Genomic DNA, 72,089 nt, shown 5'->3' with positions numbered 1-72,089 from the left:
CAATCTACAAACAATACACCATAATGACAAAGTGAAAACCATTTATTTTACATTTTTGTAAATGTGTTAAAAATAAAAAACAGAAATACCTTATTTACATAAGTATTCAAACCCTTTGCTATGAGACTTCGAAATTGAGCTCAGGTGCATCCTGTTTCCATTGATCATCCTTGAGATATTTCTACAACTTGATTGGAGTCCACCTGTGGTAAATTCAATTGATTGGACACGATTTGGAAAGGCACACACACCTGTCTATATAAGGTCCCACATTTGACAATGCATGTCAGAACAAAAACCAAGCCATGAGGTTCGAAGGAATTGTCCGTAGAGCTCTGAGACAGGATTGTGTCGAGGCACAGATCTAGGGAAGGGTACCAAAAAATGTCTGCAGCATTGAAGATCCCAAGAACACAGTGGCCTCCATAATTCTTAAATGGAAGAAGTTTGGAACCACCAAAACTCTTCCTAGAGCTGGCCGCACGGCCAAACTGAGCAATAGGGGGAGAAGGGCCTTGGTCAGGGAGGTGACCAAGAATCCAATGGTTACTCTGACAAAGTTCCAGAGTTCCTCTGTGGAGAAGGGAGAACCTTCCAGAAGGACAACCATCTTTGCAGCACTCCAACAATCAGGCCTTTATGGTAGATTGGCCAGATGGAAGCCACTCCTCAGTAAAAGGCACATGACAGTCTGTTTGGAGTTTCCCAAAAAGCACCTAAAGGACTCCCAGACCATGAGAAACAAGATTCTCTTGTCTGATGAAACCAAGATTGAACTCTTTGACCTGAATGCCAAGCATCATATCTGGAGTAAACTTGGCACCTTCCCTACGGTGAAGCATGGTGGTGGCAGCATCATGCTGTGGGGATGTTTTTCAGCGGCAGGGACTGGGAGACTAGTCAGGATAGAGGGAAAGATGAACGGAGCAAGGTACAGTGAGATCCTTGATGAAAACCTGTTCCAGAGCACTCAGAACCTCAGGCTGGAGCGAAGGTTCCTCTTCCAACAGGACAACAACCCTAAGCACACAGCCAAGACAACGCAGGAGTTGCTTCGGGACAAGTCTCTGAATGTCCTTGAGCGGCCCAGCCAGAGCCCGGACTTGAACCCAATCGAACATCTCTGGAGAGACCTGAAAATAGCTAGTCAGCGACGCTCCCCATCCAACCTGACAGAGCTTGAGAGGATCTGCAGAGAAGAATGGGTGAAACTCCCCAAATCAAATCAAATTGTATTAGTCACATGCGCCGAATACAACAGGTGTAGACCTTACAGTGAAATGCTTACTTACGAGCCCCTAACTGACAGTGCAGTTTAAAAAAATATGGATAAGAATAAGAGATAAAAGTAACAAGTAATTGAAGAGGAGCAGTAAAAAATAACAATATATACAGGGAGGTGCCAGTACAGAGACAGATACAGGAGTGCCAAGCTTGTAGCGTCATAACCAAGAAAATCGAGGCTGTAATTGCTGCCAAAGGTTCTTCAACAAAGTACTGAGTAAAGGTTCTGAATACTTATGTAAATGTGATATTTCAGTTTTTTTTATGGGGTATTTGCTTTGTTATTATGGGGTATTGTGTGGAGATTGATGAGGACATTTTTTATTTAATCCATTTTAGATGAAACTGTAACATAACAAAATGTGGGAAAAGTAAAGAGGTCTGAATATTTTCCGAATGCAATATATATATACAGTATATACACTACCAGTCAAAAGTTTGGACACACCTACTCATTCCAGGGTATTTCTTTATTTTTACTATTTTATACATTGTAGAATAATAGTGAAGACATCAAAACTATGAAATGACACATATGGAATCATATACTAACCAAAACAGTGTTAAACAAACCTAAATATATTTTAGATTTTAGATTCTTCAAAGTAGCCACCCTTTGCCTTGATGACAGCTTTGCACACTCTTGGCATTCTCTCAACCAGCTTCATGAGGTAGTCACCTGGAATGCATTTCAATTAACAGGTGTGCTTTGTTAAAAGTTAATTTGTGGAATTTCATTTCTTCTTAATGCGTTTTATCAGTTGTGTTGTGACAAGGTAGGGGTGGTATACAGAAGATGGCCCTATTTGGTAAATGACCAAGTCCATGTTATGGCAAGAACAGCTCAACCCTGGAATGAGTAGGTGTATCCTCTTACTTTTTTATACTCTTACTTTTTAGATGTGTGTGTATTGTTGTGTATTAGATATTACTGAACTATTGGATCTAGGAACACAAGCATTTTGCTACACCCGCAATAACATCTGCTAGATATGTATATGCGACCAATAAAATTTGATTTGATTGGAGAAAACAGAGGATGGACTAACAACATTGTAGTTACGCCACAATACTAACCTAAATGACAGAGTGAAAAGATGGAAGCCTGAACAAAATAAAAATTATTCCAAAACATGCATTCTGTTTGCAATAAGGCCTAAAGTAAAACAAAAAAAATGTGGCAAAGAAATGAACTTTATGTCCTAAATATACAAAGCTTTATATTTGGGGCAAATCCAACACATTATATCACTGAGTACCACTCTTCAAATGTTCAAGCATTGTGGTGGCTGCATCAGGTTATGGGTATGCTTGACATCTGCAAGGGAGGTTTTAAGGATGAAAATAAACGGATAAGAGCTAATCACAGGCAAAATCCCAGAGGAAAACCTAGATTAGTCTGCTTTCCAACAGACACTGGGAGACAAATTCACCTTTCAGCAGGACAATAACCTAAAACCAAGGCCAAATATACACTGGAGTTGTTTACCAAGGTGACAATGAAGGTTCTTGAGTGACCTAGTTACAGTTTTGACTTAAATCGGCTTGAAAATCCACAGCAAGACTTGAAAATGTCTGTCTAGCAATGATCAACAACCAACTTGACAGAGCTTTAAGAATTTTTATAAGTTATAAATATTGTAGGAACCAGGTGTGCAAAGCTCTTAGAGACTGACCCAGAAAGACTCTAAGCTGTAATTGCTGCCAAATGTGATTCTAACATGTGTTGACTCAAGGGTGTGAATACTTACAATTGAAGTCAGAAGTTTACATACACCTTAGCCAAATACATTTAAACTCAGTTTTTCACTATTCCTGACATTTAATCCTAGTAAAAATTCCCTGTCTTAGGTCAGTTAGGATCACCACTTTATTTTAAGAATGTGAAAAGTCAGAATAATAGTAGAGAGAATGATTTATTTCAGCTTTTATTTATTTAAACACATTCCCAGTGGGTCAGAAATGTACATACACTCAATTAGTATTTGGTAGCATTGCCTTTAAATTGTTTAACTTGGGTCAAACATTTTGGGTAACCTTCCACAAGCTTCCCACAATAAGTTGGGTGAATTTTGGCCCATTCCTCCTGACAGAGCTGGTGTTACTGAGTCAGGTTTGTAGGCCTCCTTGCTCGTACACGCTTTTTCAGTTCTGCCCAAACATTTTCTATAGGATTGAGGTCAGAGCTTTGTGATGGCCACTCCAATATCTTGACTTTGTTGTCCTTAAGCCATTTTGCCACAACTTTGGAAGTATGCTTTGGGTCATTGTCCATTTGGAAGACCCATTTGTGACCAAGCTTTAACTTCCTGACTGATGTCTTGAGATGTTGCTTCAATACATCCACATAATTTTCCGCCCTCATGATGCCATCTATTTTGTGAAGTGCACCAGTCCCTCCTGCAGCAAAGCACCCCCACAACTTGATGCTGCCACCCACGTGCTTCACGGTTGGGATGGTGTTCTTCGGCTTGCAAGCGTCCCCCTTTTTCCTCCAAACATAACAATCGTTATTATGGCCAAACAGTTCTATTTTTGTTTCATCAGACCAGAGGACATTTCTCCAAATAGTACGATCTTTGTCCCCATGTGCAGTTGCAAACCATAGTCTGGCTTTTTTATGGCAGTTTTGGAGCCGTGGCTTCTAAGGTTATCTAGGACTCGTTTTACTGTGGATATAGATACTTTTGTACCCGTTTCCTCCAGCATCTTCACAAGGTCCTTTTCTGTTGTTCTGGGATTGATTTGCACTTTTCGCACCGATGTACGTTGAAATACATCTTCAGGTACACCTCCACTCAAATGATGTCAATTAGCCTATCAGAAGCTTCTTTAGCCATGACATCATTTTCTGGAATTCTCAAAGCTGTTTAAAGGCACAGTCAACTCAGTGTGTGTAAACTTCTGACCCACTGAAATTGTGATACAGTGAATTATAAGTGAAATAATGTCTGTAAACAATTGTTGGAAAAATTACTTGTGTCATGCACAAAGTAGATGTCCTAACCGACTTGCCAAAACTATAGTTTGTTAACAAGAAATTTGTGGAGTGGTTGAAAAACGAGTTTTAATTGCTCCAACCTAAGTGTATGTAAACTTCCAACTTCAACTGTATGTAAATTTGATATTTCTGTATTTAATTTTCAATACATTCGCAAAAAATTCACTTTGTCATTATGGGTTATTCTGTGTAGATGGGTGAGATTAAAAAAAATCTATATAATCAATTCTGAATTCAGACTGTAACACAACAAAATGTGGAATAAGTCAAGGGGGATAGATACTTTCTGAAGGCACTGTATTCCAACTGTCTCTCAATAAAAGCATCCTCATCATTGCACCCTGTAAGAAATCTACTTTCAGGGATGCTTAAGCCAATATTAGCAAGATCCTGTTATACAATAATCCTACATTTGATCGGGTCAGATTTTACTACTTTGATTCTGAAACCTACTTTTCTATCTTGCTTTCCAGTAGTAAAGGAAGAAAGCAACCAGAATGAGCAGAGGGAAGACTTAAGCCAGACGGGATCTGAGAGAGTCTTGGTGCTAGAAAGACTAGCTAATAATGTAGCCAAACGTAAGAGCACTATGCCACAGAAGTTTGTAGGTAAGGGATAAAGTCTCCTTCCTTTGTATACCACCAAACATTGCTTTAACTGCAAAGCACACGACTTAGGTTCCAAATGTGAGAGTTGCGTATTTCAGTTTGGTGCATTCTGATTTGCCACGATTGCGCTGCAGAATATGCTATTTAATAAAACAACACATATTCAGCATGATCACCCTTGTGCCTGGAATCTGTTATCATTATAACAATGTTTGAGCTTTATTTAAGTTGATCAAACATAATATTTCCATCGAATTCAACTTGATTCTAAGGCTTTGTGTATTACACCTTTATTTGAAGATGACTCTTACTTAAATGAAATGAATTAAATATATTAATAAGAATATATTGACAAAACATGTAAAAAATTACAACAAATAAAACAGAGTAATCAGCCATGAGACACTAAAGAATGGAATACTCGAAATAAGGAGAATCACCAATCAATATCAGTATAATTGTGACCAATACATTTTGGGGCGACAGGTAGCTTAGTGGTTAGAGCATTGGACTAATAACTGAAAAGTTGCAAGATCATATCCCTGAGCTGACAAGTTAAAAATCTGTCGTTCTGCCCCTGAACATGGCAGTTAACGCACTGTTTCTAGGCTGTCATTGAAAATAAAAATGTGTTCTTAATTGACTTGCCTAGTTAAATAAAGCTAAAGAAAAAAACTAATTAACATTGACCCCTAGAACTACAGAGAAACATTAGTGTTTGATCTGAGGATTTTCTATTTGAATTGTAACATTGGTAATTCATCTGTTTTCCCTTTCTAATCCTCAGGTGGGAAGCGTCTCTCCGACCTCTCCTTCGAGGGCAACCCCGGGGAACTGATGCAGCCTCATGTCATCGACCAGGCCATCAACAGCGCCATCAGCTACCTGGGTGCCGAGTCCCTGCGACCTCTCATCCAGACCTCCCCAACCTCCTCTGACGTGGGGGTCATTGGCTCCATGTACCCCCTCCACAAGCCGCCTCCAGAGGGCCAAGGGGCGGGGGGCCACGGCCTGTCAGCCAAGGACAGCGCAGCTGAGAACTTGCTGCTGCTCGCCAAGTCCAAATCAGCCTCCAGCGAGAGGGACGGCTCCCCCAACCACAGTGGCCAGGATTCCACTGACACGGAGAGCAACAATGAAGAGAGGGCAGGTGGCGGGGCATCGGGCCTCATCTACCTGAACAACCACATCACGCCTGCGGTACGTAATGGCGTGCTGCCCCTGGCGAAGGAGGAGCAGCAGCGGCAGTACGAGGCCATGCGGGCCAGCATCGAGATGGCCTCAGAGGGGTTCAAGGTGCTGAGTGGAGAGGGGGAGCAGTTGAGGGCATATTGCTGTGAACACTGCCGCATCCTCTTCCTAGACCACGTGATGTACACCATCCACATGGGCTGCCACGGCTTCCGAGACCCCTTCGAGTGTAACCTCTGTGGCCACCGCAGTCAGGACCGTTACGAGTTTTCCTCACACACGACCCGAGGGGAGCATTGCTACTGAGTGGCCCACTGAACACACACTACCACATGAACACACACACGAACACACAGACATACACCCACACACACTTGCTCTTTGAAAGTGGCGATTTTTATACATTGTCAAGAAGTTGCATGTTTGAAAAACAAAGAACAAGACTAGTTTATGTTAATTTCACATGTTCAGGAGGAAAAGGGAAATGATTCCTCCATCTGCTTTTTAGAAAACAAAAGGTGTTAAAATAACTGTTCAGTGAACAAAACAAACAACTTTAGAAAGGATTGTGCCTCAGCAGTAAGTATTATCTGTCACATACTGTATAGTTTTAAGTCATTGATCTACCCTTTGATGTCTGTATACATTAAATAAATGTCTGTTTTCTGATAGCCTACCTGGAGAAATATCTGTATATTTTATTCTAAAGAATACAATCATCCAATAAAGTTGGCTTTTAAATGGCAAGGTATTGCTTGACATTTACGTAAGGGATAATCAACAAGGGGCTATGTGTTCTATGTAAAATAGTGAACGGTGTGGAAGGTGTGTTCCACAACGTGGTAGAGGAGTGGAACTAAACCTTCCACTGAGTTGCATTATTAGAGCACCAAGTTGAATATCTCTTTTATACCATGGCTATAATTTAGCACATTTGCCACAAGAAATGTGTTACTTTGCAGGTAGAAATGTGTTCAACATTCACTGTGGAGTTTACTATAACTACAGTAGTTGCTGTGGTAACTAAACAGACTTTTTAAATTTAACCAGGCAAGTCAGTTAAGAACCAATTCTTATTTACAATGACGGCCTACACCGACCAAACCCAGACAACGCTGGGCCAATTGTGCACCGCCCTATGGGACTCCCAATCACGGCCGGTTGTGATACAGCCTGGATTCAAATCAGGGTGTCTGGAATGACACCTCTAGCACTGAGATGCAGTGCCTTAGACCACTGCACCACTCGGGAGCCCATGCTTGTTTAGCTAACCAAACCATCAGTCCTATCTTGCTATTATGAAAATCGGATTCAACAATACCAATATTGTTTTCAATTTGACTTTTGCTTTCAAAATGAGCTCAAACAAAACATGCAAGAATGAGCTATAGAATGAACTACATCCATAAGCAATATAAGCAATATACCGTGCATTATTTAACCAAAAAAAAAAAAAAACACACGTGAGGGGGTGTTATATATGGCCAATATACCACAACCCCCGAGGTGCCTTATTGCTATTATAAACTGGTTACCAACGTAATTAGAACAGTAACAATAAATATTTGGTCATACCCGTGATATACCACGGCTTTCAGCCAATGTGCATTCAGGGCTCGAACCACCAGGTTTATAAAAGCAATTATAAACTGGGTGGTTCGAATGTTGATTGGCTGACAGCTGTGGTATATCAGTCTGTATACCACGGGTATGACAAAACATTTATATTTACTGCTCTCATTACGTTGGTAACCAGTTTATAATAGCAATAAAGCACCTCGGGGATTTGTGATATATGGCCAATATACTGTACCACGGTAAGGGCTGTATCCAGGCACTCCGCGTTGCGTCGTGCTTAAGAACAGCCCTTAGCCGTGGTATATTGGCCATATACTGTACCACACCCCCTCTGGCCTTATTGCTTAAATAATGCATGCTCTAGAATGTCCTTCAAGCCAATCGGATATGAGAATTCAACAATGCCATGGTAAAGTTTTTTATACATTATTTATGCTGTGTACACATGCATGTGTTTCTTTTTGTAATTTATTAGTTGGTGTTAGGGTTTCCTATGTTTGATTTGTTCAGTTCAAACATTCCCTACCATTAATCAAATGTGATAGATGGATTTGAGTTGAATAAATGAATGACTAATCTCGAGTGTTATTTACTGAAATATATTTTTGTTTGATATAAAGTATGGATGGTATTCAGTTTTGTCCCAGCTTTTTACCTCGGTGGCAGAGAAAATGTTACTCTCAATTTGAACTGAACTTTTAAATTAACTTTACTCATATATCATGCTTGCAAATATCAATAAAGGATATTTTACATACACAAAACTAATACTGATATTTGGTATTTTTTCATAGTAAGATTCACCAGTGGCAGGTAAAATAGAGGATGCACAGTATTTTCCCACTGGACCCATGTCCATAGCAAACTTTTCACACTACTCCATTTCTACACATGGATATATAAATGAAAATTAATTGCAGTTATTAAAAGCAATTCAGAATCATCAGGGTGCAATATCTGGAACATTTATAAATTTAAAGCAAATAATATTGATCTGACGATATACCGTGGAATAGAGAACTGTGTTTGCTCTGTACATTTCACTCATTGACGTACAGTACAAGACCCGAAACATTTGAGTGAGCAACCCTATCAATACTTTCATTACCAAACCGTACTGCCATGATAACCAAATGGATAAATACATTTATAGAAATATGAAATGTAATTGCACTTTCTCAAACGCACCTAAATCGGTAAGTTCACAATGTGCCAGTCATTCAAAATGTAGCCGCTACTTGTCAAGGAAAAACAGACTGAATGATTGACATTCATATTCCTGGTGAAAATATATAATTTTTTTTTCAACGTAAAAACATTGCAGCCAACTTAATTAATGCTGAATAAATGAATGCTTATTGTATTTAAACTACGCATAAGATACTTTTCATGACTTTTAACTCCAACATGGGTTTGCTAAAGTGTCCGGACTATCAGGTTAAAATATAAAATATAAACAGATGAATGATATAATGAAACCACATGATCACCAAGCAGTGGTACACCAGGGCTTGAAGGACAGAGGCTTTGATTAGGTCATTTACTATAGTTTAAAAGATCTAGCAATAGAGGAGTAAGGTTCAGAATTCAGGAAAAGAACTACAAGGCAGGGCACTGAACACTGGACAACAGAGGTCCATGATAACCTGAGAGAAAAGAGTGCTTACACACAGAACCAGACAGAATCACTGCCGTGGGGGGGGGGGGGGGGATGCTAACACACAGAGGACCAGAGAAAGGAATGCCAGGCCAGAGAGAAGATGTGGGTGAATGCTACATATAGCACAGAGATAACCTAAAAGAGTGAAATAAATTGCCCGGGGGATACAGAACAAGAGAGTGGACAACTAGCTAGCTAGCACACTGAGGATGAGGCAGTGGAGCATGAGGCTAGGGCCAGGGCTCAGAGGACCAGGCCTAGCTTCCTGGAGAGAGAGGCGAGGCCCAGCAGAGCTCATCAGGGCTGTGCAGCGACAACGGTGTCCTTCCAGATGGCTACTATGTGATTCTGCAGAAATGGGAAGCAGCTGTGGGCAGCGCCGAGGCTCCCTCAACGCTTCACTGGGACCTAACAGGGGAGGGAGGACATTTGCATAAAAGGGATAATCTAGCCAACACACTCTCCCCCTGCCAGAATCCCAAATGTCACTTCCCCTTTCGGACAGTTTACTGAAATAGGCCTACTCTACCATTTAAGAATCAGTGAACTATTCCATTAGGTAGGATCCTATTTGACCATGCCATATTATGTCCAGAGAAAAAGATCATGGAAAAAAGCATCATAATTTAACATGCCGACAAGTCATATCTGTTCATCTTAGGAATTGTTGGAAAGGCGTTTATCCATGGACTGCAAATGTCATACTGGTCCTCACAGGTTTAGATTACATGCGCAGACAGTGGGCGACCGTGATCATAGCTCAAACTGGGACAAATGATAGGGCATAATACTGTGAAACATGGATATATGGGCCTATTTGGCAGTCAGCAACTAAAATAATACATAGGAAATATTTATCTGCAGTGTATCATCTTATATCCTCTTGACAGGGGTCATTTTCCTTTGTAGCCTAGTACTGTTCAACTTCAATTCAAAGCCAAAACTCAACCCAACATTCCTAGACATATAACATAAGGTGTTAAAGATACAAGACGGTAGAAGATTCTTGGTGTCAAGTGGCTGGATCCGCATGCGCCAGAGGAATTCTGTGCATCTGGCCCGGTCCAGCTGCGGGGAGCCCCGCTGTTCTGACAAGCTTCCACCAGCCCTCTGGGATATGCTCAGTACTTGCATTGCTGGCTAATTTTACAAAGTTTCAATACTGAAGCCAACCCCAGAACTCTGAAATATTAATCAGCGACTTGACAAAAAGATGAAAAATACATGAAATACTTTTTTTCATGGTCTTCCAGTTTTTCAAAGATTGTTTCATGAAAATTACATTACAATTTCATTTCATGTGTGCACAATCTATAATCGTCTACTTCTCGACCAGCGGCAGTCTATGTCCAGAAAGGCGTTCAACTTAAAAGGAGATCAACTACATTCAAAATCTCTGTTGACTCCTTCTGCATCTGGAGGACCAAGAATTGGCAGAGAAGGAAAAAAGTTGTGGCTTTAAGGAGAGGACAGTCTTGCATTTGGTGAAACCTGACTAAATAGCTTTGTGAGGTCAGCAGGATACCAAAAGTACTTGTTTAGGGATCATTCAAATATGGATTCTTACACAAACATTAAATTACAGTTTTCCTGTTTTGTCAAGTACCAGCTTAATAGCACATGGTCACTGTGGCAGGAAGAGAGGCAATACAAGGCAGATCTGTGGGCAAGCCTTAACATGAGACCAGGACACTCTCAGCGTTAACCAACTTCCCCAGACATGGTTGGCACATCCATTAGTTAAAGGCCTCTTGCAGCCGCTACCTTACTGTTATTTTTTTTACAATGAAAATGGTCAAAAAAGGGGAAAAAAATGCTTATCATAGACCAATTTCTTAAGCAAGAATTTAGCTAGGTCTGTCTGGGAGTTGTCTGAGTGAGAAGCCTAATTGCATGAGCCTAATGGGAGGGATCGGTAACCTGAAAAACTAGCTGCTATTGGTAGAGGTTTGAAACACTCTTTGTAATTGGTCTATTAAAGCAGCAATATGTAACTTTTTGGGCGACCGACCAGATTCACATAGAAATATGCGTTATAGATCTGTCATTCTCATTGAAAGCAAGTCTAAGAAGCGGTAGATATGTTTAAAGTGTTACATTTCTATGCCTCTCATTCTTAAGTTTTGTTTCTGCGTCTTTTACTTTCAGTTTTGTACACCAGCTTTAAACAGCTGAAAATAAATATTTTTCCAAAACCAAAAATATTGTCACAGCGGTTTAGATGGTAAAACAATTCTCTACACTATACTTGCTTGTTTTGTCACGAACTGAAATTAGGCGAAGTATTAGAATTTTTACAACCAGCAAATGGCGAGGTGATTTCTGCATAGTGCACCTTTATCTTATACCGCCTGGTGATGTCGCCAGGCAGGCCAAAACTCCACCAAACCAGGCTCAAATTTCAGGCGGTCTTCTCAAACAGCCTTTACACTAAAGGGGCAATTATCATAGTTTTCACAGTATTACTCCAACCCCTTAGTGTGGATATATATAAAACACAGTAAATAGACCAATAAGAGTTTCAAACCTCTCTGCCAATAAGAGCTAGTTCTCCCCTCCCCACTCAGACCACTCCCTGACAGTCCTAGCTAAATAATTTCTTTAGAAATTGCTATTTGATAAGCTATTTTTATTTATTTTTTACCATTTTAATTGAAAACAAATCACAGTAAGGTACTTCATTTTTACCCAGAAATTATTTGATAGAGAAAAACAGCTGCATTGGACTTTTAACAAACCGAGTTGATGAGAAACTGATAGCTGATGTAGGCCTATATTAATCTACTTTGGATGAACAGGTAGCGAATGGAGTGAAAAGGGAACATATTGCCACATGGCCCCATAACCCATCCTCAGAAAAACGCTTTGCCACATTTCCTCTCTGTGTACAAAGGAAAACCTGTTTGCAATGCATTACCGTAGAAAACATTCAGCAACTTTATTAAGAACATATTACTTACACCAACATCTTATTTAGTGAATCCAAGTGTAGAAAAACAAATAACCTATATTTGTGAATAAATATACTGTGCCAATGATCAGAAAGTGGAAAAAATCAAGTTAACATTCAGAAAGAATATTAAAATCTTATGGTAGTCTGTCGCAGGAAAACTAACATTTAAATGCAAGGTCATTTACTGAACAAAACAAATGAAATATATCCCCAACAGCAGTAAATGTTAAATATAGGCTGATATTTGTAATGTGAGTCTATACTGCTGCCCAGATCAACGACCACAACCAAAAGTCTTGTTCCACTCCTCATAGAGCTCCAGGTCTTTGGCTGAGACGCTGGGCCTTACTGTCCTCAGGGCCTCCTGGAAGTCACTGTGGAGGATGGGCCGCACCTGGTCGGGGGTGATGGTGGCAATGTCACGGAGCTGGATGCTCCGGATGGGGCCAAGCGCTGCCTCCCGACACAGCCCCGTCATATCAGCCCCAGAAAAGCCCTCCGTCCCTGTGACCACCGTCTCCAGCTCGTCCTCTCCCAGCTGGCTCTTCTCGCGGGCCATGAGGTGAGAGACTATCTGCCGTCGGGCAGCTGCCTCGGGGAGGGGGATGTAGAGGCGCTTGGCAAGGCGGCGCCGGGTCGCTTCGTCTATCTCCTGAGGGTGGTTGGTGGCCTCCACCACCAGGACGCGGTCGTCGGCTGAGGTGGCCGCCCCGTCCAGCTGAACCAGGAACTCTGTCTTTATCTGTCGGGATGAGTTGTGCTCCCCGTCCGTACGCTGGGACAGAAGAGAGTCGATCTCGTCGATGAAGATAACAGCTGGCTGATGGCAGCGGGCGATAGCGAAGAGTGCGCTAACCATTTTCTCTCCCTCCCCCACCCACTTCGAGGTGAGAGATGAGGCACTGATGCTGAAGAAGGTGGCCCCTGACTGGCAAGCGATGCACTTCCCGATCAGAGTTTTTCCTGTGCCCGGAGGCCCAAATAGGAGGATGCCTTTGGGTGGACCACGGAGGCCAGTGAAGATGTCAGGCCGGAGCATAGGCCACACCACAATCTCCTTGATCGTGGCCTTTGCAAACTCCAGGCCAGCGATGTCGTCCCAGGCTACGGGCGGTCCATCGTCCATAATTTCACTGATGATCAGCTCGATGATCTTGGGCTCAAAGTTTTTCAGACGCTCGTCGACTGGCTGAGTCTCCTGAGCATTGCTGCTACCGACACCACTCTCTTTGTCCTCCGGCCTCGGCATGGTGGACACAAATTTGGAAAATGTTCCCCGTGGCCTGTTGGCCCCCAGTGACTTTGTAGTGGCACCCCCGATGGCAGCTGCCATCGCAGGGGGCTGCTGGGCTCTCTGGGACTGGTGGGGGTGTTTTTTCTGCTGATCAACAATAAACTGCTCCCTTGCCGTTTTGACGTTTGTGTCACCACAGTATGGGTCTTGCCTTGCCTGTCCTCCAGATGCCCTCCCTCTGCCATTCTCTCCACCAGAATTGTATAACGTCTTCCTCTTGGAGGTGTTAGAGTTTAAGACCTGCAGGGGCTGGGTTTGGTTGTGTTGGAGCTGAGGAGTGCTGGCAAAACAGAGACTGGGCCCGTGCCGAGGGGCCAGCAGAGGAATGGGGGTAGCTGGGGACTCCCTGAGCGCCTCTTGGTCTTTCTGCTGTAGCACTATGTAAAATGCTGAAAGTGCTGTTGCCCTCAGGCTTGGGCCATGATGGGGGTCCCGATGGAGTCTCTGCAGCTTCGAGTCCAGTGGAAGGAAGAGACAGGGAGCTGCCTCTGCTCTCTTGTCCAACGAAGATGTTAACATCTGCAGGTGCCACAAGGGACTTTCCACCCCCTGTCCCAGCCCGAAGCATCTTCCGCACGCACGGCAGCTCCAGCACACCCGCAGTTGTCAGAGGCGATTCCCATTTGTCGCTGTGGTTCCTCTGACTGCGGGCCAGGTTCAGTACGCTCTCTGCATAGTTGTTAAGCCCTGTGCGAGGTTCTTCCGAGTCCAGCACTGCAGCATAGCGCTCCGAGTAGGTCCTGAGCAGGCTGCCCGTGCCGGCCTGAGAGAGCTGGGCGCTTGCCCATGCATATTGTATGGCAAGGATGTGCACCCGATAGGCGTCTGCCGTCTGTTCAGGTGTGCAGGTGCCAGATGAAATGTCAAAGGACCTCCTCTGCCACTCGCCCAGGTGTGCACCACTCATGCCTGGCGTGCTCCCGCCTGTTTGAGGAATGGGGGACAGGAGTCATTAAAAATGCATGACCCAAGCAGCCAAGCAAACAATAACACACACACACACATTTTATAAATTCCATGAGCCTTAAAAAAAAAAAAATTGTGAAGGGATCACCACATTATAACTTCACTTATTCAAATTAGGTAATGTCTAGACTTACAAGTAGCTAAAATTACATAGCCAGCTATGACATATTGGGATTATGAATATACTGTAATGAAACAGCAGGGAGCAGGTCTCGAACCCTCGACCTTCTAGCCCGAAATCCAGCGCGCTATCGATTGTGCCGCAAAAGTATCCTCGAGCGGCAGAGTGGATATCCGCGTTTATAAACCCAGGGTCGTTACAATACCGATAAGTGAAATATAACGTAGTGTCAAATATGTACCCCTTAGCATTGGCTCCAGCCTGTGGCGGAAGCTAGCTATGTGTCCCCTAAATTACTTTTGTCATTTGTGTTCCAGGTTGTCATTTTTCACTCGCGCTGCGCATACTCTCATAACAACGCCTGGATAAATGCTGCGCGACTGAAACAAAACGACTTGGAACACAATTTACATTTAGGATGCTCATTTTCTCGGGAAAGAGGGATGCGCTAGCCCGGGTCTCCCCTGAACCTGCGAAATTCGAGCTTGCTCGAATTTGGCGCTGATTTAAAAGTGCCAATGCCATGGGAACAGGGCTCCATTGTTAGCTAACGTTAGCTCACTGTTCCTAGACTGTTTAGCTAACTACTGTAGTACCGGCTAAGATAGCAAGAGCCAAGTTAGCTAGTTGACTTAGCTACTAACTTACTGTAACTGTCGTGTTAGACATATCTCGATTTACCACAGATAAGTAACAAACAGTTGTAGCTTGGAAAATAGAGAGCATAACTTTTTGCACCATGGAAAAGTGGTTATATCAATATCACATTCGCAGCTGGAAGTACAAAAATGATTCCCGCGCCAACTCTTTGAACTCACCCCTATGTTATTTTTGGGTACGTCAGGTGACCTTTCTTCTTCTTCTCCTTATTCATTTTATTTTAAAAAAAATTTACTTTTTTTTTTTTTAAATCGTCTTCTTCTTCAACGATATCATGGCGGACCGCAAACAAACTTTAATGTGCATGCTGCCACCTACTGTGCTGGAATGTATTCTGCCCAATTCTACACTATTTAAAAAATATATATATATTATTTTTATTTAACCTTTATTTAACTAGGGAAGTCAGTTAAAAAATGTTTTATTTACAATGACAGCCTACCCCAGCCAAACCCAGACAACGCTGGGCCAATTGTGCGCCACCCTATCGGACTCCCAATCATGGCCGGATGTTATACAGCCTGGATTCAAACCAGGGACTGCAGTGACACCTCTTGCACTGAGATGCAGTGCCTTAGACCGCTGCGCCACACATACTGCCAGGAAAATACATTTCTAAACCAAATAAATCCCTACCAACTCCCCAACCCCCTAACCCCATTAAACTTGATCTATATCATGCTGAAAAACTCCACCCTTGTTCAGCATGTCAACAACCATATCAACAGTAACATCTGTTACCCCCAATATCACTTTTGCCATCTCCACAATAACCTTCAACCTGGCATTTCTGCTTTCCACAACCCAAATCTTATTGATAACCTTACCAATAAAAGCTATGAAGTCAACTTTATTCATTATCAAAGGGTCCTTTGACACCACACATTCATGAGCGCAAGATTTCTGAACCCGGCCTCGAAACCATGCCAGGACCATCAGAAGCACCAGCCCCAACAGTAAGTCCACTTACTACAGGAACATCCTTATAAGCTCCATCAGTCCGCGCTGTAGTTCTACCAATCTGTGTTACAGCCTCTGCATATAATACATCATGACTGATCCTATATCTCTGAGCTTCTCTAGCGTCTCTCTGCACCTGTCATCCCCCACAATTACAGCACTTAACCTTCACATTGCTTCAACATTCACCGTAATGATGTTCCCTCAACGCTTGGCACACCTTTTCTTTCCTTTACAATGAGCAGCTACATGTCCCATTCTTTGGCATCTAAAACATTGCAGTGCATATGGGACAAATTCTCTAACATTGAAACTAAGAAATCCTATCTGTACTTTTCCAGGAAAACTTCCTCAAACCTCAGCATCCCTGATAAGCTTTCACCTCTTTGACCCTCTTTCCTACTGATCAACCTTTTGGCCTCAATCACTCTGCCTCCCTTCACATTTTCTTTAACATCATCTATGGACATAGATATTGGAACCCCAGTGATGACTCCCCCCAATATACCTTGGGGCTCCTGAGTGGCGCAGCAGACTAAGACACTGCATTTCAGTGCTAGAGGTGTCACTACAGATGCCCTGGTTTGAATCCAGGCTGTATCACAACCGGCCATGATTGGGAGTCCCATAGGGCGGCACACAATTGGCCCAGCGTCGTCCGGGGTTTGACCGGTGTAGGACGTCATTGTAAATAAGATTTTGTTCTTAACTGACTTGCCTAGTTAAATATGAAATATAACTTGGTTTTACATGGTTTTATTGGCAGACCACATCCAAAAAGGTGTATTGCCACCACCTACTGGGTGGGGTAAAATAATTTAACGAAAATAAAATATAAAAATAATAATAATCAATAAATAAAACTAAACAAAAGTCAATGTACTCTTTCACTTAGTAAAATGTACTCAGATCCCTCAACAGGCATCTTCAGAAAATTAAATCTGGAATTGGCTTCCTATTTCGCAAAAAAGCATCCTTCACTCATGCTGCCAAACATACCCTCGTAAAACTGACTATCCTACCGATCCTCGACTTCAGAGATGTCATTTACAAAATAGCCTCCAACACTCTATTCAACAAATTGGATGCACTCTATCACAGTGCCATCCATTTTGTCACCAAAGCCCCATATACTACCCACCACTGCGACCTGTATGCTCTCGTTGGCTGGCCCTCGCTTCATACTCGTCGCCAAACCCACTGGCTTCAGGTCATCTACAAGTATTTGCTAGGTAAAGCCCCGCCTTATCTCATTTCACTGGTCTCCATAGCAGCACCCACCCGCAGCAAGCGCTACGGCAGGTATATTTCACTGGTCAACCCCAAAGCCAATTCCTCCTTTGGTCGCCTTTCCTTCCAGTTCTCTGCTGCCAATGACTGGAACGAACTGCAAAAATCGCTGAAGCTGGAGAGTCTTATCTCCCTCACTAGCTGTCAGAGCAGATCACAGATCATTACACCTGTACATAGCCCATCTGTAAATAGCCCATCCAACTACCTCATCCCCATACTGTATTTATTTTGCTCCTTTGCACCCCAGTATCTCTACTTGCACATTCATCTTCTGCACATCTATCACTCCAGTGTTTAATTGCTATATCATAATTACCTCGCCACTATGGCCTATTTTATTGCCTTACCTCCCATATCTTACCTCATTTGCACACACTGTATATATACATACTTTTTTTGTACTGTATTATTGACTGTATGTTTGAAAATCTGTGTTGTTGTATGTGTCGAACTGCTTTGCTTTATCTTGGCCAGGTTGCAGTTGTAAATGAGAACTTGTTCTCAACTAGCCTACCTGGTTAAATAAAGGTGAAATAAATAAAATAAAAAAGACAGTATTCTCTGCAATGTTTCAGCTGTGAAATCTTGGAGATCAAAGACCATTTTAGCCACTTTCACAATGATTTCCAGTTTCTTAGATTTTCTTGTTAATTTGTCCTGTACAATTAATCACCTGAGCAATAAACACAACAAAATCAACTTTCTTCACGATTAGTATTTCAGGATCTCTCAACTGACTGACATCCACAGACTGTTGGGCATCATCCACTGCCATAGCAGTGTGTTTCCAGCTACTCTTCTGCACTGTGAGTTCATTACACTTCGTAACAAAATAGCCCTACCAACTAACCCTACACCAATTAAAAGCCTCACCACTATTCCACTACTTGGCCCTAACTGATCCTACACCAGGCCGGCAGCCTGGGAGGAGAGGACACTATCTATCACTCAACACAGCTTGTAACTCTTCTGCAGTAAAATCTTCTACACTAAAGTACATCTCTGCAGCTGCCACCAACACAGCTATTCTCTGTGATTTGTTCCTGCTGCGGCAGGTAGCCTAGCGGTTAAGAGTGTTTGGCCAGTAACTTAAAGGTCGCTGGTTCGAATTGCTGCAACATAACCATAAGCTTGGCATACGTCAGGTGTCGTCACTCCTACGCAACGCTCGTTTCTCAACCAAGCAGGGATTTGTAGATCTATGTAGTTATGCGGAGGGCTAGATGGGACTTACGTTTACACCTCCTGTGAACACTTGTGTAGGAGAGTTAAGGCACTATAGTCTAGGGTACAATTTGAACTGGGCATAACCCTGAGCCCTCCCCTCTCAATGCAAGTGCATGATGCCATCTGGTGGTGAAGATATAGCTAATACCAGAAAACTGCTACTGTACTTTGGGAATGAAAATATGTTCAGTTTAATTAGGGATAGTCTTGGCCAGTACAGAAAATCCAGTCCAATAAGTTCAGTTCAAGTCCAGTCAGTCCAGGCCAATTAGTCCAGTCAAGTATACTCCAGTCCAGTCTAGTCAGTCAAGTCTATATACAGTACCAGTCAAAAGTTTGGACACACCTACTCATTCAAGGGTTTTTCTTTATTTTTACTATTTTCTACATTGTAGAATAATAGTGAAGACATCAAAACTATGAAATAACACAAGTGGAATCATGTAGTAAGCAAAAAAGTGTTAAACAAATCAAAATATATTTGAGATTCTTCAGAGTAGTCACCCTTTGCCTTGATGACAACTTTGCAAACTCTTGGGATTCTCTCAACCAGCTTCACCTGGAATGCATTTCAATTAACATGTGTGCCTTCTTAAAAGTTAATTTGTGGAATTTCTTTCCATCTTAATGCATTTCAGCCAATCAGTTGTGTTGTGACAAGGTAGGGGTGGTATACAGAAGACAGCCCTATTTGGTAAAAGACCAAGTCCATATTATGGCAAGACAAATGACACTCCATCATTACTTTAAGAAATGAAGGTCAGTCAAGGCGTAACATTTCAAGAACTTTGAAAGTTTCTTCAAGTGCAGTCGCAAAAACCATCAAGCGCTATGATGAAACTGGCTCTCATGAGGACCACCACAAGAAAGGAAGAACCAGAGTTACCTCTGCTGCAGAGGATAAGTTCATTAGAGTTACCAGCTCAGAAATTGCAGCCATCATGGTTGAATTGCTGCAAAGAAACCACTACTAAAGGACACCGATAAGAGGAAGAGACTTGCTTGGGCCAAGAAACACGAGCAATGGACATTAGACCGGTGGAAATCTGTCCTTTGGTCTGATGAGTCCAAATTAGAAATGTTTGGTTCCGCTGTGTCTTTGAGAGACGCATACAGTAGTAGGTGTGGTTCCCACTGTGAAGCATGGAGGATGTGATAGTGCGGGGGTGCTTTGCTGGTGACACTGTCAGTGATTTATTTAGAATTCAAGGCACACTTAACCATGGCTACCACAACATTCTGCAGCGATACACTATCCCATCTGGTTTGCGCTTAGTAGGACTATCATTTGTTTTTCAACAGGACAATGACCCACAACACACCTCCAGGCTGTGTAAGGGCTTTTCGACCTAGAAGGAGAGTGACGGCGTCGCATCAGATGACCTGGCCTCCACAATCACCCGACCTCAATCTAATTGAGATGGTTTGGGATGAGTTGGACTGCAGAGTGAAGGAAAAGCAGCCAACAGTGCTCAGCATATGTGGGAATTCCTTCAAGACTGTTGGAAAAGCATTCCTGAAGCTGGTAGAGAGAATGCCAAGAGTGTGCAAAGCTGTCATCAAGGCAAAGGATGGCTATATTTTGATTTGTTTAACACTTTTTTGGCTACTACATGATTCCATGTGTTATTTCATAGTTTTGATGTCTTCACTATTATTCTACAATTTAGAAAATATAAAAAATAAAGAAAAACCCTTGAATGAGTAGGTGTGTCCAAACTTTTGACTGGTACTGTATGTCCAAACAGGGTTGGACCCCGGACATTGCTCTGCATTGCATTTAACTTTATAATGTTATGTCTCATTATTTAATTAATATAATCTGCTGGGTATTGAATAGGAGGCAAGTTCAACTGACCATTATTAGGCCCATGCTCTCAAGTGAACGAGATACATTCAATCTATACATTTGTTCAGGGGTTACATCTGAATCAATTTCAAACAATCAAAACAGAGGTTTCTCCTTGACCAAAAATAAATGTTTCTCTACCAAAACCTCTGACCCTTAAATCTCTGCCCTTACCCTTTAAAATATATTATATGCTTTCTGGGATATACAGTACATCAATATTTCCGTTATACACAAATTGAAATAGAAATAAACATTTACCTTATTGCTTTTTGCTCTGCAGAAGGTATTTATTTAATCTGATAACCTCAAGTGAGGTACCAGAATAGAAAGACTACAATAACCACAATCCATTGCAGGTCATGTTTATCCACCTTCCATGTGACGACAGATGATGGATGACAGCTGTGGGCTAAGAATAAAAGAACCGTTGATCTGCAACAGAACATTTTGGATTTCTTCTCTTTGGTCGATTTGCCCTCAAATTAAACAGATAAAATCTTAGCAAAGTAGCAGTTTACACAGTTAACCAGTCAAACAAAAAAATATGAAGAAAAATATCCAGCTACCAGAGTAATCGACAGCAATTTACTGCTTTCACAGCTAAGCTAGCTAGCTAGTTAGCAAGCCCAGAGAGGATCTCGACCAGACGTGTGACCAAGTAGTCACACCCTAATCTGGGGAAACATGAGTGAAATGTAGACCAGAGTAATGCAGCATGTAGTAGGACTTTTGTCATCGTGAAAGACATTCACTTTTTTCAGAAGCTGGACATGGCTGCCTCATCATCATGCTACAGCCACAGCCGTCCGCGAGATAGCGCTTGCCAGCCAGTCTGCTAAATCAACTAGCTACATCGGAGCTTGAAAACAATTCGGTTTTTTTTTGTTGCACATATAATATTGTGGTATTATGAATTCACCCATGTATACATTTGTCGCACGAGACGACAACAGTACTATTTATGCTGAAGTTTCCAAAATTCTCGTCGCTACTGGACAATGGAAGAGACTGAAAAAGGATAATCCCCGATTCAATTTGATGTTGGGCGAACGGAACAGACTGCCATTTGGACGGCTTGGTAAGAGTAACACTTTTGGCATACGCAGTAAATGGTCTTACATTGCATTGAATTCCTTTTGTTACAGTGTCAGCATTCTTGTTCTCACCCTCAAGCTAAACCCATGAATTGTGTCGCATGAAACAGCTGATGTAGACTTCTGATGGAGGCCCATAGGCTGATACACATCACAAGTGCTAATCTGGCACTCACTGCAATGCGCCCAGTCTCCTTGGGAGTCAAACCAGGACATCTACATTATGCAAAAGTGAAAACAAAGTTACTCCCTTATAGCACTGATCATTTTCCAGAATTATTCATTTGTGGCCCACCCCTGTCTCAGGTTATGATCAAGAGTTTGGCCTTGATTATCCTGCAGCCTATAGTCTATTGCTACTTTGTTACAAAATTATAACCATATTTTGGTGATATCACTGTATCCACATGCATCCTTGGTCACTGAATCATATCCTCAGTGGATAGGTCAGAAGATGCCACAAGTAGGCTATATTGGACACACTGAAATGCCGTGTTTCACCTCGGAGAGGGAGAAGGACCTAAGTGGTTGCTAAATGATTTCTTGTATTTACACCGCCCTGTTGTAATCACTTTTTCATCCCTTTTTTCTGCATGCGTTTGTTTATCCTCCACAGGTCACGAGCCTGGACTGATGCAACTGGTGAATTATTACAGAGGAGCAGACAAGTTGTGCCGCAAAGCATCTTTAGTCAAGTAGGCATTTTCAAACCTTGACGAGTTGAAAGGGTTCCAGTGTAATAATTTTCACTCTGATAGTGTAATTTTCACTAAGTCATGTTGACACTGTAAATATCACCAATATCCTCTTACTTTACATTGTGCAGGTTAATCAAGACTAGCCCGGAGCTTCCAGATCCCGGCAACTGGTTGCCTGAATCGTACATCATCTATCCTACTAACCTCAACACTCCCGTTGCGCCTGCAAAGAATGGCATAAGCCACCTGAAAAGTAACCCCAAGACGGATGAAAGAGAAGTTTTCCTGGCCTCTTATCACTCAAGGAAGGAAAGCGGAGAGGGAACAGTGTGGATCGCCAAGTCATCTGCTGGAGCAAAAGGTACAAAACAGTCATGTCTAAAGGCTCATATTTCTACTAACAGCTGGTACTGCTAGATTCTGTAGTCATTGGGTATTATGGGGGGGGGGGGGGTGTGTTATAGTATTGCTGCCTAAACAAGCTCTCTTTTTAAGATAATGCATGCCTCATGTTTTTGGAAGTTTCCTTTGACTACCCAGGGAGTTACAAACACTTTGTTGGCAAAATATCTATTCTAAGGATTGTATACAAAGATGAGGCTTGGGTTGGTTTTCTTGTTCCAGGTGCTGGAATTTTGATATCCCACGATGCAAATCAATTGCTGGAGTTCATTGATAATCAAGGGCAGGTTCATGTCATTCAGAAGTACCTAGAAAGACCACTACTGTTGCAACCTGGAAACCGTAAATTTGACATCAGGTAAGCAGCTGATACTAATACCTTTGAGTGATAGTACATCTAGTGTGTGTTTATTACCAACAAATACCATATAGGCTTATAATACACAATTCAGGCTGTCTGAGGAACAGCAAAATAAGAAATGTCATCGCTGGTGTTTTTCCCAGTAATCTCTGACTCTGCGGGTTTGCTGTTGTGTTCTTAGGAGCTGGGTGCTCGTGGACCATCAGTACAACATCTACCTTTACCGGGAGGGTGTGCTGCGGACGGCCTCGGAGCCCTACGACAGCTCCAACTTCCAGGACGTGACCAGCCATCTGACCAACCACTGCATCCAGAAAGAGCTCTCACAGAACTACGGCCGCTACGAGGAGGGCAACGAGATGTTCTTCGACGAGTTCCGGCAGTACCTGCTGAGCACCCACAACATAGTGCTGGAGACCAACATTTTACCTCAGATAAAGCAGATCATAAGGTAGCTACTTCTCCTCCGGTGCTCTGCTGTTTGTGTTTACTTCGTTGAAGGAGATGGGGGGGAAAAATACAGTTTTGTTCAATGACCTTGAAAACATGGCCTTTCCCTTAACATTGCGTAGTTCTACAAATAGTTATTTATAGGTATTTGCTTCACAACTAGGCTATACTCTACTTAGACTCCTGACAATGGTTGTTCTGTCTGGTCTCCTAGGAGCTGTCTGACATGCATTGAGCCTGCCATCAGCACTAAGCACTTGTCCTATCAGAGCTTCCAGCTCTTCGGCTTTGACTTCATGGTGGACGAGAGCTTCAAGGTGTGGCTGATAGAGATCAATGGAGCTCCGGCCTGCGCACAGTCAGTCCTATTTTCTTTTCTTCTCCCAGTGGTCATAAACATGGCAGCTCTCTTATCCCTGTTTATCCCCTTCTTCTTGCCTGCACTCGGTTGGTTCATCCTCTCTTTACGTCTGTTATACTGTTATTCATTACATTTTATTCATAGAATATTTGTTGAACTCTGTTATTTTCACCAAAGGGTCTACATCTCACCTTCCCTTTTTGTTATTTTCCAATTTAATTTAGAATTCAGAGTAAAGGGCCTCACTCCCAAATTACAGTGTGAGACAATGTGATTTAAATGATTTGAGACCTGTGCATGGCGTGTGCTCTACTCAGACTGACCGGCAGTTGTTTGTTCATTCACGCCAAGAAGTTTGGGCTGAAATGTTAATTCCTTTGAAAATGTTTGTTCCATTGTTCAAGGCTTAGAGGGCTTTAATAACCTTTCATGTTAGGATTTAATGAATGTTTTATTTTAAGATCTCTGACTTCCCGGTGAATCTAAATGCGCTTGAGTGTAAAATTGTCCTTTGAATTGATTTTCCATGCTAGATAAAGTTTCTGGACTCGAGATCATTCAATTCTCCCTATATAATCTCAGTCTGATTTAACTGGCATGGCAGCTTATTAATTGCGCTGTTAACTCTGCCTCCTCTAGGAAACTCTACCCGGAGCTATGCCAAGGTATCGTGGACGTAGCCATCTCCAGTGTCTTCACACTGAACAACGATTCCGAACCACGATCATCTTCCTCCTCCCCTGCTCCCTACTCTTCCTCCCCCTCATTTTCTACTCTCACCTCATCCTCCTGTTCCTCTCCGAAACTGAGAGGACCTCTCCACGTGGGCCCATTCACCCGATTGTAAGTTCCCCCCCCCTGCTTCAGAAGTTCCACCCTCTGCTCTTCACTTCTAGACTTTTCTGAGAGGTCCCACAGGTCAGGAAGCTTGCCACCTCATTGGTTCTTGTTTGATTGACTGAAGATTGAATGTGGGACCTTCTCGTATGTGCTACCAGATATTCCTCTCTCATACACCACAGTGGAAGGGCATTTCAGAGGGAAACCTGGGCAGACATGCAGGGTATGAATGTGGAGACTTGGTGAATGTTTGGATGATGATGATGATGATTATGATGATGATGATGATGATGAATGGGCGACAGACTGATGACAGGTTTGGGGGTCCCAGAGCAATGAGAGAAGCCCTTGTGTTCCAGTGCTGCCACTGAGGCTCCCCTAGACTGTCTATGGATGACCTCTGAAGATGGAGGGGATGCTTTACTTATTATACAGACTTTAGTGCCTTACATCGCCACCCATACCCACTTAAAGATGCAACCTGACGATTTAGCATAGCATTTCTGCTACTGTGTGTGTTACGTGAGCCAGTGTATTGTCCGTCAGGCAAGTGTGTGTGTATGCGCGGTGTAGACTTTTTTTATTTTATTTTTTTCTCTGGGTTTGGAGATCTTTGGATTTATCCACAAAAGTTAGCATTCCTACATCTTTGTTTCATATCATGGTTATTCACAAAGCCCCAGAGTTTTGTGTACTGCATTTGTTTTTTTTAAGTATTAAAGCAGAAAATGGGATGCATCCAGTTTCTATTTTATTGCTATGTAAATTGTATTATAGCTATTTGATAGCTATTATTCTGCGCATGCCGTGTAGTTTTAGGTCTTCGATTTACGAGACCTTTTCTTTCCCAAGTTAATTTAGTCAGTGTTGTTAATTCACCCCTTGTATAAGAGAAGATTCGTAGACAGATTACTTATTTTTCTCTGTCGACAAAGAGCATTTGTTGAATGACTAGAGATAAACCTTCCCTGTCCAACTGAGACTAGATTTTCAACTTTCTAACGTTTCAAACTATTTTGAACCTGCTATGGTTCTGCCAGTGACACTATTAGAATTTGAATCGGTCACCTTTATTCTCCCAAGTACATTTACATATAGGCCTACTTGGAATTTGATTTGGTGAAATGGTGCTGCCACAGTAAACGGAATATAGACGATAAACATATACAGATGGAATATATTGACAAGGAATTTACGAATCCACGTACACTGTACACAGTTACGCACAGGGGATCTCCGCTACAGCTGTAGATCAGTTTGTTTGTCATTTTAAGAGGAACTGCATGTTGGTGTGGATGCGTGTTAGTGTCTTATATCCTAATGCAAGTAGGCCTACTCTCCCCTTTTGCCTCTAATACTGAGAGTTCTTAACCAAGCACTTCCTTTAAAATGGTCTCTTTCGTACCTTTTTGTTTACCTTCCCAATAGGTCCATGACACATAACTGTTTGTCAAGAACTGCATTGCATTTTGACACCAGATGTTTTGAAATAGATTTGCCTAGTTTTGCGTAGTTCTGCACCAATTACTTTTGCAGAAATGTTTGTTTAGTGCGTGTATTAGTGATGCTAGCTCAAAGAAAATGTGTTTCTTGTTAGTTTTTGCTTGCTTACTTAAAACATGTAGTGAACTTGAATTAAACGTAGTAGCTTCAACCCCAGAATTGACTTAATCTCAATGCAAGTTTTTTATTTATTTTTATTTTATTATTATAATTTTTTTTAAAGCAGCAATCCATAGCAGTGAAACTGCCACGTCCATTTGCAATCTTACAACAACAGACGTTCCTTCAAACAACGAACACTGTTTTTTTCCCCCTCGGACATCATTGCATGCGCGATAGAACAGCAGTACTGTGTGATTAAAAAAATAATAATAAGAATATGCTGGATGCTCCTTTCTTCAAAACAATAACAAATGCGCCTGGGGCCGATCTCAGCTTTAAGTGGTTTTAGACTACCAACATTGTCGTTTTAGGTTATTAACACAGCTTCCATGATAAGTGGAGTTGTGATACCTGCTTGCTAGAAAGTCGTTTTCCCTGCCCTCGTCTGTTTCTGTGTTTACACTGTGATATTCAATGTAGAACACCTGACCACATTCAGTTTACAGATGCTTTGTAGCATTATACATTTACATTACATTTTAGTCATTTAGCAGACGCTCTTATCCAGAGCGACTTACAGTAGTGAATGCATACATTTCATTAAAAAAAATTCTCCATACTGGTTCCCCGTGGGAATTGAACCCACAACCCTGGCATTGCAAACACCATGCTCTACCAACTGAGCCACACGGGACCTGATTATCACCCACAGTTATCCCATAGATTAAGTTACCTTGTCCTATGTTAAACTTTGTTTTAAGTATGAGTTAGTCCCTAAACCACCAACTCTTTTCTTCATTATCACACATTTTCAAATATTTTAGTTGAGGTAATACTTCAACATGTTTTGAGTGAAACACTACTTAAGGGACAACATTGAGACATTTAATCACTGTCTTTTTTATGTTTAAAGATTGCTATGAAGTATGGTGTGAATGACTGCTTGAATAGTATCTGTTTGATATGCACATGGTCAAAGCATACAATGTTTATGAATTATAATCTATTTGTGGTTAAACGTTTGGTTAGTTTGTATATCAGAGGGGCAAAAAAAGGTGTTTGTTTCTAGATTATTTTGCAAAATAAAAAAGACCTCAACTGTATTATTCAACACATTGCTTGGGAAAACAACCAAAGGAAATGATCAGTATTATTATACAAATTGGGGAAATGTCTTTCCATCAAAGGGAAGGGGTGCCTTAGTGGGAATTGCCTCTTGATGTTTGGAAGAAGCAATAGACCTCCTGCATATAAATGCACCTTTCATTTGTTTGATTGTAAAGATGTAAATTTGCCTATTGCTATTTGGCATATGTGTCTGTGTGACTGTTTTAATTGTTCAATCTTTTGTGTTTGTTCAGTCTTTGGTAATGTCTGGTTTTCCTCATGCAGAGTTTCTTTGCACTGAACGTTTACCATTTTTAATTACCTGCTTGGTAGGTTATGAATGATTTCTTATCAATGAAAACGTGTTTGTATGTTAAAATCAATCCCCCCTCAGTATTACTTCCCCAGCTATGAAATCTGTGGGTTTTATGTATTTCAAGTCCTTTAAAGTGCAATCTGTAACTTCCTTTGAGCGTATCATGGCCATGGGAGACAAAGAAGTTATAGATTGCAACAATAAATCAATCATTATCAAACATTTTCACTAAACCAAGGCAGACAAGAATAAATAAATCGGTTGACACAACAGCAACATTGGCACATTGAAATGTTAAAAACCTCTCCTCCAGTCAACATGATTTAACTGTACTGTGTTTAGTCAGATGAATGCCTATGTTTCTTTTAGCTAATGTTTATCAAACTTTTGCATGAAAACTGTCACATTATCATGGAGAATAAAATGTAATGTATCGTTGATCTGAGTCTCCTGACTTCTCTTGTGGCGTAAACTGATATAAGACCCAGGGATTTACACTAGATATGACATGAAAGAAAATCATATAGATGTTGTAAATGATTGCCAGCATTGACTTTATCCAACTGAATGGCAGTCGGGATGACTCTGCAATAGACCAACACAAAGGGTCAGGCGAGATTGACAGATCTACAAATGTCCTTGCATTGTAAATAACTACTCTGTTGGTGCGTTCCTTTGCCAAACCTTACAATGCCTGGATTGGTATTTTAAGTATCAGCTAACCACAAATGGTAGCAATCTGTCAGTTAATGACAGACATGTTGGTCAAGTTCCCCTGACCAGATGTTGGATGCATCAACCAATGGTTGTGTGCCACGTCAGACTGACAGATTGCTATAACATATGTGGGCTTATGTTATATATGTGGGCTTATATATGTTATATATGTTGGCTTATATGTAAAATACCTATCCAGGCATTGTAAGATCTGGCAGGCGACGGCTGGGCAGAGAAACACACCCGTTGTCAATCAGTCACAATTTACCCATTTATCACGGTTTTGATGCTCTCTAACACGGCCATAATCTACATAGAGCAACTGAGATCTGATATCTATAGACCTCTAGCTGTTTGGTTACAGTGGACATGCTCTTTGATGCTGAAAATGATTTAGACATAGCATTACAATTTAGATGCTGTTTGGTAATTCCTTTTTCTCACTTCTATGAATAGTCAACCAAACTAATACAATCACTTTTAAAAAGACGGTTTTGATATTGTTTGACAGCTCTGAAAATTGGATGCTGTCCCTTTAAAGGAATTGACCTTTCACTCACTTCCTATTACAACGATTGTACTTCCTGTGTAACTATGCGCATGTGGTAAACAAGAATAAGCATGGATTTTGCGAATAAGTGGAGTAGTTTACTGACAAGTCCAAGCCTTAAACATTTAACAGAAGCAGGCTTCGGCATACCGAAGGAAAAACAACATGCCGCTGTTCAGGACCTAACGAAGGCTCATATTGAGTCGTTTGACCAAGCAGTTTCAGATGGACTGTGTCGTGCTGTACAGGTAGGGGAACTTTCACGTGGGACAGTCAGTGCTGTGTCAGCCGTGCCTCCCCAAGCCACAATGTTGGCCAAACGTATCTTTTTTAAATGTCTGTGTCCACTTGCAAGTGGTGCGTTTAGGATTTTGAAAATGCTCCATTATAAAAATAATATTGCTCCATGAAGTAATCAAATCAAAGTTTATTTGTCACGTGCGCCGAATACAACGGGTGTAGACCTTACAGTGAAATGCTTACTTACAGGCTCTAACCAATAGTGCAGAAAAGGTATTAGGTGAACAATAGGTAGGTAAAGAAATGAAACAGTAAAAAGACAGGCTATATACAGTAGCGAGGCTACATACAGACACCGGTTAGTCAGGCTGATTGAGGTAGTATGTAGATATGGTTATAGTGACTATGCATATATGATGAACAGAGAGTAGCAGTAGCGTAAAAGAGGGGTGGTGGGTGGGACACAATGCAGATAGGCCGGTTAGCTAATGTGCGGGAGCACTGGTTGGTCGGCCCAATTGAAGTAGGAGGGGCACACAATGCAAATAGTCCGGGTAGCCATTTGAATACCTGTTCAGGAGTCTTATGGCTTGGGGGTAAAAAGTGTTGAGAAGCCTTTTTGTCCTAGACTTGGCACTCCGGTACCGCTTGCCATGCGGTAGTAGAGAGAACAGTCTGTGGCTGGGGTCTTTGACAATTTTTTGGGCCTTCCTCTGACAACGCCTGTTGTAGAGGTCCTGGATGGCAGGCAGCTTAGCCCCAGTGATGTACTGGGCCGTACACACTACCCTCTGTAGTGCCTTGCAGTCAGAGGCCGAGCAATTGCCGTACCAGGCAGGACGCTCTCGACGTTGCAGCTGTAGAACCTTTTGAGGATCTCAGGACCCATGCCAATTTTTTTTTTAGTTTCCTGAGGGGGAATAGGCTTTGTCGTGCCCTCTTCACGACTGTCTTGGTGTGTTTGGACCATTCTAGTTTGTTGTTGATGTGGACACCGAGGAACTTGAAGCTCTCAACCTGCTCCACTACAGCCCCGTCGATGAGAATGGGGGCGTGCTCGGTCCTCCTTTTCCTGTAGTCCACAACCATCTCCTTAGTCTTGGTTACGTTGAGGGATAGGTTGTTATTCTGGCACCACACGGCCAGGTCTTTGACCTCCTCCCTATAGGCTGTATCATCGTTGTCTGTGATCAGGCCTACCACTGTTGTCGTCTGCAAACTTAGTGATGGTGTTGGAGCCGTGCTCGGCCATGCAGTCGTGGGTGAACAGGGAGTACAGGAGGGGACTGAGCACGCACCCCTGTGGAGCTCCAGTGTTGAGGATCAGCGTGGCAGATGTGTTGCTACCTACCATCACCACCTGGGGTCGGCCCGTCAAGAAGTCCAGAATCCAGTTGCAGAGGGAGGTGTATAGTCCCAGGATCCTTAGCTTAGTGATGAGCTTTGATGGTACTATGGTGTTGAACGCTGAGCTGTAGTCAATGAATAGCATTCTCACATAATTGTTCCTTTTGTCCAGGTGGGAAAGGGCAGTGTGGAGTGCAATAGAGATTGCATCATCTGTGGACCTGTTTGGGCGGTATGCAAATTGGAGTGGGTCTAGGGTTTCTGGGATAATGATGTTGATGTGCGCCATTACCAACCTTTCAAAGCACTTCATGGCTACGGACGTGAGTGCTACGGGTCTGTAGTCTTTTAGGCAGGTTGCCTTTGTGTTCCTGGGCACAGGGACTATGGTGGTCTGCTTGAAACATGTTATTACAGACTCAATCAGGGACATGTTGAAAATGTCAGTGAAGACACCTGACAGTTGGTCGGCACACGCCCGGAGCACACGTCCTGGTAATCCGTCTGGCCCCGCAGCCTTGTGTATGTTGACCTGTTTAAAGGTCTTACTCACGTTGGCTACGGAGAGCGTGATCACACAGTCGTCCAGAACAGCTAATGCTCTCATGTATGCCTCAGTGTTGCTTTCCTCGAAGCGAGCATAGAAGTGATTTAGCTCGTCTGGTAGGCTCGTGTCACTGGGCAACTCGCAGCTGTGCTTCCCTTTGTAGTCTAATAGTTTGCAAGCCCTGCCACGTAAGACGAGCATCGGTGCCGGTGTACTATGATTCAATCTTAGCCCTGTATTGACGCTTTGCCGGTTTGATGGTTCGTCGCAGGGCATAGCAGGATTTCTTTTAAGCTTCCGGGTTAGAGTCCCGCACCTTGAAAGTGGCATCTCTATCCTTTAGCTCAGTGCGAATGTTGCCTGTAATCCATGGCTTCTGGTTGGGGTATGTACGTACAGTCACTTTGGGGATGACGTCCTTGATGCACTTATTGATTAAGCCAGTGACTGATGTGGTGTACTCCTCAATGCCATCGGAAGAATCCCAGAACAGGTTCCAGTCTGTGATAGGAAAACAGTCCTGTAGTTTAGCATCTGCTTCATTTGACCACTTTTTTATAGACCGAGTCACTGGTGCTTCCTGCTTTAATTTTTGCTTGTAAGCAGGAATCAGGAGGATAGAGTTGTGGTTGGATTTACCAAATGGAGGGCGAGGGAGAGATTGTACGCGTCTCTGTGTGTGGAGTACAGGTGATCTAGAATTTTTTTCCCCCTCTGGTTGCACATTTAACATGTTGATAGAAATTTGGTAGAACTGATTTAAGTTTCCCTGCGTTAAAGTCTCCGGCCACTAGGAGCGCCGCCTCTGGGTGAGTGGTTTCCTGTTTGCTTATTTCCTTATACAGCTCACTGAGTGTGGTCTTAGTGCCAGCATCTATCTGTGGTGGTAAATAAACAGCCACGAAAAGTATAGCTGAAAACTCTCTAGGCAAGTAGTGTGGCCTGCAATTTATCACAATATACTCTACTTCAGGCGAGAAAAATCTACAGACTTCCTTAGATTTCGTGCACCAGCTGTTGTTTACAAATATGCACAGACCCCCCCCCCCCCCTCGTCTTACCTGAGTTTGCTGTTCTATCTTGCCGGTGCTGCGTATATCCCGCTAGCTGAATATCCATGTCGTCATTCAGCCACGATTCCGTGAAACATAGGATATTACAGTTTTTGATGTCCCGTTAGTAGGATATTCGTGATTGTACCTCGTCTAATTTATTGTCCAATGATTGCACGTTGGCGAGTAGTATTGACGGTAACGGCAGCTTTCCCAGTCGCCTTCTCCGGGTCCTGACCAGGCATCCGGCTCTTTGTCCTCTGTACCTGCGTCGCTTCCTCTTGCAAATAACGGGGTTGTCGGTCCTGTGGGGTGTTTGGAGAATGTCTTGTGCGTTGTCTTTGTAGGAAAAATCTTCGTCTAATCCGAGGTGTGTGTGATCGCTGTCCTGATATCCAGAAGCTCTTTTTTGCCGTAAGATACGGTTGCAGAAACATGTACAAAATAAGTTACAAATAACATGAAAAAAACACATAATAGCACAATTGGTTGGGCGCCCGTAAAACTGCTGCCATTTCTTCCGGCGCCATTTTGTTAATCCAACAACTTGTATGCCGCCATCTTGTCTATTTCAAATCTTGTCATTGATTAAGACGGGTGTCATGACATGCGGCACTTTGGGGCAGACCCACCTGTCTCAATCAATGAGAGATTTGAAATTGACATGGTTAAGGTTGGTTGAAAATGATGTGCTATACAACAGTACCTAACCTGTAACTCACAGTAATGGATACCAACATTTTTTGGTTAACTCACATTATCTGGTGTAACAATCTGTAACGATGCAGCTACCTGGTTGTAGTTGGTATCTGTCATGCAAAACCATGGGTTTGGAGAGTTCATGTGAAAATGTTTGTTCCATTTCTCCTTTTCAGTCCATCCGTCCCTTGGAGTTTATGTTTAAAAATGACCGGATCAGCCTGGCATTTGTGGAGGCCACCATCTTTAAACCAGTGGTGGGCAAAGGAAGCATCTGCCGGGACCTGAGGGTGTTCCCAGCAGAGTGCAGAGGGAGACGCTGCTCCTACCGGGGAAAGCTTGTGGTAAGCTTGCCTGCAAACCCAACACCTGTACAATATGGATTGTACTGTATATGACGGTCAAGACAAGGTCTTTCTACAATCTATCACAAGACTTGCCCATTGTGATGAATTTAAGTTTTGTGCTGTGATTCTTCACAGGCAGATGTCAGCTGGTCTGTGAATGGGGTTCCCAAAGGCATCATCAAGCAGTCTCTGGGCCAGTTGCCCATCATGGTGAAGTCTAGGCTGTGTAACCTGCATGGGCTCCCTCCCAAAGAGCTCATTGAGCACCATGAGGAGGCTGAGGTAGGAGAATGGCACTGTTCCTACCGGCAGGGTTTCCTTTAGCCGGTAATAGCCGGCTTTTGGGCGTAAAAAAAAATAAAGCCTTTAAATAAAATTGCCATCGGCCAATTGTCTGGGGGAAGAAAAAAAAATCCCATTGCAAAATAAGGCTTTTTAGCCTATTCATTGATAAACTGGTATTTCTATGTAAATACATTTGACTGGTCATGCTTGTCGGTCTATGGGTTCCTTTGCATAAATCCGTGGAATTAAATTACCACGTGTGCATATTAGTTATTTATCTTATCACATGGGCACAGCATACAGATAGAGCCTTTGAACGGAAAGTCTGTCAGGCGGCACTTTTACAAGCCCAGCCATTGTGCAACGATTCTAAATGCACTCGTGTGTTTAAAAATAGCTAATATTTTTATTTCTCAACTGGTAATTGAAGCGGCCTCTCCATTCGCCATTCAAATGCATAGTCAACAGAAGGCAGGCTTCATCAGCGCGTCACATACCACTTCGCAATGAGCTGGAGGCAGTATACATTTTGAAAACCTATAGCTACTTAATTGTTTGAAACATTAACGTTTTAGTACATATTATGAGGCATGTTTTACCTTGCTTTAAAGTATCCTAGACAAAATCTGACAAAATCCGTGAAGGCAGTTATTTCATAAAGACTTCCATATGCCATTAAAACCAGTAGCCTAATTCTCATTTTCTATTGGTTTTCAACTATCTTTCATTGTCCAGTAGCCTAATGCATTACTGCGCTGCTAATGTTAAGAAATAATAGTTTATCAACATTTTTAAACTAAACGTTCTGATCTGATGCATCAGATGTATTGCTTTTTAACGTTTAATTATTTTCATGTAGCCTAGGCCTGCTGGTTGTGTGAATTTGTTATATCGTCCCTGAGTCCGTTTGGGCTATTTCTTTCTAGACAAGCTGACCAATAGAATATGTAAACTTTTCTTCTATGGGGATAGTAGATTAACATGGGCTCATAGGTTGCACATTCTGAAGGCTAGGTGAAGCTTTCCCTAAGAAAATTGACAAAATCATATAGCCTAACTAATTAGCCTACTAAATACAATCATTCAAAATAGGTTACTAAAGCATGATTTGGCCACAGAGGATCATTAGCTTCCCCTAGCTTTAAAAAAAAAAAAAATTGTTGGGTCAGTACCACTGTTTTTTCTGTCCAAAGAAAGCTGAATTATATTATTAGCCTAAATTATGACTATTCAGTCTACTTATCACATTATGACTAGTAGGCCTGCAAATGCGATGATACATGGGATGCTTTATTAAAAGGTGCATTTTCATGGTGAATTTCATTCCCCAAACTTTAACTTCACGCTCTCTGGGTGGCCACCCTAGTCAGGTTATGTACCCATTGCATATATGTCCGGTAAATTAAAATGCTGCCGGTCAAATGTCCTGCGCCACATTTTCATAACAGAAAACCCTGATCTGTGGGAACCAGTCAATCTGATCATTTATGCTTCGAAGCAAAAAATCAAGGCACATTTTTATGCTTTTACACTTACGTTTTACAGTTTGCATGCGTCTTTACATTTCTTTAGATTCAATCTCTCTTTCTCTCCATCCTCAATGCAACAGGAAATGGGTGGTTATTTTATTGTGAATGGGAACGAGAAGGTCATTCGCATGCTGATCATGCCAAGGAGGAACTACCCTATCGCTATGTCAAGGCCGAAGTGGAAGAACAGAGGCCAGGGATACACTCAGTATGGTACGCAAGGCAGTTAATGTACACTATGTGGAGGGTTTTAATGTACAAGCCGAACATTGCATTGTTGGAGCAGTTGAGACCCATGGCCTACTATAAGTAGCCTAACATTGATTATTGCAGTCCTATCGCCTTGCTGCAGACAAAAGCTAAAGCTATTCTTTGTCTGTCTCCCCAGGTATCTCAATGCACTGTGTGAAGGAGGAGCACACCGCTATCAATATGAACCTGCATTACCTGGACAACGGAACTGTGATGCTCAACTTCATATACCAGAAAGAGCTCTTCTTCCTCCCCCTGGGCTTTGCACTAAAGGTGAGATGGAGCAGTGATATTTGGAATAGGAACTTGCATGTGACATTAAAGTCTGTCCATTAGGTTTTTATGCATGCGACACATAAGAATGTTATGAGAATTGGGCCATATGGCCTATACTGTATGAAATTAAGGTGTATATATTTAACATTTTAACCACATTGCCTTTCTGTTTTGGCCAGGCTCTAGTGGACTTCACAGACTTCCAGATTTACCAGGAGCTGATCAAAGGTCGTGAGGCGAACTCCTTCTACAAGAGCTGTGTGTCTGAGATGCTGCGACTCGTCATGGAGGAGGGCTGCATCACCCGCGGCAAGGTGCTCAACTACCTGGGCGAGCGCTTCCGGGTCAAGATGAACCTGCCAGAGTGGTACACCCACGAACAGTGTGCCAACTACCTGCTAGAGTAAGTGTTTGTGTGTGTTATTAATAACTTCACCATGCTCAAAGTGATATTCAATGTCTGCTTTTTTTTTTTTTTACCCATCTACCAATAGGTGCCCTTCTTTGCGAGGCATTGGAAAACCTCCCTGGTCTTTACAGTTGAATCTGTGTTTGAAATTCACGGCTCGACTGAGGGACCTTACAATTATCTGTATGTGTGGGGTACAGAGATGAGGTAGTCATTCAAAACGTAATGCAGTCCATGCAACTTATGTGACTTGTTAAGCAAATGTTTACTCTTGAACTTATTTAGGCTTGCCATAACAAAGGAGTTGAATTCTTATTGACTCAAGACATTTCGGCTTTTCATTTTTAATTGAGTTATCCACATTTCTAAAGACATTGACCGGGTCAGCTCTAGCAGGGCAGAAATTTGATGAACTGAATTGTTGGAAAGGTGCCATCCTATGACGGTGCCACGTTGAACGTCACTGAGCTCTTCAGTACGTGCCATTCTACCTCCGATGTTTGTCTATGGTGATTGCATGGCTGTGTGCTCGATTTTTATACACCTGTCCGCCACTGGTGTAGCTGAAATGGCGGAATACACTAATTTGAAAGGGTGTCCACATACTTTTGGCAATGGAGTGAATGCCTATAGCAGATACTTTTATTCAAAGTGACTTAGTCATGAGTGGATATATTTAATTTTTGTTGGTGTATGGGTGGTCCTTGGAATCTAACCAACTATCCTGACGTTGCAAGCACCATGCTCTACCAACACACACACATGCACTCTTTATGGAATGTGTTGTGTTCTCTCTGTTCAGCCAGTGCATCTGTATCCACCTGAAGTCGGATGTGGAGAAGTTCTACCTGCTGTGTCTGATGACGCGGAAGCTATTCACGTTTGCCAAGCAGGAGTGTATGGAGGAGAACCCGGACAGTCTGATGTGTCAGGAGGTGCTCACGCCAGGACGGCTCTACCTAATGTTTCTCAAGGTCAGTTCAGACATCAGGACAGCTCTGCATTCTACTACTGACAAGTGATGAACAGTTCTGGATCTGACATATTGGTGAATCAAAAACTATTTATTATGAAGATACTACAACATTGTGGGGAACAGAAGTTGTCATGTTTGGCATGTGTAATGTAAAAACACCACAAAATGTTCTGGCCAGAAAGCTAGCAGTGTAACCTTGACTGTAAGGCCTTGGTATTAAATCACACTCTAGTTTTCCTCCAGGTCATATAATTACTCTGTAGGATGTGTGTTAACCATTTGCAATGTGATGATAGGAGAAGATGGCTGCCTGGATGGTGTCTGTGAAATTGGCTATGGACAAGAGGGCCCATAGGCTAACTGGTGGGGTGAGCTCTGATAATCTGGTGAAGATGTTCAACATGGGCTCTGATGTTACCCATCCCTTTGAGTATCTGCTAGCCACTGGGAATCTCACTTCAAAGACGGGTATGCTGTGATACAAAACATTCTACTTATTTGTCATTACAACGTATCCACTGTTCTATTTTTCTCCCAGTGTTTTACTTTGAGTTATGCAGATATACATGACGTGTAAAGTTACCTAGAAACACATGCTGGTCCTGACATTCTGTTCCTCTTCCCTCCTGCCGTCAGGTCTGGGCATGCTCCAGAACACGGGACTGTGTGTGGTGGCCGACAAGCTCAACTTCATCCGCTACCTGTCCCACTTCCGCTGTGTGCACAGAGGGGCAGCCTTTGCCAAGATGAGGACCACCTCCGTACGTCGTCTGCTGCCCGAGTCCTGGGGCTTCCTGTGCCCCGTGCACACCCCCGACGGAGAGCCCTGCGGCCTCATGAACCACATGACGGCCCACTGTGAAATCATAGCCCCGGCCCTGCCCACCACCACCCTCCCTGCCCTGCTCTGCTCCCTCGGTGAGTACAGACAAACCTGGGAATTGTGAATGTATAGCTAGCTGTCTCACTATGGCGTCCTCCATGTCGTAGCCCGTGTTGGAGATCAGAGACGATGCTGTTGTTTCCAATGGGGTAGTTGTACATGACAAACATTAACATGTGTCCAAAGTAAAACACAAAGGCCTGGGATTCAACGTGACAGGATATCCAAGGTTATGTCACTCACTGTGATTAGCATGCAGCTGGAACCTATTGGGTCCTAAGGTTTATTCGTACATACTGTGTGTCGATGTGTGAAAATGCTCAGTCGTTTATATGCGATTGTGTTGTCCCATCATTCTCCTCCAGGTGTGACTCCTGTGGATGGTTCTCCTGGCAAGGCCTACACTGACTGCTATCCTGTGCTCCTGGATGGTGCCATGGTGGGTTGGGTAGAGACTGAGCTGGCCCCCTTCCTCGCAGACTCCCTCCGCAGGTTCAAGGTAAGGCAGGGCATCTTCTAACCATCTGCAGTTATAACATGGGTTTGATCATCACTCACTTATGTAATAGATAATTCATCACACATGAATAGTGGCAGCTAGTTGTGTTTTTCTGCCTCTTACTCATTCTTGTTCATGCCACTCTCTTGCAGGTGTTGAAGGAGAAGAAGATCCCTCCCTGGACTGAGATAGTTCTGGTTCCCCAGACCAGCAAGGCCAGCATGTACCCAGGCCTGTACCTCTTCACCACCCCCTGCCGCATGGTGCGGCCTGTCCGCAACCTGGCCCTGGGCCAGCAGGAACTGATCGGCACCTTTGAACAGGTACTACAGTCGCAAGCTGCTTAAAATCTCTCAATTCCTGGGCATCCTTAGTAAACCCCCTAGTTACTAATCGTAGCCTCTGGGACAAGAAGGAATGCTTTCAAACTAGTTTTCAAGCTGAGGGTATTGTCAGTGATTCTTTGTTTTGTCAACTCTAGGACAGTCATTACAGTAATTGTTGGAAGTTGTTTCTTGAGTTTGGTTTGTAGTGTCATGTCAGTACCTAGTTACTTGTAGATGGTTAGTCTGACCGTGCCTTCAGAAAGTATTCATACCACTTGACTTATTACACATTTTGTTGTAATAAAAAAAAAGAATCTCACCCATCTACTCACCCATACCCCACAATGACAAAGTGAAAAAAAATTGTTATAAATGTTTGCAAATATATTAAATGAAATACAGAAATATCACATTTACATAAGTATTCACACCCCTGAGTCAATACATGTTAGAATCACCTAACGTTTATTGAATCAGCTTTCTGGGTAAGTCTCTCTTAGAGCTTTGCACATCTGGATTGTACAATATTTGTTATTTTTTAAATTCTTCAATCTCTATGAAGTTGGTGATCATTTTTAGACAGACATTTTCAAATCTTGCCATAGATTTTCAAACGGATTTAAGTCAAAACTGTAACTAGTCCACTCGGGAACATTAATGTTGTCTTGGTAAGCAACTCCAGTGTATATTTGGCCTTGTGTTTTAGGTTATTGTCCTGCTGAAAGGTGAATTTGTCTCCCAGTGTTTGTTGGAAAGCAGACAACCAGGTTTTCCTATAGGATTTTGCCTGTGCTTAGCTCTAGTCCGTTTCTTTTTATCCTAAAAAAAAACTCCCTAGTCCTTGCCGATGACAAGCATACCCATAACATGATGCAGCCACCACCATGCTTAAAAATATAAGGTGGTACTTAGTGATGTGGTGTTAGATTTTCCCATTCTTCTCTGCAAATCATCTCAAGCTCTATCACAGGGCTGCCCAACCCTCTTCCTGGAGATATACTGTCCTGTAGGTTTTCATTACAACCCTAGTTTAGCATATCTGATTCAGCGAGTTAAGGTTGAGCAGCTAATAAGTAGAATCAGGTGTGTTAAATTAGGTTTGGACTGAAAACCCGGTAGATCTCCAGGAAGAGGTTTGGGCAGCCCTGCTCGATCAGGTTGAATGGGAAGCATTGCTGCACAGCTATGTTCAGGTCTCTCCAGAGATGTTTGATTGGGATAAAGTCCAGCCTCTGGCTGGGCCACTCAAGGATATTGAGACTTGTCCCGAAGCCACTCCTGCATTGTCTTGGCTGTGTGCTTAGGGTCGTTGTTCTGTTGGAAGGTGAACCTTCACCCCAGTCTGAGGTCCTGAGAGCTCTGGAGCAGGTTTTCATCAAGGATCTCTGTACTTTACTCCGTTCATCTTTCCTTCGATCACATGGCTTGGTTTTTGCTCTGACATGCACTGTCAACTGTGGGACCTTATATAGACAGGTGTGTGCCTTTTCCAAATCATGTCCAGTCAATTGAATTTACCACAGGTGGCCTCCAATGAAGTTGTAGAAAGGATGATGAATGGAAACAGGAGGCACCTGAGCTCAATTTTGATTCTCATAGCAAAGGGTCTGAATACTTACAGTACCTGTCAAGTTTGTACACACCTACTCATTCAAGGGTTTTTCTTTATTTTTAGAAAAAAAATTACATTGTAGAATAATAGTGAAGAAATCAAAAAGATTTTATGGTTATGTAGTAACCAAAAAAGTATTAAACAAATCAAAATATATTTTGAGATTCTTCAAAGTAGCCACACTTTGCCTTGATGACAGCTTTGCACACTCTTGGCGTTCTCTCAACCTGCTTCATGAGGTAGTCACCTGGAATTTTTCAATTAACAGGTGTGCCTTGTTAAAAGGTAATTTGTGGAATTTCTTTCCTTAATGTGTTTTGAGCCAATCAATTGTGTTGTGACAAGGTAGGGGTGGTATACAGAAGATAGCCCTATTTGATAAAAGCCCATGTCCATATTATGGCAAGAACAGCACAAATAAGCAAAGAGAAACGACAGTCCATTACTTTAAGACATGAAGATCAGTCAATCCCCAAAAATGTGAAGACCTTTGAAAGTTTCTATAAGTGCAGTCACAAAAACCATCAGGCGCTATGATGAAATTGGCTCTCATGAGGACCGCCACAGGAAAGGAAGACCCAGTTACCTCTGCTGCAGAGGATAAGTTCATTGGTGTTAACTGCACCTCAGATTGCAACCCCAAAAAATGCTTCACAGAATTCAAGTAACAGACACATCTCAAATACAACTGTTCAGAGGAGACTGCGTGAATCAGGCGTTCATGGTCGAATTGCTGCAAAGAAACCACTACTAAAGGACACCAATAAGAAGAGACTTGCTTGGGCTAAGAAACACGTGCAATGGACATTAGACCAGTGGAAATCTGTCCTTTGGTCTGATTAGTACAAATTTGAGATTTTTGGTTCCAACCGCAATGTCTTTTGAGAAACGCAGAGTAGGTGAACGGATGATCTCCACGTGTGTGGTTCCCACCGTGAAGCATGGAGGAGGTGTGATGGTGTGGGGGTGCTTTGCTGGTCACACTGTCTTATTTTATTTAGAATTCAAGGACCATTTCACCAGCATGGCTACCACAGCATTCTGCAGCGACACGCCATCCCATCTGGGTTGCACTTAGTCTCACTATCATTTGTTTTTTAAAGGACAATGACCCAAACCTCACCTCCCGGCTGTGTAATGGCTATTTGACCAAGGAGAGTGATGAAGTGCTGCATCAGATGACCTGGCCTCCACAATCACCCAAATTGAGATGGTTTGGTATGAGTTGGACCGCAGAGTGAAGGAAAAGCAGCCAACAAGTGCTCAGCATATGTGAGAACTCCTTCAAGACTGTTGGAAAAGCATTCCTCATGCAGCTGGTTGAGAGAATGCCGAGATTGTGCAAAGGCTGGCTACTTTGAAGAATCTAAAATGTATTTTTGCGTTACTACATGATTTCATATGTTTCATAGTTTTGATATTTTTCACTTGTATTCTACAATTTAGAAAAGAGTAAAAATAAAAACCCTTGAATAAGTAGGTGTCAACTTTTGACTGGTACTGTATGCAAAAACGGTATTTCTGTGTTCTATGTTTAATACATTTGGTAAAATGTCTAAACCTGTTTTCGCTTTGTCATTATGGGATAGTGTGTGTAGATTCATTTTAAAATAAGGCTAACTTAACATTTTGAAAAAGTCAAGGGGTCTGTACTTTCCAGAAGGAACTGTATATATCTCCCAATAGGTGCCCTTTGCGAGGCATTGCAAAACTTTCCTGGTCTTTGTTGTTGAATCTGTGTTTGAAATTCACTGCTCGACTGAGGGTCCTTACAAATAATTGTGTGTGTGGGGTACAGCGATGAGGTAGTCATTCAAAAAGCCATGCAGTCCATGCAACTTATGTGACTTGTTAAGCAGATTTTTACTCCTGAACTTATTTAGGCTTGCCACAACAAAGGGGTTGAGTACTTATTGACTCAAGACATTTCAGCTTTTCATTTTTAATTAATTTGTAAACATTTCTGTAGGCTAGTGACACCTAAATGTAATCCATTTTAAATGTAGGTTGTAACACAACAAAATGTGCTAAAAGTAAAGGTTGTGAATACTTTCTGAAGGACTGTATATGTTTTAGTCCTAATTCCTTAGAGGCTTGTGGTATGGTGTGGCCGCTCCTTCCGATTAACTTAATTATTTTAAACAATAAGGCCCAAGGTGGTGTGGTATGGCCAATATACCACGACTAAGGGCTGTCCTTATGCAGGACGCAACGCGGAGAGCCTGGATACAGCCCTTAACCATGGGATATTGGCAATATACCACAAACCCCTAGGTGCCTTATTGCTATTATAAGCTGGTTACAAATGTAATTAGAGCATTAAAGAAACGTTTTGGCATACCTGTGGTATACGGTCTGATGTACCTCAGCGTTCAGCCAATCAGCATTCAGGGCTTGAACTACCCAGTTTATAATCCCATTTATGCACCCAAATCTACAGTATGCTGTGACGTTTGCTTCTTGTGTGGACAGTTAGAGACAGTACCTTATTCTGTTTGAGTACAAGGAAACATTTGTGAATAAAGCTTCTCTCTCCTGTTTGACAGCTCTACATCAACGTGGGCATCAGTGAGGATGAGATCGAGCCGGGTGTGACCACCCACCAGGAGCTCTTCCTCCACAGCATGCTGAGCGTGGTGGCTAACTTCATCCCTTACTCGGACCACAACCAGAGTCCCAGGAACATGTACCAGTGCCAGATGGGTAAGGCTGCACCAAGTTTTCAGAAGCAGGCATCTCTGGTGTTTTCTGAGTTCAGTTACCCTTAGATACCTTTTTTTTCTTTTTGTGAGTGTTTTTAGCTAATTCCTATACAGAGAACACTACATGTGAAAAAATGTGCTTTATTCTTCTAGAATGCCTGACTTTTTAAAAATGATCCTGTTGGTGTAACTCATCTTCTCCTCCACAGGTAAACAGACAATGGGCTTCCCCCTCCACTCATTCCAGGACCGCTCGGACAACAAGCTGTACCGCCTTCAAACCCCTCAGAGCCCTCTGGTCAGGCCTGTCATGTACGACCACTACAACATGGACAACTACCCCATCGGCACCAACGCCATTGTAGCTGTGATCTCCTACACTGGCTACGACATGGAGGACGCCATGGTGAGACAGCTAGCTATACATAAATTCACTTTTTATTTACCCATTGGCTGATTTCACTGTACCAGGTGTGTGTAGAATACATGTATAAGGTGGGTGTGTGTGTGCATGCGTAAGTGTTCTATTTTAATTCTGTTTGCGCCTAGATCCTGAACAAGTCGTCATGGGAAAGGGGCTTTGGTCATGGCTGTGTTTACAAGACTGAGCTGGTGGACCTGGCAGAGAAGATGAAGGGCGAGGACAACCTGGTGTTTGGGGTCAAACCCGGTGACCCCAAGGTAATGGACAAACTGGACACTGATGGGCTGCCCTACATCGGCGCAGTGCTACAACATGGAGACCCCTTCTACAGCTACATCAACCTCAACACCGGGCAGAGCTTTGTCAACTTTTACAAGTGAGTTATCCAGTTTGGCCTAATGTTCTTTCCATTGTCATACCATAGTGTTGACTATTTCTCTACTCTATGATGATGAGTTGGCCAGATGCAGCGGCTAATGCAATTTTATAACCTGCTGTCTTTCCCTCGCTTTCGTAGGAGTCAAGAAAGCTGTGTAGTAGACAACATCAAGGTGTGCAGCAACGATGTTGGCTCGGGCCGCTTCAAGCGCGTCTGCATCACCGTGCGAGTGCCCCGTAACCCCACCATCGGGGACAAGTTCGCCAGCCGCCACGGGCAGAAGGGCATCCTGAGCCGCCTGTGGCCTGCCGAGGACATGCCCTTCACAGAGAGCGGCATGACCCCCGACATTCTGTTCAACCCTCACGGCTTCCCTTCCCGCATGACCATCGGCATGCTCATCGAGAGCATGGCCGGCAAGTCGGGCGCCCTCCACGGCCTGTGCCACGACGCCACTCCCTTCACTTTCTCCGAGGAGAACTCGGCACTGGAGCATTTTGGGGACATGTTGCGCGCTGCCGGCTACAACCACTACGGCACCGAGCGCCTCTACAGCGGCCTCAGCGGCCTGGAGCTAGAGGCGGACATCTTCATCGGCGTGGTCTACTACCAGAGGCTGCGTCACATGGTCTCCGACAAGTTCCAGGTGAGGACCACTGGCGCGCGGGACAAGGTGACCAACCAGCCGGTGGGTGGAAGGAACATCCAGGGGGGCATCCGCTTCGGGGAGATGGAGCGCGACGCCCTGCTGGCCCACGGGACCTCCTTCCTGCTCCACGACCGCCTCTTCAACTGCTCTGACCGCTCTGTGGCACAGGTGTGTGTGGACTGTGGTAGCCTACTGTCCCCTCTACTGGAGAAACCACCACCCTACTGGTCGGCCACACGCCACCGCAAGACTGTCTGCCTCCTCTGCGGCAAGAGTGACTCCATCGATACGGTGTCTGTGCCATACGTCTTCCGCTACTTTGTTGCCGAGCTGGCGGCGATGAACATCAAAATCAAATTGGACGTGAAGTGAATTCAATGTGAAGTTTGTTCAGTCTACCCACCAGCCACAGACAGTGCTATATTGTGCACAGGAAGTTTGTCTTCTCCCGTGTGTGACTGGGAGTGGTCAGATATTAAAGCCTTTAATATAAAACATAAGGCCTATCTCCAAATGTAATCTGTCACATGTAAAAGCAAAAAATATGATTGCAAAGAACTTACTGGAGTTTACACAATTACCTGAACTACAAAGCCATACTGATCATCAGAATGGCCAAGTGCTTGAGAGGTTTCCCCTCTTGTTGTCCAGAATGGTCTCTACCTATCATAAGTTATGGCTAAATTGAGACTTGGGTCAAGGATAGATAGAATTTTCCAAAAATGTTCAGAAGTTACAAAGATATTGTACAGTAACTGTCTAACATATACTGATTTACAAAACAATATTGTGTATTTAGAGTGAAATCCTCTTAAGAAAATACATTGTGATGGTGTACATTGAGCATGAGACAAAGTCGATTGTGACTACTTGTTAATAAAATGAGTTTTGTCAGTGACTAACTACACTTTACTCTTCAGAATGACAATCAATACACATTCAAGTTGTTCCTGTCATAACCAGCACTTTGAAGGAGACAATGTTGTGCACAAGGCTTTAGCTTCTTATGTCCTGTTTTTTTATACCTACCAGAAGATGCTGGTGGGAGGAGCTGTAGGAGGACAGGCTCATTGTAATGGCTGGAATGGAATCAATGGAACGAAGCGTTGCTTCCATGGGTTTGATTCTGTTCCAGCCATTTACAATGAGCCGCTCCTCCCACCAGCCCACTGCTACCTACCTCCCCCAACAGATAAAATAAAAAATATATTATACATTTGACTACATTAAGAGTAGACAATGAACAATGCAATAGGCCACGTCATTCGGTATGTAAACAATTATTACACCCTTTCTCCCACATTGAAGATGAAAGACCATGGTGCTTGCCTTACGGAGCCGTGAGGGGAACGGCACCTCCATACCTTCAGGCTCTGATCAGTCCCTACACCCAAACGAGGGCACTGCGCTCATCCACCGCTGGCCTGCTGGCCCCCCTACCTCTGAGGAAGCACAGTTCCCGCTCAGCCCAGTCAAAACTGTTCGCTGCTCTGGCACCCCTATGGTGGAACAAGCTCCCTCACAACGCCAGGACATCGGAGTCAATCACCACCTTCCGGAGACACCTGAAACCCCACCTCTTTAAGGAATACCTAGGATAGGATAAAGTAATCCTTCTAATCCCCCCCCTAAAATATTTAGATGCACTATTGTAAAGTGGTTGTTCCACTGGATAAGAGTGTCTGCTAAATGACTTAAATGTAAATGAAAGAAAAGCAGTTGATTTGATTTTCACAATTCCCTTTACAAGAAACCCATGTCATTAATGCAGGCCTTTGGAAACAATCTTCATTTACAGTACATTCGGAAAGTATTCAGACCCCTTGACTATTTCCACATTTTGTTACGTTAAAGCCTTATTGCAACATTGATTAAAATGTGTTTTTCCCCCAATCTACACACAATACCACATAACAAAGCAAAAACAGTTTTTTTGAATTTTTGCAAATGTATTAAAAATAAATGTAATCACATTGACATAAGTATTCAGACCCTTTACTCAGTACTTTGTTGAAGCACCTTTGGCAGCGATTACAGCCTTGAGTCTTGGGTATAACGGTACAAGCTTGGCACACCGATATTTGGGGAGTTTCTTCCATTCTTCTCTGCAGATCCTCGCAAGCTCTGTCAGGTTGGATGGGGAGCGTCGCTGCACCTGGAGCAGGTTTTCAAGAATCTCTCTGTACTTTGCTCCATTCATCATTCCCTCGATCCTGACAAGTCTCCCTGCCCCTGAAAAACATCCCCACAGCAGGAAGCTACCACCACCATGCTTCACCGTAGGGATGGTATTGGCCAGGTGATGAGCGGTGCCTGGTTTCCTCCAGACGTGACGCTTGGCATTCAGGCCAAAGAGTTCAAACTTGGTTTCATCAGACTTGGGCTGTGGCGGTCACAAAATTGTCAGCCAGTGATTATCAAGCAAATAACTCAAGGTAATTGACCGTTAACATACACATTTAGCATCTCCTGGCTTCCACACAGCCTACAAGCCACTGAAGCAGACCTTTGGAACATCTACAGTATAAGAAATCCATGTAATATAGCCTACACCTTTACAATAAATCCATGATTTATTTTGGACAGGTCTAAAGAAGCATTATATGAAGAAAATGTAGTCTGTTTCAGAAGAACAGAATAGCATACTCGTGAGTTGTCCTAAGGTGGCTATGCCAAACGGCTGTGGGCTACACTAATTTGTTCAGAATTCCATGGCGTTATTTATATTACTTTTATAGTATGAAGAATACAATTGAGCAAAGCTGAATAAAATAAATTCTACAAACTATTTGAGTGCGCACATGCGGCTATTCTGTGTTGAGCGGTTAAAGAAATAGGTCATCCTATATCTAGATTAATTTAGAGTTACTAATGTAACTTTAGTTCTACAAACGTTGGGCTATATGTTTAGATTTTTTGTAATACATTTTAAGGATGCAAAAATTCGCTTGCAAGGCTCTGCTTAGTTTTTTTGTGTTTTTTTTGCCCTTTTTTCTCCCCAATTTCATGGTATCCAATTGGTAGTAGTTACAGTCTTGTCTCATCGCTGCAACTCCCATACGGACTCGGGAGAGGTGAAGGTCGAGAGCCATTCATCCTCCGAAACACAACCCAACCTAGCCGCACTGCTTCTTGACACAACGCACATCCAACCCGGAAGCCAGCCGCACCAATGTGTCGGAGGAAACACCGTACACCTGGCGACCTGGTCAGCGTGCGCTGAGCCCGGCCCGCCACAGGAGTCGCTAGTGCACAATGAGACAAGGATATCCCTGCCGGCCAAACCCTCCCTAACCTGGAAGACGCTGGGCCAATCGTGCGTCGCCCCATGGACCTCCCGGTCGCGGCCGGCTGTGACAGAGCTTGGGCTCAAACCCAGAATCTCTGGTGGCACAGCTAGCAGTGCCTTAGACCACTGCGCCACCCGGGAGGCCCCCTGCTTTGTTTTTTGTGCAGGCTGAACACACGTTATTAGTCTCACATTCACAATTTGACAAGCACTTGATAATGCCTCAAATTTCATGACAGCATCCCGTTTGTGGCTGTAATGCACCCTAAAAAAAATCCATGCTTTTGTTGTGCCCTGCTCCCTGAGTGCTGTATGCTCTCCATCATGATCGGGTCTTTCTCACAGGCTACAAGTGAAGACAGACATATCGGGACACAACTGCGCGTGTCCTTATCCAACTCCGAGGTGCATATTGAAGATATTGGAAGAACTGTCCACATTTACTTTTCATCAGCCAACAAGATGAGTAGGCATAACAAATATCAAAAGCACTAGCCTATGTCAATCTACTATCCCCCATAGTACAAAAGTCAACCTATTCTGTGCGAGAAATAAATATTCCAAACATAGTCTGGGACACTTCACATAAGTACAGCAATGCGCACATGGCAGTAGGCTATAAGCGGGAATATTCCATTAGCGGGAAAACACCATTATCAAAAGTGACAGCAAATGCAATTATGCATGTAAAGCTTTTATTATGAAGGTGCATTTTTATGGTAAATTATTTTCCCCAAACTTGAAACACGCGCTGCTTATGTATGCCAGTTAGGCTCTAAACCCCTTGCAAAGCAGATTAATGTGCTCAATTTTAATAAGTTATTTGGTCACATTAGTTGGGATACAAACCCTATAAAAACATATAGGCCTATGGGCTCGGCTACATGAGGTGTGTGACTATGATTCGAAAAAGTATTTTTAAAAAGTATGTTTCTGATGCTGGGCATCATTCACAAGTGATAATATATAATGTATTTATTTTTATTTTTATTTAACCAGGCTAGTCAATTAAAACCAAATTATTATTTACAATGATGGCCTAGGAACTTGTTCAGGGGCAGAATGACAGATTTTTACCTTGTCAGTTCGGAGATTCAATCTAGCAACGTTTCGGTTACTGGCCCAATGCTCTAACCACTAGGCTACCTGCCGCCTCTTCTCAAGTGATAGGCTAATATTGTCACCCATCAGACTATTCTTGATTTAATCTTGTCTTTACATATACTAAATAATATATGTGTGAAATTTGTTTTGATTTAGAATGGACTATTATCATGCACCTGTCTCGAAACAGGGGCAGGATAAACAAATACAAGTAATCTATACACTTAAATAGCAGATGGAGAACGCTTTTCCAGCGATTTTTCATGCCAGCCAGGTTGGCTATACTCCTGTTGTAAAGATAAGCAATGTGCTTAAAATTAGGAAAGTTGAGAAATAAATATAGTAGGCCTAACCTATAGAAAGCTGATGGGATCCTCCTATGTAGTAGAGGCCATCACTGTTTTCTCACACAATTGCATAGCCTATAGAAACGTTGCGCAACATGACCTCATGGGCTCTCATGAAGTGCTTGAAACTATTTGCATTGATGTCAGAGTGATTAGAGGGACAATGGAGTGCTGAGTGCCAGGCAGTTAGCAAGTTTGGTAGGCTACTAATGAGCTGTATCAGAGCTTGGAGAAGCCTAATTACCCTGAGAAATTTGACTACTTTCATGACTCGTGACCGCCGGTGTTGCGGTAATAAGGTCACCACAACAAGCTTACCTTGGCGTGACGTTTTGATAACCGTGTAATTCTCTCATGGACAACGTGGTTTTATCAATATATTCCCCTAGATCTACTCTCCAAAATGCTAATTAGGAACAGAGAAGACTACAAAGCTCCTGCGCGTCATCTTTCGTTGACACGGTCAGCTACAGTACCGTTCAGCTGCACGAGCAGAAACGTGCTCAAGCCATGCCGAATCCATGCCCTGTATTGAAATGAATTGAATAAAGTGTTGAATTTCTTCCGTACCCGTTCTGGTCTTCGCTAGCCACTGACTACACTTTAGCTAGCTAGTTAGACCAGTAAATCAAAAAATAATTTTGTATTACTTAGCCTAGATAATTGTTTGTACTGTATGTCGACTTTGGTGTCTATTTCAGATCTTATGGCATTTTTCAAGGATGAGCATAAGAACATTAAAAGGGGGAAAAGACCACTATAAGTCTGGCCATGTGGAGAAGTGCAGCTATGGTGAGGGGCAATTTACCGGTTTGGCCAGGGCCAGAATTTACCGGTTTGGCCAGGGCCAGAATGAGAGTTAAAGTTCATAATGTGTCGGTGAGTGTAGCTATTAAGTTAAGTTTCAGCATCTTAGCAATACAATGTGTTCTATACAGCTGTCCACATTCTACAAGGAAAGAGCCACTTAATCAATTATATAATCATTAAGCAGATTACCCCGGATACCAGACTTCGATTAAGCAATAAGGCCCAAGGTGGTGTGGTATGGCCAATATACCACTGCTAAGTGGGATATTGGCAATATACCACAAACCCCCAAGGTGCCTTATTGCTATTATATATAAACGGGTTGCCATTGTAATTAGAGCAGTCAAAATAAATGTTTCATCATACCCGTGGTATACGGTCTGATATACCATGGCTGTCAGCCAATCAGCACTCGGGGCTCGAACTACCTAGTTTATAATGAGTGATAACTCAGTTCTAGAATGTTGTCATTGATGTGAATTCATCTAAAAACCTGTTGACATTCAGAATTGACTTTGTTTAGATATCCAGCCTTTGTTTAGATATCCAGTTTATTAAATATTCTGCATCTGTAATGGCATCAATCAAATCAAACTTCATTTATATATATATATATATATATATATATATATATATCACATGTCTTACAACAAATGCATTTCAAGGTGTTTAAAGTCATGCATTGAAAGGCATGTGGCACTTAACATCCTTCCTCTGGCCAGGTCTCTATAGGTGACCAGGGGATTCTCTCTACCACATGTGAAGGCCTCCGTGGAGCTCATAAGTGCAGCCATGCAGCCTATTTTGGCGGTTCACAATATCAGCAGTACGGATATAGAATGCGAGTGGAGGGAGCCAGCCGTGCCCAACCAGTTGCAGTCTGTGGAGGACCCATACCCGGGCACCTGGGGCATGCAGGCATTTCTGGCTGGCATGGCGATGTCGGTGGAACAGCAGGAGGCGATACGGCAGGCAACAGTTGGACAGCTCACCAACACCAACTGGCACACCATGAGGAGAGTGAGGTTGACGTCCAGCAATTTTGGAGCAGTGGTTAGGGCCAAGTTCGTTACTCTGTCGCTGCTAAAAAGGGTCCTCAGATCTGTAAAGTGGGGCACAGATAAGGAAGAGGAGGGTATCAAGGCATTCAAAATGGCTACAGGGATGGATGTGCAGGAGTCAGGGCTTTTGGTTCACAGGGTCTGGGATCCTGGGTGCCTCACCGGATCGTCTGCTGAGCACCACAGTAGTGGTAGAGGTCAAGTGTCCCTATGGTGCAAGGGACCTTACCATTGAAGAGGCAGTGAAGTTAAAAGATTTCTATATCAAGGAGGGAGGGTCTTACAGTCTCCGTGAAGACCATTCTTACTGGAACCAGGTCCAAGGTCAGCGCCACATCACTGGAAGGGACACCTGATTCTTAGTTGTGTAGACCACCAAAGCCTCCATCACCAACCCTATCCAGCGTGACGACCTCTGGCAGACTCATGGCAGACTCATATTGCTCCTCCAAAAATATTCCACACAGTTCATACACACACACTAGGCTCCCAGAATAGGTTATATTACATAGAAGCTTTGCTCAAAGCAGCCAACTAAAGTAATGTAATTAACTTCATCATGGGCACAGTGGGAATTTATATATGTGATGTTCAAATTATCTCTTAACCCGTGTGTCTTTGTCATCCCTGACATTGTTGAAAAACAAGTTAACAATGAATAAAGATCATACACAAACAACGGGCTCCTAGAATAGGTTATATTACATTCAAGTTTTGCTCCAAGCAGCCAACTACAGTAATGTAGTTAACCTAAGTTCAATTACAAAGGCTGGTCGGAGTGCATCTCCTCAGTTTCATTCAGTAGTACAACACAATTCACATTGCATTTGATCAGTGGGAATTTATATCTTTGATGTTTAAATTATTTCTTATCCCCAGAGTGAGAGAGTACGTCACTTCCAGCAGATATCCTTGCTGAGGGTGGCGTTGATCATGCACTGCTTCTCGTGGGGTGAGCCTGATGTTCCGCATGTCACGCCTCATGTCTAAAACATGGGGGGAAGGGGGCATAAAGTCAAAATTCTACAAATTCCATGTTTTACTACATATTGTTTCATATTTGAGTTACTGACCTGTCCATCCACAGGCTCAATGTGCTGTAGTCTCCACAGCTGGACGCTCGCGCTCGAATCACACTGGTGTAGCACATGGTGATGTATGAAACTTACTCCTCAGCCTTAAGTGTCCTGCTTGCCGTCACCTCATTAGCAATGTTCCCTCCAATTTTTTGGAGCACTGAGCAAATTTTAAGTCTTGTGATCAGAAACTTGAATGTTGTGAGAATTATGTGCCACTTCCGGCGCTCGTTTACAGTGAACACTGATGCTGTACCCTTACAGTTTTAGACAGTAGCCAATAGGCTATTGTGGCTATTTGAGCATAATATAGGCCTACCAACAAAAAAAACAAGGCGCAAATCCCATAACATTTTCACATAATATTAGCTTTTGATTTCTATGATGTAGCCTATATGTGGTGTTCAAAGCAGGCCTACAATGCATGAGACTTTTAAAACTGGTTTTACATTCTGAAGGACTTGACATTAATGATTTTTTTACTTGGTCTGTAACACCACGGGCCAAATAGGTGACTGTAAATTGCATTGTGTTTTATGATGCAAGAAACCACTACAAAAACCAAAAGTATATATTCTTTTCCTTTATTTAACTAGGCAAGTCAGTTAAGAACGAATTCTTATTTACAACGGCGCTGGGCCAATTGTGCGCCGCCCTATGGGACTCCCAATCACGGCCTGATGAGATACAGCCTGGATTAGAACCAGGGACTGTAGTGACGCCTCTTTCACTGAGATGCAGGGCCTTAGACCGCTGCGCATGGCAGTCCTGGAGGAGGTGTGCGGGAACGCATGCACAGTTTAGAGGGACCATTGCTCACAAGCTAGCTTTTGATGTTTCGCGATTGCCTAAGATGCAAGTGTGTTGGTGAAGCAGAGGTCCCGAGTTTATGCCAGGTATGGGCCGAATCGGGAGGAAGTGGTACCTGCTAAGCAAGCAGTGTGACGTCCTTTACACTGGCACAGGATGTCGACACCCAATCTTAAGTCATGAGAACCATACAAACATTGCACAGATATATCTCCAAATTCATTGATGCATCACATTTGTGTAACTGACCTGTCAGTCCACAGGCTCGATCTGCTGTAGTCTCTACAATGCGATGCTTATGCTCGGATCACACTGCCACAGAATATCCATGCATCAGATGGTCTGAGGGATGTACTCTTGTTGGACTGGAAAACAAAGAGACATTTGGTCAGTGCTGGGTCATTTTCAATGCTGTATCAACATCTTTATCTGGATAGAAAATGCATTGTTTATCATAACACCTTGGACAATGTGACAAGTGGTCCCTCAACACCCAAGCCTCATGCCTCATTGTTTGTTCTTGTTTCCCAATCAACTGTCTGTATCTTCTTTTTCTGCCATGGCAGCCACAGACCTGAGTGTTGTCACTGGATTTCCGGTACACCCATCTGAAAGACAAAAAAAACCCATTTTTGCCAGCTAAAATGATTACTAAAATAGTAACATCTATATTAAAATACCATAACCCACAGACTTGACTATAGTAACGGTAAAATAGACTGGACATTGGTCTATTTGCACATCGAAAATCCTACTATATTAATGGGACATTTCTGCTGGGATGGAAGAATTGTCTGGAATAATATTTGCCCAAAGAGGTGAAGTATTAGGAGGAGCTATATGACTGTACTTCTGACAGCCGTGAGATCACCGAGGAGGACTAACAGTGATCGGGGGATCGCCTTAAAAGGGACTGACATGCAGGGATGTTACATCAGGATTTTGGGCACTGGCCAGCAGACCACAAATTTCTACACTGTGGTCCTAAATCTGTGGCATGCGATGTTTTTAAAGGCTAGTTTGGCACATTGTATACTAGCCCAGTCTGAAAAGTTCTAGCCTTGGGCTAGCTTAATTTCTATCCCTGCTGACATTTCTGACTGACTTCACAGATCATTTGATTAGTCCTGTACAACAGATGCACTCGTGGAACAAAACTTTTTCTGTGATTTGTTTGGGGAAATATTTTAGCCCACAAGTTCTTTGTGAGCTAGCTAGTCAACTTTAGATAATGTAGCTAACTATCCAACCAAGGTGCCTAACTAGCTAGCCCACCAGGCGATATTTAGTTAGCTAGCTAGTTAACATTAGCTCACCGTTCATGTAGTCACACTTTTCTAAGTGGTGACATGCTAGCTAATAAACTATCCTTGCCACGGTGCCAGCAACGTTAGCTAGCAAGTCTGACTACACGAATGGTGAGTTAACGTTAACTAGCTAGACAAATATCCCTTCCCTGATGGGCTAACGTTAGCAAGCATGTCACCACGTCAAAAAGTAGCTTGCTAACTCACTGAAGACTTGTCAATAAAAAGGTCACAACAGTCATTATGTTAGCCTATGCTGGTTTTCTTTTTACTTCAAATCAAATTTTATTGGTTACATACACATGGTTAGCAGATGTTATTGCGAGTGTAGCGAAATGCTTGTGCTTCTAGTTCCGACAGTGCAGCAATATCTAGCATGAAATCTAAGAATTCCACAACAACTACCTAATACACACAAATCTAAGTAAAGGAATGGAATAAGAATATATACATATAAATATATGGATGAGCAATGATAGAGCGGCATAGGCAAGATGCAATAGATTGTATGAAATACCGTATATACATATGAGATGAGTAATGCAAGATATGTAAACATTATTCAAGTGGCAATATTAAAGTGACTAGTGATCCATTTATTAAAGTTGCCAATGATTTCAAGTCTTTATGTAGGCTGCAGCCTCTCTGTGTTAGTGATGGGTGTTTAACAGTCTGATGGCCTTGAGATAGAAGCTGTTTTTCAGTCTCTCGGTCCCAGCTTTGATGCACCTGTACTGACCTCGCCTTCTGGGTGGTAGCGGGGTGAAAAGGCAGTGGCTCGGGTGGTTGTTGTCCTTGATGATCTTTTTGGCCTTCCTGTGACATCGTGTGCTGTAGGTGTCCTGGATGGCAGGTAGCCCCCGGTGATGCGTTGTGCAGACCGCACCACCCTCTGGAGAGCCTTGCGGTTGTGGGCGGTGCAGTTTCCTTAGGTGGCGGTGATGCAGCCTGACAGGATGCTCTCAATTGTGCATCTGTAAAGGTTTGTGAGGGTTTTAGGTGACAAGCCAAATTTCTTCAGCCTCCTGAGGTTAAAGAGGCGCTGTTGCACCTTCTTCACCACACTGTCTGTGTGGGTGGACCATTTCAGTTTGTCTGTGATGTGTACGTCGAGGAACTTAACTTTTAAGGAAGGTAATGTGCGTTGTATGCTTAACTACAGTCGGTGTGTATCTAGCTAATTTTCATAAGCACCTAGCTAACCACAGATCTTTGACCTAACCAAAATAGCTTGTTAGCAGATAGCAAACTGCTAATGCTTAGGTAGGTAGCTAGGTATTTTGAAAAATGGTAAAACAAGAATACACACAAGTAATACACAATATCAATTGTTTACAGGAGAATCTACAAAGGCTATAATATATACTTGCTAGGTTACTTGCTACTTGTCAATGAGTTTGCATGGAGAAATGACACTTGAGGAATGATGTCAGCTTGAGACAAGATGATAAGTTCTGTATGATAGCCACATTAGCGGATAATAGCATTTCAATTTGGGGGGGTAATTACAAATGAATATATTGCTAAAAGTGACCTTGTCCGAGAGATCGGTATGGTTATCAAAACATCACACCAGGGTAACCCTAAATGAAACACAGACCTTTTTATGAAGTGGTTCTAAAATCACAGATGGAAAAATAAATTGTGAAAAAACGATTGGAACCTTTTCTGTGTTTTACTGCTAGGTTTTATGGGTATTATGACTCATACTGTAGTACTCAATATGGCAACCGGAGTATGGGCGAGTGTGTTTGTTGAAAGGAAAGTAGTGGGGTTGTGGAAAGGAGTGGGTGTTTTGAAAGGAAAGTAGTGGGTGTATGGAAAGGAGTGGGTGTATCACAGGAGGTTGATGGCACCTTAATTGGGGAGGATGGGCTCGTGGTAATGGCTGGAGCGGAATTAGTGGAATGGTATCAAATACAAGAAACACATGGTTTCAATGTGTTTGATGCCATTCCATTTGCTCCCTTCCATCCATTATTGTGAGCCGTCCTTCCCTCAGCAGCCTCCACTGTCAGTCGAAAGGTTAGATGGTTTTGATTTCACTGTTTTTTTTCTTCCGTTTCTTACAACGCAACTACCGTACTCTGAGCTACCATACCACGAGAGTTTGGTCTGTGTATAACTGACAATTGTTTATTTTGGATTAAAAGTATTGATGGTGAGTGTATTGTTGCTTCATGCGTTGTATGCATGTGTGTGCTTCAGTGGAGGCTGGTGGGAAGAGCTATAAGAGGACAGGCTCATTGTAATGGCTGGAATGGAATTAATGGAACAGAGTCAAACTTGGTTTCCATGTTTGATACCGTTCCATTAATTCCATTCCAGCCTTTACAATGAGCCTGTCCTTCTATAGCTCCTCCCACCAGTCTCCTCTGGTGTGCTTACTGTGACTGTCGCCCTGATATTGGCTGCTAGGAAGCCCCACTTTGTTGTTGGACAATTAGTGTTTGTCAAGCTGGAGCGAAGGGCACTATGTCACGGTGTTGTTTCAGTTCATGTCCTTCCCATTGAGTAGTATACTGTGGGTGTTTCTCAAAAATGAATACTACCGTGCTCCGAGCACGCAAATTGGAGCATGGGAGGGTCGGAGTCAGAGCATTGGGGCGATTGAGTGGTTGGAAATCCAGCTCATCAGGCTCCTACCCTCCATGTCTTTTCCTACCACTCCACTAAAAAGCGCTCTGCGGTCACAGAAAAACAAAATGGCACTCCAAATTCGCTCCATTCATTAAAATCAGAATTTAACCAACACCCATCTATTTCTGTGACTACCTGGACGTACCAATTTGGTTTCAAAATATTGAAACTAAACCATATGGATTTGAATGAAAAGTATTTTAATAAACATGAAAAGGTGAATGTAAGATGCAAACATAATTTCAAATAGGCTACATGTCATATGAAACAGCATATAAACACTCTAAATAGGTCAGGAGCCAGTCAGGGAGCCTAAGAAGGAAGGCACATTTATTATTTAGGCTATGTTATTTCAAATCAAATCAAATGTATTTATATAGCCCTTCTTACATCAGCTGACATCTCAAAGTGCTGTACAGAAACCCAGCCTAAAACCCCAAACAGCAAGCAATGCAGGTGTAGAAGCACGGTGGCTAGGAAAAACTCCCTAGAAAGGCCAAAACCTAGAGAGGAACCAGGCTATGAGGGGTGGCCAGTCCTCTTCTGGCTGTGCCGGGTGGAGATTATAACAGAACATGGCCAAGATGTTCAAATGTTCATAAATGACCAGCATGGTCAAATAATAATAATCACAGTAGTTGTCGAGGGTGCAACAAGTCAGCACCTCAAGAGTAAATGTCAGTTGGCTTTTCATAGCCGATCATTGAGAGTATCTCTACCGCTCCTGCTGTCTCTAGAGAGTTGAAAACAGCAGGTCTGGGACAGGTAGCACGTCAGGGTTCCATAGCCGCAGGCAGAACAGTTGAAACTGGAGCAGTAGCACGGCCAGGTGGACTGGGGACAGCAAGGAGTCATCATGCCAGGTAGTCCCGAGGCATGGTCCTTGGGCTCAGGTCCTCCGAGAGAGAGAAAGAAAGACAGAATTAGAGAGCGCATACTTAAATTCACACAGGACACCGGATAAGACAGGAGAAATACTCCAGATATAACAGACTGACCCTAGCCCCCCGACACATAAACTACTGCAGCATAAGTACTGGGGACTGAGACAGGAGGGGTCAGGAGACACTGTGGCCCCATCCGATGATACCCCAGGACAGGGCCAAACAGGCAGAATATAACCCCACCCACATTGCCAAAGCACAGCCCCCACACCACAAGGGGGATATCTTCATCCACCAACTTACCATCCTGAGACAAGGCCGAGTATAGCCCACAAAGATCTCCTCCACGGCACAACCCAAGGGGGGGGGGCGCCAACCCAGACAGGAAGACCACGTCAGTGACTCATCCCACTCAAGTGACGCACCCCTCCTAGGGACGGCATGGAAGAGCACCAGTAAGCCAGTGACTCAGCCCCTGTAATAGGGTTAGAGGCAGAGAATCCAAGTGGAGAGAGGGGAACCGGCCAGGCAGAGACAGCAAGGGCGGTTCATTGCTCCAGAGCCTTTCCGTTCACCTTCACACTCCTGGGCCAGACTACACTCAATCATAGGACCTACTGAAGAGATGAGTCTTCAGTAAAGACTTAAAGGTTGAGACCAAGTCTGCGTCTCTCACATGGGTAGGCAGACCATTCCATAAAAATGGAGCTCTATCGGAGAAAGCCCTGCCTCCAGCTGTTTGCTTAGAAATTCTAGGGACAATTAGGAGGCCTGCGTCTTGTGACCGTAGCGTACTTGTAGGTATGTACAGCAGGACCAAATCGGAAAGATAGGTAGGAGCAAGCCCATGTAATGCTTTGTAGGTTAGCAGTAAAACCTTGAAATCAGCCCTTGTCTTAACAGGAAGCCAGTGTAGGGAGGCTAGTCAGGATTCTAGCAGCCGTATTTAGCACTAACTGAAGTTTATTTAGTGCTTTATCCGGGTAGCCGGAAAGTAGAGCATTGCAGTAGTCCAACCTAGAAGTAACAAAAGCATGGATACATTTTTCTGCATCATTTTTGGACAGAAAGTTTCAAGGCTATATCCTACAAAGAAATACATTGTGAAGCATTTGCAAGTGCGACACATTAGGCTGGTAGGGACATAAAGCTCTCAGCATTAAAACAACATTTTGTTGTATTAAATCATTATAGTCTATAAATTGCGAATATAGGCTGTGACTTACAATTCAATACAAATTAAACAAAAAATGCCTTATTAGTGCCTTGTGAATTCATTTTTAGAAACAGGAGTTTGGCCAGTCTATTGCTTCAGGCTAATGCGATGGTGCCTGGGGAGCCGGCCAGCAGCAGAAAATATCCTCTCTACACTTTCAGAGCCACTGGGAATGCTAAGCACCCTTTTGGCCACTCTTGCCAGGTTGGGCAGAGATGCAGAGTAGGTTCGTTTTTTTTGTCAATAGGTAGGCCTGAAGGTTTTTAGACAAAATAACCCAAATCAAAATGGAAAGAGCCTTGATTATGGCCTATTGTAGATAATAGAACAAAATGTTTTAAGAGATCAGATGTTTGTTTATAAATACTTTGCTACAATGATACACTTCGCTATCTACCCACCTCATTCCTTTCTTTTAGCATGTGCACATGGTAAGTACACCATCATGCTTTTTGGATAAGAGTCTTTTCAGATTTCACAACGATTCTTTAGTTGTGGACACTACATCACCGCACTCCGTCTCTTGCTCTTGGTCCTCATCTTTGTAAGTCACCTTGATTTTGCACTTTGTGTTTTATCAGTTTCTTTATGAAAATATTTAGCAAACTCCATGACAGTAGCTAAATTGGAAGGCCGAATCTCACTCCGCGCTCCAGTCAAATTGGGCATGCACAGCTCCTGGCTCTGCTGCAGCTTTGTTCTGCTCAGTAGAAAGCACTTCAAGTCAGCAGGCACATTGATACAACACTGGTGCACTGGTCAACTCGTCGTGCAGCCCAATCGGAATGGCAACAAACCTGCCCAATTAGCTGATTCGCTTTCCATACACGCACTCCTTTCGACACACCCACTCGCCCATACTCCCCGGCACTCATCCTTCCTTTCCTGGCGTTTCTTTGTGTTCTTCTTCAGATAGTTTGTTTGCCCTTTTAATGGCACATATTCAAAGTGGATGGCCCTTGATAATGTCTCTCACCTTACAGTCCATTATGTTTTTGTCCATTTTCCTACTAGTACACCAGCAACATGAGAGAAGTTTGGACTGGATCTCTTTCCATGCTCACTCCACATGGACCCATGTCACACTCCTGAGAGAAAAAGCATGAGACAAAATGCAGTTGTTAGCTTCTGGATGCTGTGTACAGGTTGCTGGCTCGGACTCAGGTCTGAACGCCATTTTCACCATTTTCAGCCGGTTTAGATGGGGTGTTGAGGTTCACAGTGTTCTGTTCTCGGCCAAATAATCTTCCATGCATCTAGATACCATCTGTGGTCACCTTCGCCATAACCTCGAGAGAGGACAGACCATAACAACAGTTTAGTTTAGGGCATTTGTAATTCAGGAAATCCAGACTTCTAAGACAAATGTCTTAGAGAACAACAACACAAAGTTGAAACCATTCCCCCCCCCAATTTTTTTTTTGGGGGGCTTATACTCCCCTATCATCTAGGCGATCTCACTGCAGAGTTACAGGCCAGGGAGTCAGAGGGCTAATCCTTAGAGAGAAATCCCAACCGTCCAGCAGACCAATCTGGGGAGATTTGTTATTGAAGCAGGACAAAACAAAGTAAAGAAAAGAAAACAACAACAGCAATACACATCACTCGAGGTGGGGAAAACTTCAAATTATTTTGGAGTAACTGTCATCCATTACGAAACATTTCTTTTTCTCTTTTACAGGCATGCATGTGAAGAAAATCTATTTGGATATTTACTAAAGGGCCCCAGGGGACTGGTAATTCCCCCTTTGGACACATGACTCACATCTGTCTCAGCCTCCAGTATTTATGCTGCAGTAGTTTATGTGTCGGGGGGCTAGGGTCAGTCTGTTACATCTGGAGTATTCTCTTGTCTTATCCAGTGTCCTGTGTGAATTTAAATATGCTCTCTCTAATTCTCTCTTTCTCTCTTTCTCTCTTTCTTTCTTTCTCTTGGAGGACCTGAGCCCTAGGACCATGCCTCGGGACTACCTGGCATGATGACTCCTTGCTGTCCCCAGTCCACCTGGCCGTGCTGCTGCTCCAGTTTCAACTGTTCTGCCTGCGGCTACGGAACCCTGACCTGTTCACCGGACGTGCTTGTTGCACCCTCGACAACTACTCTGATTATTATTATTTGACCATGCTGGTCATTTATGAACATTTTAACATCTTGACCATGTTCTGTTATAATATCCACCCGGCACAACCAGAAGAGGACTGGCCACCCCTCATAGCCTGGTTCCTCTCTAGGTTTCTTCCTAGGTTTTTGGCCTTTCTAGGGAGTTTTTCCTAGGGAGTTTTTCCTAGCCACCGTGCTTCTTTCACATGCATTGCTTGCTGTTTGGGGTTTTAGGCTGGGTTTCTGTACAGCACTTTGAGATTTCAGCTGATATACGAAGGGCTATATAAATACATTTGATTTGATTTTTGATTTGATCGTGATTCACGCATCCCAAAAAAACAACTGCCTGTTAAATCAAAAATAAACAAAATAGAATAACAAATCGAATAATCTCTTGATTACTCCATAAGGAAATAATTGTATCCCATAAGGTAATGGTAAAATAGACTAGACAGCTCTCTTTTTCACTCATAGGACTATTGATAAATTATAAACTTCTTAATAATTTGTTTTTACATAGTTCATAAAAAAACAGTCTGCTGTCTTTCTAGTGAGCGTGATCAGGCCTTACCAGGAAGTCAGAACAGAGGTCAGAGGTCAGTCAGCCCTATTAACCTCTTATGGCTAGGGGGCAGTATTTTCACGGCTGGATAAAAAAAACGTACCCGATTTAATCTGGTTATTACTCCTGCCCAGAAACTAGAATATGCATATAATTATTAGCTTTGGATAGAAAACACTCCAAAGTTTCTAAAACTGTTTGAATGGTGTCTGTGAGTACAACAGAACTCAAATAGCAGGCCAAAACCTGAGAAGATTCTGTACAGGAAGTACCCTGTCTGACCATTTCTTGGCCTTCTTTGTCAACTCTATCCAAAACAGAAGATCTCTGCTGTAACGTGATACTTTCTAAGGCTCCCATAGGCTCTCAGAAGGCGCCAGAACGTTGAATGATGACTCTGCAGTAGCGCATTTGGATAGTGGTCGATCTGAGAACAATGAGACGGGTGCGCGCCTGCACGTGAAGAGGCCATTTTACATTTTCAGTCTTTGAACGAAAACAACGACTCTCGGTCGGAATATTATCGCTATTTTCCGAGAAAAATTGCATAAAAATTGATTTTAAACAGCGTTTGACATGCTTCGAAGTACGGTAATGGAATATTTAGATTTTTTTTGTCACGATACGCGTCCGCTCGTCACCCTTCGTTACCCTTCGGATAGTGTCTTGAACGCACTAACAAAACGCCACTATTTGGATATAACTATGGATTATTTGGAACCAAACCAACATTTGTTGTTGAAGTAGAAGTCCTGGGAGTGCATTCTGACGAAGAACAGCAAAGGTAATCCAATTTTTCTTATAGTAAATCTGAGTTTGGCCTGTGATGTCCGGGCTATCTACTCAGAATATTGCAAAATGTGCTTTCACCGAAAAGCTATTTTGAAATCGGACACCGCGATTGCATAAAGGAGTTCTGTATCTATAATTCTTAAAATAATTGTTATGTTTTTTGTGAACGTTTATCGTGAGTAATTTAGTAAATTCACCGGAAGTGTTCGGTGGGAATGCTAGTTCTGAACATCACATGCTAATGTAAAAAGCTGGTTTTTGATATAAATATGTACTTGATTGAACAAAACATGCATGTATTGTATAACATAATGTCCTAGGAGTGTCATCTGATGAAGATCATCAAAGGTTAGTGCTGCATTTAGCTGTGGTTTTGGTTTTTGTGACATATGCTAGCTTGAAAAATGGGTGTCTGATTATTTCTGGCTGGGTACTCTCCTGACATAATGTAATGTTTTGCTTTCGTTGTAAAGCCTTTTTGAAATCGGACAGTGTGGTTAGATAAAGGAGAGTCTTGTCTTTAAAATGGTGTAAAATAGTCATATGCTTGAAAAATGGAAGTTTCCGGATTTTCGAGGAGTTTGTATTTCGCGCCACGCCCTATCATTGGATATTGGAGCGGTGTTCCGCTAGCGGAACGTCTAGATGTAAGAGGTTTTAACACAGTGTCCAAAGAAAGGCCACAAGTATACAGAATGGTGTCGTCTGCGTAGAGGTGGATCAGAGAATCACCAGCAGCAAGAGCGACATCGTTGATGTATACAGAGAAAAGAGTCGGCCCGAGAATTGAACCCTGTGGCACCCCCATAGAGACTGCTAGAGGTCCGGACAACAGGCCCTCCGATTTGACACACAGAACTCTATCTGAGAAGTAGTTGGTGAACCAGGCGAGGCAGTCATTTGAGAAACCAAGGCTGTTGAGTCTGCCGATAAGAATGTGGTGATTGACAGAGTCGAAAGCCTTGGCCAGGTCGATGAATACAGCTGCACAGTATTGTCTCTTATCGATGGCGGATATGATATCATTTAGGACCTTGAGCGTGGCTGAGGTGCACCCATGACCAGCTCGGAAACCAGATTGCATAGCGGAGAAGGTACGGTGGAATTCGAAATGGTCTGTAATCTGTTTGTTAACTTGGCTTTCGAAGACCTTCAAAAGGCAGGGTAAGATCTATATAGGTCTGTAACCGATTGGATCTAGAGTGTCTCCCCCTTTGAAGAGGGGGATGACCGCGGCAGTTTTCCAATCTTTGGGGATCTCAGACGATACAAAAGAGAGATTGAACAGGCTAGTAATAGGGGTTGCAACAATTACGGCGGTTCATTTTAGAAAGAGAGGGTCCAGATTGTCTAGCCCGGCTGATTTGTAGGGGTCCAGATTTTGCAGCTCTTTCAGAACATCAGCTATCTGGATTTGGGTGAAGGAGAAATGGGGGAGGCTTGGGCAAGTTGCTGTGGGGGGTGCAGAGCTGTTGACCGGGGTAGGGGTAGCCAGGTGGAAAGCATGGCCAGCCGTAGAAAGATGCTTATTGAAATTCTCAATTATCATGGATTTATCGGTGGTGACAGTGTTTCCTAGCCTCAGTGCAGTGGGCAGCTGGGAGGAGGTGCTCTTATTCTCCATGAACTTTACAGGGTCCTGGAACTTTTTGGAGTTTGTGTATAGGATGCAAATTTCTGTTTGAAAAAGCTAGCCTTTGCTTTCCTAACTGCCTGTGTATATTGGTTCCTAACTTCCCTGAAAAGTTGCATATCGCGGGGGCTATTCGATGCTAATGCAGTACGCCACAGGATGTTTTTGTGCTGGTCAAAAGCAGTCAGGTTTGGAGTGAACCAAGGGCTATATCTGTTCCTGGTTTTACATTTTTTAAATGGGGCATGCTTATTTAAGATGGCTAGGAAAGCACTTTTAAAGAATAACCAGGCATCCTCTACTGATAGAATGAGGTCAATATCCTTCCAGGATACCCGGGCCAGGTCGATTAGAAAGGACTGCTTGCTGAAGTGTTTTAGGGAGCGTTTGACAGTGATGAGGGGTGGTCGTTTGACCGCGGACCCATTACGGACGCGGGCAGTGATCGCTGAGATCCTGGTTGAAGACAGCAGAGGTGTGTTTGGAGGGTAGGTTGGTTAGGATGATATCTATGAGGGTGCCCGTGTTTACAGATTTGGGGTTGTACCTGGTAGGTTCATTGATAATTTGTGTGAGATTGAGGGCATCTAGCTTAGATTGTAGGACGGCCGGTGTGTTAAGCGTGTCCCAGTTTAGGTCACCTAACAGTACGAGCTCTGAAGATAGATGGGGGGCAATCAATTCACATATGGTGTCGAGGGCACAGCTGGGGGCTGAAGGTGGTCTATAGCAAGCGGCAACGGTGAGAGACTTGTTTCTGTAAAGGTGGATTTTTAAAAGTAGGAGCTCAAATTGTTTGGGCACAGACCTGGATAGTATGACAGAACTCTGCAGGCTATGTCTGCAGTAGATTGCAACTCCGCCCCCTTTGGCAGTTCTAACTTGTTGGAAAATGAAAGCGCCTGGGGAATGGGAGTGGAGCTAGGCACTGCAGGGCCTGGATTAACCTCTACATCACAAGAGGAACAGAGGTGGAGTAGGATAAGGGTAAGGCTAAAGGCTATAAGAACTGGTCGTCTAGTGCATTCGGAACAGAGAGTAAAAGGAGCAGGTTTCTGGGCACGGAATAATATATTCAAGGCATAATGTACAGTCAAGGGTATGGTAGGATGTGAATGTAAACCTAGGCATTGAGTGACGATGAGAGAGGTATTGTCTCTAGAGACACCATTTAAACCAGGTGAGGTCACCGCATGTGTGGGAGGTGGAACAAAAGGGTTAGCTAAGGCATATTGAGCAGGGCTGGAGGCTCTACAGTGAAATAAGACAAAAATCACTAACCAAAACAGCAATGGACAAGGCATATTGACAATAGGGAGAGGCATGCGTAGCTGAGTGATCATGGGGTCTAGTGAGTAGCTAGGCGGGCTGGAGACACGGCGATTCAGACAGCTAGCGGGCCGGGGCTAGCAGAAGGGCATTAGGGGGACGTCGCGACAGAAGAGTCAGTTTTAGCCCCCTTGGGCGGTTACGTCGGCAGACCAGTCGTGATGAATCGGCAGGGCGCCATGTAGTAAAAGGGTCCAGGCCAATTAGCAAAATACACTGCTCAAAAAAATAAAGGGAACACTAAAATAACACATCCTAGATCTGAATGAATGAAATAATCTTATTAAATACTTTTTTCTTTACATAGTTGAATGTGCTGACAACAAAATCACACAAAAATAATACATGGAAATCCAATTTATCAACCCATGAAGGTCTGGATTTGGAGTCACACTCAAAATTAAATTGGAAAACCACACTACAGGCTGATCCAACTTTGATTTAATGTCCTTAAAACAAGTCCAAATGAGGCTCAGTCATGTGTGTGGCCTCCACGTGCCTGTATGACCTCCCTACAATGCCTGGGCATGCTCCTGATGAGGTGGTGGATGGTTTCCTGAGGGATCTCCTCCCAGATCTGGACTAAAGCATCCGCCAACTCCTGGACAGTCTGTGGTGCAACGTGGCGTTGGTGGATGGAGCGAGACATGATGTCCCAGATGTGCTCAATTGGATTCAGGTCTGGGGAACTGGTTGGCCAGTCCATAGCATCATCTTGGTACCTAATGGCAGTCAGGCTACCTCTGGCGAGCACATGGAGGGCTGTGCGGCCCCCCAAAGAAATGCCACCCCACACCATGACTGACCCACCGCCAAACTGGTCATGCTGGAGGATGTTGCAGGCAGCAGAACATTCTCCACGGCATCTCCAGACTCTGTCACGTCTGTCACATGTGCTCAGTGTGAACTTGCTTTCATCTGTGAAGAGCACAGGGCGCCAGTGGCGAATTTGCCAATCTTGGTGTTCTCTGGCAAATGCCAAACGTCCTGCACGGTGTTGGGCTGTAAGCACAACCCCCACCTGTGGACGTCGGGCCCTCATACCACCCTCATGGAGTCTGTTTGTGACCATTTGAGCAGACACATGCACATTTGTGGCCTGCTGGAGGTCATTTTGCAGGGCTCTGGCAGTGCTCCTCCTGCTCCTCCTTGCACAAAGGTTGAGGTAGCGGTCCTGCTGCTGGGTTGTTGCCCTCCTACGGCCTCCTCCACGTCTCCTGATGTACTGGCCTGTCTCCTGGTAGCGCCTCCATGCTCTGGACACTACGCTGACAGACACAGCAAACCTTCTTGCCACAGCTCGCATCCTGGATGAGCTGCACTACCTGAGCCACTTGTGTGGGTTGTAGACTCCGTCTCATGCTACCACTATAGTGAAAGCACCGCCAGCATTCAAAAGTGACCAAAACATCAGCCAGAAAGCATAGGAACTGAGAAGTGGTCTGTGGTCCCCACCTGCAGAACCACTCCTTTATTGGGGGTGTCTTGCTAATTGCTTATAATTTCCACCTGTTGTCTATTCCATTTGCACAACAGCATGTGAAATGTATTGTCAATCAGTGTTGCTTCCTAAGTGGACAGTTTGATTTCACAGAAGTGTGATTGACTTGGAGTTACATTGTGTTGTTTAAGTGTTCCCTTTATTTTTTTGAGCAGTGTAGGTATTGTAGCCCAAGAAAATTGGCTGATGGACCTCTTCAGCTAACAGTCCGATATGCTCTAGACAGCTAGCGGGCCTTTGCTAGCAGGCTAGCAGATGGGCATTCAGGGGACGTCGCGACGGAGGAGCCTGTTGAAAACCCCCTCAGGCGGATTACGTCGGTAGACCAGTCGTGAAGGATCGGTGGGGCTCCGTATCGGCAGTAAAAGGGGTCCAGGCCAATTGGCAAAATAGGTATTGTAGCCCAAGGAGCGGCTGGCTGATGGACCTCTTCAGCTAGCTGGGAGATGGGCTGGGAGATGGGCCTGGCATAGGCTAGCTCCAGGCTAATTGGTGCTTGCTTCGGGACAGAGACATTAGCCAGTAGCAACTTGGATAGCAGCTAGCAAGCTACGATGATCCAGGTGAATAGGTTCAGAGCTTGCGATAGGAATCCGGAGATGTGGGGAAAAGAGTCCGGTATGCGCTGTGCAGACTGGCAAGAGTACTCCGGGCTAAAGGTTAGCTGATGACTGCTAGCAGTGGCTAGCTGACTAGTAGCTAGTTAGCTAGCTAGCTTCTGTTGGGGGTTACGGTTCTAAAGTAAAGAAAATAGCAGATCCATACCACATTGGGTGAGGCGGGTTGCAGGAGAGTATGTTGGAGTTGAGGTTAAAATTATATTTTAAAAAATATATGAAATATATGCGAAGAAAAAAGATATATACACGACAGGACGAAGACAAAGACGCCTGACTGCTACGCCATCTTGGAGTACTTGACATTACAGTCCATTGCAGCTACTTATATCAACAGGTTACACAGAAAATAAATGTTAGTAAAGCTTTGATTAGTTGAAGCAGGCTACTAGCTAGCTACTGTAAATGCATGCCTTCAACGCTGAAATGTTGTCAATAAATAAATGCATTATGGGAGCTGTAGGTTTTCAGAGAAACACATTTTTCGTTTTGTCCACTAGAGGGTGGCAATACATCACTTAACACAATGTATACATTGCAGACACATAGGTCTAAATGCAATCCATTTTAACCCAGATAATCACACTTGACATTATGGGTCTTCCTTTACTAATTTCTACCATTTATGTGGCATGAGCTAAAGAAAGAAGTGGTGAAAGTGACTGAAACATTTTAGGGAGAAAGTGTGTCATAATACTGGTAAGCTGCGCATGATGCAGACCAGGGCCATGGGAGGGAGAGTCCTGCTGCCCTAATGGACCACATCAAGTGGAGGGGAAACAATGATGAAACAGAACACTCCATAAAAAAAGGGAACCCCCATATAACAGTTTCCATCCAGCCATCGATTGACTGGCCAATTTTTCCAGCCACGATGGGAGGGTGAATTAAGGTGGTTGTCCTTGGGTGATACCCTGAGAAAGAGAATGCTTTATTAAAAGCACAGGTAGAAAATACATGTTAAATTTAGCTTTTAAGGTGATTCCAAGGATTTTATATTGTTGGTTTCCCAGATGGACTTTCCCACTTGTCTATATTATGTTCACCAGATGACAGCTTTCATGTTTTTATCAACATGTAATCACATCAAATCATGATGGACCTGGGGAAACTGTGACAGAAAGATTGCCAGCAGTTATCATCTCAGATAGACCAAGGACTCCCACAAAATATGTGTTATTTCCTGTAGTTTAGGCATCGGTTATTGGGCTGATACTGTAGCTTTATTCCTCTCCTCTGTTTTCTCTCCTCCTAGAGCAGCATTTCCCAAACTAGGTCCTCGGGAGCATGGCTCAAGCTATCAACACTCTCTGCTGGTAAAATATGGAGGTGCATCAGATTTGCGTCGGGCACTCACACTACTTATCACAGGCTTTATCTTCTCCAGAGAGGAGAAAAATGAATATACTGTAGAAACTTTAATCTCCACAGTGGCAGCACTCTGGCTGATTAGATGGAGGAGTGTAATGTTATGGCATTGTAACCCCCCCTCTCTCCACCTTTTTCACACACGCACGCACGCACAACACTATTAAATTCCTACTCATTATGTAACCAGTTCCTATTTCCTTTGCGTGCTCTCACACCTGGACAGGTGCCAAAGGTTCACACGCAAAAATGCGATGCATACTCTTCCCTTACCTAACCCAATCAGAAATCATAGCTCACATGTTTGGCTCTGTGTAACAATTCCACTTATGTCAATTACCTTGGGCTAAAACACAAAGTAATATAAACTTTACATCAGGGAATGGTGTGTGAAATACTAGCCTACTTTCATCTAGAAGTACAAACAATGCCTGCAGGTTGCATGCGAAGGAGGAATATGGTTGTATAAATGACAGACTACCAAATTAACTCCAAGCTGTTATCGTTAGTCTATGGAAGGAAGAGGAATGTAAACAGTGGATACATAAAGTGTGAATGTATGAATATGAAATGGAATTTCCCCGCTAATAAAAAAAACCTTCTCCCAATACTTCATCATGAGTTCTAAGAAACTACAGGCATCTAAGGTCATGGAGTCATGGAGCCTGTTTAATTTATCTACTCTGCTTGCAGACAGACACTATCATTCCCCTTTTATCTCTGTGGGTGGTTATGGCTCCACAGTCACACACCATCTCTTCTCTCTAGTGGGCACTCCCCTCTTCCAAACTGATAATGCTACTCCATCTGTAAGACACCATATCCTATCCAGAACATTTAGATAAAACCTGGACATCTGTCTCTCTTTTTCCAGACTCAGATCACTGATAGAGAAAAGGTAACTGGCAAAGCACACACGGAGGTCGGGCACCCCAGATAGCATATAAACGTGTCATAAGCCATATGTCTTAAGCTCAAGGATTCTTGAAAGTCGGGACGTTCTGGCAGGGAAACTTGGATGGATTTTGTTGCATTATTTGAGTTTAAAATATACATTTAGTGGAATTTTATAGGGAAAATATTTGTTTTTAGAATTTTCCAAATACTTTCAATATTATTAATTTCCATGTCCGGTCTATGCTTGGAGCAAAGGATCCCAATTTCAAACTCTTAAAAGTGGTTAAGGCACTGACGGAATTGACAACAGATATTCAAAACAAACACATTTTTGCCTCAAAAAATAAAAGTTAAATAAAAACATAAGTAAAATATGGAAAATTATTTATTTGAAAATCCCCAATGAAAACATATCTTTACAGACCATGAATGGTCTTGTTGCACTACATGTAATGATGACACAACTGCTTCCCACAGTTGTGCCAAGTTGGCTGGATGTCCTTTGGGTGGTGGACCATTCTTGATTCACACGGGAAACTGTTGAGCGTGAAAAACCTAGCAGTGTCACAGTTACTGACAAAAATCGGTGTGCCTGCACCTACTACCATTCAAAGGTAATTACATTTTTTGTTTTGCCCATTCATCCTCTGAATGGCACACATACACAATCCATTTCTCAATGCTTAAAAATCCTTCTTAAGTACTACTTAAAAATACTTAAGTACTACTTAAGTATTTTTTGGGGGGTATCTGTACTTTAATATTTATATTTTTGACAACTTTTACTTCACTACATTGCTAAAGAAAAATGTTTACTTTTTACTCCATACATTTTCCCTGTCAACCAAAAGTACTCGTTACATTTCAAATGCTTAGCAGGACAGGAAAATGGTCAAATTCACGCACTTATCAACAGAACATGTGGTCATCCCTACTGCCTCTGATCTGACTGACTCACTAAACACAAATGCATCATTTGTAAATAATCTCTGAGTGTTGGAGTGTGCCCCTGGCTATCCATACATTTTAAAAACAAGAAAATGGTGCTGCCTGCTTTGCTTTTTATAAGGAATTTTAAAGGATTTATACTTTTACTTTTGATACTTAAGTATATTTTAGCAATTACATTTACTTTTGACATTTAAGTATATTTAAAACCAAATGCTTTTAGACTTTTACTAAAGTCGTATTTTACTGGCTGACTTTCACTTTCACTTTAGTATTTTTCTATTAAGGTAACTATACTTTTACTCAAGTATGACAATTGTGTACTTTTTCCACCACTGAGTCTATGTCATGGAAAGAGCAGGGGCAGCAGGATAGGACGGTCCTACTCAGTTGCTTATGTAATATACAATATTGTATGTTGGAGGCACCATGAGCCTAGAGGTGCATATCACTCAACATTGCTGAAATCATATCAGGAAGCATATCATGTTATTATTTTTATACTTGCCACTGTGTGTGTGTGTGTGTGTGTGTGTGCATGTGTGCATCTCCTTGTGAGTGGGGGCTTGGTGGGGCTCCTGCTGTTGTCCTGCAGACCGTAATGTCTTCCACTTTGTTGGGTGAACTAGGCTTTGAAGAATGTCTGTTTTAGGATTGTCTCTGGGGATGGTTGTGGTGCTCATCACAGCGTAACCTACAGTTGAAGTCGAAAGTTTACATACACTTAGGCTGGAGTCATTAAAACTTGTTTTTCAACCACTCTACAAATTTCTTGTTAACAAACTATAGTTTTAGCAAGTCGGTTAGGACATCTACTTTGTTCATGACACAAGTAATTTTTCCAACAATTGTTTACAGACAGATTATTATATAAGTATAAACACCATGGGACCACGTAGGCGTCATAGCGCTCAGGAAGGAGACACGTTATGTCTCCTAAAGATGAACCTACTTTGGTGCGAAAAGTGCAAATCAATCCTAGAACAACAGCAAAGGACCTTGTGAAGATGCTGGAGGAAACAGGTACACAAGTATCTATATCGACATAACCTGAAAGGCTGCTCTGCAAGGAAGAAGCTACTGCTCCAAAACCACCATAAAAAAGCCAGACTATGGTTTGCAACTGCACATGGGGACAAAGATCGTACTTTTTGAAGAAATGTCCTCTGGTCTGATGAAACAAAAATAGAACTGTTTGGCCATAATGACCAT

The 72,089-nt window shown here is 43.0% G+C and overlaps 4 protein-coding genes across 10 annotated transcripts in view; 3 read left to right on the top strand and 1 right to left on the bottom strand.

Annotated features, from left to right (window-relative positions):
* LOC115193983 (DNA-binding protein Ikaros) overlaps nucleotides 1-6,831 on the top strand; it is a 23,265-nt gene extending 16,434 nt beyond the window's left edge. For 3 of the 6 annotated variants that reach the window (XM_029753175.1, XM_029753179.1, XM_029753180.1), the window contains 2 exons: nucleotides 4,759-4,893; nucleotides 5,681-6,831. In XM_029753175.1, the coding sequence (XP_029609035.1) occupies nucleotides 4,759-4,893; nucleotides 5,681-6,390 (845 nt within the window). In that variant the 3' untranslated portion in view covers nucleotides 6,391-6,831. The remainder of the gene's footprint in view (nucleotides 1-4,758; nucleotides 4,894-5,680) is intronic. The other 3 variants (XM_029753177.1, XM_029753181.1, XM_029753176.1) reach the window with 2 other exon arrangements.
* A 5,404-nt stretch (nucleotides 6,832-12,235) lies between these two features.
* LOC115193981 (fidgetin-like protein 1) lies at nucleotides 12,236-21,863 on the bottom strand. Its single transcript, XM_029753172.1, is given in 3 exon segments — nucleotides 12,236-13,836; nucleotides 13,838-14,493; nucleotides 21,768-21,863. Coding segments are annotated over 3 exon segments (1,950 nt in total). The 5' UTR covers nucleotides 21,775-21,863; the 3' UTR covers nucleotides 12,236-12,549.
* Nucleotides 20,990-28,322, top strand: LOC115193982 (tubulin--tyrosine ligase). Of its 2 annotated transcripts, none has more exons than XM_029753173.1 (7): nucleotides 20,990-21,726; nucleotides 22,359-22,437; nucleotides 22,569-22,801; nucleotides 23,065-23,200; nucleotides 23,385-23,654; nucleotides 23,868-23,970; nucleotides 24,654-28,322. In XM_029753173.1, exons 1-7 carry the CDS (start codon nucleotides 21,558-21,560, stop codon nucleotides 24,918-24,920), a joined length of 1,257 nt encoding a protein of 418 aa, XP_029609033.1. In that variant the 5' UTR covers nucleotides 20,990-21,557; the 3' UTR covers nucleotides 24,921-28,322. The 2 variants fall into 2 exon arrangements, with proteins under 2 accessions (XP_029609033.1, XP_029609034.1); XM_029753174.1 differs by having other exon boundaries at nucleotides 23,868-24,011.
* Nucleotides 28,323-29,180: 858 nt separating this feature from the next.
* polr1b (RNA polymerase I subunit B) lies at nucleotides 29,181-45,489 on the top strand. The gene is made up of 15 exons (XM_029753171.1): nucleotides 29,181-29,397; nucleotides 33,211-33,378; nucleotides 33,517-33,663; nucleotides 35,276-35,408; nucleotides 35,584-35,720; nucleotides 35,903-36,126; nucleotides 36,935-37,106; nucleotides 37,405-37,576; nucleotides 37,745-38,026; nucleotides 38,357-38,490; nucleotides 38,643-38,813; nucleotides 42,975-43,131; nucleotides 43,340-43,536; nucleotides 43,680-43,930; nucleotides 44,072-45,489. The coding sequence occupies exons 1-15, from the start codon at nucleotides 29,221-29,223 to the stop codon at nucleotides 44,952-44,954; spliced, it is 3,405 nt and encodes a 1,134-aa protein (XP_029609031.1). The 5' UTR covers nucleotides 29,181-29,220; the 3' UTR covers nucleotides 44,955-45,489.
* The last annotated feature ends 26,600 nt before the right edge of the window (nucleotides 45,490-72,089 follow it).

Source organism: Salmo trutta, chromosome 5 (genome assembly GCF_901001165.1).
Source record: "Salmo trutta chromosome 5, fSalTru1.1, whole genome shotgun sequence".
In the NCBI taxonomy this organism is placed as follows: Eukaryota; Metazoa; Chordata; class Actinopteri; order Salmoniformes; family Salmonidae; genus Salmo; species Salmo trutta.
This window is presented reverse-complemented; position numbering and strand designations above follow the sequence as displayed.

Excerpts from the sequence above, each read along its gene's own strand:
- LOC115193982 (XM_029753173.1), top strand. The coding sequence starts at position 21,558 with ATGAATTCACCCATGTATACATTTGTCGCACGAGACGACAACAGTACT. Across the intron at positions 21,727-22,358 it reads ACTGCCATTTGGACGGCTTG|GTCACGAGCCTGGACTGATG; the intron begins GTAAGAGTAACA and ends TATCCTCCACAG. Across the intron at positions 23,971-24,653 it reads TGGTGGACGAGAGCTTCAAG|GAAACTCTACCCGGAGCTAT; the intron begins GTGTGGCTGATA and ends TGCCTCCTCTAG.
- polr1b (XM_029753171.1), top strand. The coding sequence starts at position 29,221 with ATGGATTTTGCGAATAAGTGGAGTAGTTTACTGACAAGTCCAAGCCTT. Across the intron at positions 35,409-35,583 it reads CCAGGGATACACTCAGTATG|GTATCTCAATGCACTGTGTG; the intron begins GTACGCAAGGCA and ends CTGTCTCCCCAG. Across the intron at positions 37,577-37,744 it reads GAATCTCACTTCAAAGACGG|GTCTGGGCATGCTCCAGAAC; the intron begins GTATGCTGTGAT and ends TCCTGCCGTCAG.